General features: G+C 35.1%; 1 protein-coding gene across 2 annotated transcripts; it reads left to right on the plus strand.

Moving 5' to 3' along the window:
• Positions 1-8,008: 8,008 nt before the first annotated feature.
• On the plus strand, positions 8,009-59,213 carry CD36 (CD36 molecule (CD36 blood group)). Of its 2 annotated transcripts, XM_010344788.2 has the most exons (15): positions 8,009-8,288; positions 29,877-29,970; positions 30,431-30,643; positions 39,738-39,898; positions 44,686-44,833; positions 46,591-46,770; positions 47,931-48,022; positions 49,932-49,978; positions 51,725-51,794; positions 52,782-52,969; positions 53,717-53,835; positions 54,633-54,706; positions 55,233-55,287; positions 55,817-55,981; positions 58,282-59,213. In XM_010344788.2, exons 3-14 carry the CDS (start codon positions 30,524-30,526, stop codon positions 55,979-55,981), a joined length of 1,419 nt encoding a protein of 472 aa, XP_010343090.1. In that variant the 5' UTR covers positions 8,009-8,288; positions 29,877-29,970; positions 30,431-30,523; the 3' UTR covers positions 58,282-59,213. The 2 variants fall into 2 exon arrangements, with proteins under 2 accessions (XP_010343090.1, XP_074235423.1); XM_074379322.1 differs by lacking the exons at positions 29,877-29,970; positions 30,431-30,643.
• Positions 59,214-72,089: the final 12,876 nt, after the last annotated feature.

The following is a 72,089-nucleotide window of genomic DNA, read 5'->3' on the forward strand; positions in this document are numbered from 1 at the left end:
TTCAAGAGCCAGTTGTTCAGTTTCCATGAAGCTGTGCGGTTCTGAGTTAGTTTCTGAATTCTGAGTTCTAACTTGATGGCACTGTGGTCTGAGAGACAAATTAGGAAACAATTTCTAATGGGTTACTAGGCTTAATACCTGAGTGACAAAATAATCTGTCGCACAAACCTCCATGACACAGTTTACCTATGTGACAAACCTGCACCTCTACTCCTGAACTTAAAAGTTAAAAAAAAATTAAAAACTATAATACATGTGTCCTCAAATAATTTTTAAAAAGTAAAATTGCTGTGAAGGGCCAGGCGCCATGGCTCCCAGCACTTTGTGAGGCTGAGGTGAGTTGATCATCTTAAGTCAGGAGTTCAAAACCAGCCTGGCCAACATGGCAAAAACCCATCTCTAGTAAAAAATTTAAAACATTATCCAGGTGTGGTGGTGGGTGCCTGTAGTCCCAGCTACTTACGAGGCTGAGGCAAGAGAATTGCTTAAACCTGTAAGGCAAAGGTTGTCCCAGTGAGCTCAGATTGTGCCATTGCACTCCAGTCTGAGCCACAGAGCAAGATTCCAACTCAAAAAAAAAAAAAAAAAATTGTTGAGTAAAACAAACTCTTCAAATGCACATTGGATGCTGAAGTTTCTGTTTCTCACTTGGCTATGATATTCTTTTCAGTTATATCTGTGCTGTGGTCTTCTATGGGTTTGTCATTAGAGAAATGTCAGACTAATAAGACATTAAAGTGCCAAAAGCTGGTGCCTAAATTCATTGCAAAATTGCTTGCTTTAGGGCAGAATTTTATTCCATTTATGTAAAGATGATTACTATTTTCTGTCATGCACAATACATATTCTGTCATGAATATTGTTAGGAGAAATGTTATAAATTTCATAACTGCTTTTGGTTTTTTTACATTGCTTCATGTGGTTAGTAATAGATTTTAGTGTGATTATATATTTAGACTCTGCATTTAGGGTCTGAATGCAGCAGCCAACATTTAACTCTTAGCTCAACAAGTTTGACCTTGAGCAATTTAGCTAACCTCACAGAGCATCATTTTTGTCATTTGTAATACTGTGAAAATAGCGACACTTAAAGAATGTTGTGAAGTTAAATTAGATGGTCCTGTAATGTTTCCAGAATAGGGTCTGGTTTCTGGTAAGCACTGTCTGGTCTGCAGTAAACACTCTCAGCACTAGCCACTAGCATAAGAGAAGCATATTTCAATAAATATCCTTCTGAAATGAATATTATTATTTCACAAATTAAATATGAAGCAATATTACAAGGAATAAAAAAGATAATGTGACTATTTAAAAAGTCAGTTAATACACGACAAAACTAAGTCACCTGTCCGCCAATCAGATTCTGTACCTAAGTGCAATGACTTTTAAAGCACTCACCAGGCTGAGCTTGGTGACTCATGCCTATAATACCAGAACTTTGGGAGGTCAAGGCGGGAGGTTCACCTGAGATCTGAGGTTTGAGACCAGTCTGGCCAATGTGGTGAAACCCCATCTCTACTAAAAATACAACCAAAAAAAGTTAGCTGGGCATGGTGGCATGCACCTGTAGTTCCAGCTACTCAGGAGGCTGAGGCGAGAGAATTGCTTGAACCCAGGTGGCAGAGATTGGCAGTGAGCTGAGATCACAGTATGGCACTCTAGCCTGGGTGACAGAGTAAGAGTCTGTCTCAATTAATTAAAAAAGTAAAAATTAAAAAAAAAAAAGCACTCACCAGAAACAGCCTTGGTTCTACTTAGCCCAAAGAAGGAAGAGGAACAAGATACCATTTAGGTGGAATTTGTAATTAAATTTAAATACAGGTATTGATCGACTTACGACCTCTGCAACTTACGACCATTCAACTTTACGACCACAATCGCTATCCACGACTGCTCCGCGTCTGGCAGTGCAAACGTTGCCCAGCTGGGTGTACGACGGTGCGGACCAGCTTCCGGCAGCACTACCATCTCCATGTGCACCATTTCAACTGTACATATAGCCTACTCAACTTAACGACCAAATCGTGTTACGACCAGTCTGTCGGAACCAATCGTGGTCATAAGTCGAGCAAGAGCTGTAATTACTTCCCCAGTGGCCTCATTCTAGGAGGTTGCTCAAATACCTGAACATTTATTCATGTATTTAAACACTGAAACTCAAGTAAGTTCAGAGAAAAAGGACTCTAGTCCCTGGTCCAGAGATCTTGGGAATCACTTATTTGACAGGGGAGAGCAAGAGTTTTTATTCTTTCCTAACCAAGTGAGTGGGTTACATATAGAAGGAGTGGGTTGCCATCCCTCTGGCTTCTGTTCCTGGTAAAGTTAGCAGAGCTTGGAAACAAAAGTTAACAGAAAGCATTGTATTTATGTGGCATTTGAGAAATAGATTTTAAAATGAGTGATATGGGATTGCCAAAAGACTTTTAAAGTGAGGAGAATTAAGGAGATTAGAAGAAAGCACTTCTGAAAAGCTAACTTGCATGACAGCATGCTACAATATAGATTATCCATATTTTAGGAATGTTTTAAGGTAAAAAAGAAAATTTTATTTAAAATATTTTCATCTTTGCTTTCAAAGGGAAAACAATCTTCTGTATTTAATTCCTTTAAGAATGTGTTACTTAATATTTATTGTGAATTATTTATACAGTCTTGGGTTTCTCATTTTCTCAGGCATGAATATAAGTGTTTGATTTTTCTAACATTCACAGTAAGATGATATGTATTTATCCATAGTAAAAGGCATTGAAATATACTAACATCTTTGTAATGTTTACATTACTTAAAAAAAGAGCAAAGAAATTCATAATTGCCACAAATACTTCCTAATATTTTTAACTTGAATAGTTTTAGATTTAAAAATCATTAAATTGCTTCCAAAATTATATATAGATTTTTAACTTTGCATTTATTATTTTCAAATTAAACTTGGATGTGTTTATATAACAAGTCAGCTCTGAAGTTAGCAAATAATGAGGATGTTATAAAATGCAGCCGGTAAGTTCTTCACTTTATAGCATTAGGTAAAATTTTTATGCTCTGAAGCAGAATTTTTAGTCTCTACTTGTGCTTCTTCCTAAAAGTCAACATAGAATTTCTGGCAGTTTTAAACCAATTGCTTTTGAATTGTAAGATGAAAACTACACCTTTTTTTTCCTAATAATGCCTGAATGTAGCAGAAGCTCAGTTAATTCGAAATGATTTATTTATTTTGAAGTTGCCGTGACAACTTTTTAATATGTTTTTTTCTCAAAGTCCATGGCTTCTGGTAAAAATTGCTAAATCTTCCTATGAATGGGAAAATATTTTCTGCCTTTACCCCTCCTCTGCCTTGACCAGTAGATGGTAATTGATCTCTGACTTGTGTTTGAGAAAGAGGCTAGAATACCATTTTCTCTACAGAGCTTTACTGTCTCTCCTAAAACTTTCTCCCTTTGTAGGTGTGCTATAAACCTTCCATTATAGTATCTATTATGCTAGTTTCTAATTTTCTGAATGTCATTCTAAGCTTATTACCGTGAAGTGAGGGCTTTATTGATTTTATTATGTTCTCTGGACCCAGAAATATCTGGTTTCAAGAAGAATTAGTTTAATAAAATAACTGACTATGTGAATAAATGTTTTAACTGAAACCTGTATATGGAAATAATGAAAATAACTTTAAAACATCAAAGTTGTATCAACAAATGCATCTGTTGAGAGATTTATATTGACAAAAGTCAAGGATTTAGACACGAACTAGAAAATGCTTGTACTTTATCATGCATCCTGTCTTAGCCTGCTTTGTGTTCCTATAAGAAAATACCTGAGGCTGGGTAATTTATAAAGAAAAGAGGTTTATTTGTGGCTCATAGTTTTGCAGGCTGTACAAGAAACATGGCACCAGCATCTGCTTCTGATGGCAGCTTCAGGAAGCTTGCACCCATGACAGAAGGGGAAGAAGAGCAGGTGTTACATGGAGAAAGAGGGAAGGAAGGTGCCAGACTCTTTTTAAGAATCAGATCTCATGGGAACTATTTGATAATAGAGTAAGAACTCATTCAATACCAGGAGAACATCACCATGACAAAAAGTGTGGGGGTTTTCCATATACACCAAGCAGGGAACACCAGCTGGATGTCCTCCAACTCAGTTCCAACACTATCTACATGGAGATAGTTAGATCCCACAGGTTGGGGACTTGGTCCCCAAAACTGCCCCCTTTTTTCAACACTAGTCACAAGGCCAAGCCTCCAGGCTTACCGACCAGCTTCAAGTTGGGGTTCTCATGATCCCCCTCTTTGGGTTTGATTAATTTGTTTGAAACAGCTCACAGAAAGGGAAATGCTTACTATGCTTACTCATTTATTATAAAGGATACATATGAAGAGATGCATCGGTAAGGTATCGGGGAAGGTGTGCAGAGCTTCCATGCCCTCCCTGGCATGGCACCCTCTAGGAACGTCCAAGAGTTCAGTTACCGAGAAGCTCACCAAACCCAGTCCTCTTGAGTTTTTATGGAAGCTTCCTGACTTCAGCATTTCTTCCCCTAAGATACAGGGTGGGACCCTCTCTGGGGAGAGTCTTGAGACTCACAATCAGAAGGGAGAAGAAAGATTAAGGTCCTGCCTTGGGGCAAGTGAACGGAGGGCTGGAGGGAGATTCTGTTTTCTGAGGCCTAATATACATAATAACAAAAAGTCTGTAACTAGGGCTATGGGAATTACAAACCAGGAAAGGTGGACAAAATCAGTATGTATCATAACACCATATGTGACAACAAGGAATTTCGAATATTACATAAAGTTGGTTGATGAAGCGGTGGCAGAGTTTGAGAGGATTGTCCCAGTTTTAGAAGAAGTTCTACTTTGAGTAAAATGCTATCAAACAGCATCGCATGCTACAGAAAAGTCAAATGATTTTGCCAACTTTATTATTATCTCATTTTAAGAAATTGCCACAGCCACCCAGACCTTCAGCAACCACCACCTAGATCAGTCAGCAGCCAGCAATATCCAGGGAAGATTCTTCACCAGCAAAAAGATTATTATAATTGTTAGCATTTTTTTTAGCAATAAGTATTTTTAAATTAAGGATGTACTTTTTTAAATGGTATGGCACACTTAATTGGATACGGTATAGTGTAAACATACTTTTATATGCAGCAGGAAACAAAATTTGTGTGACTCAGTTTATTGTGATACTCACTTTATTACAATGGTCTGAAACCAAACTTCCAGTATCTATAGAGCAGGCGTCCCCAAACTTTTTACACAGGGGGCCAGTTCACTGTCCCACAGACCGTTGGAGGGCCGCCACATACTGTGCTCCTCTCACTGACCACCAATGAAAGAGGTGCCTCTTCCTGAAGTGCGGCGGGGGGGCTGGATAAATGGCCTCAGGGGGCCACATGCGGCCCGCGGCCGTAGTTTGGGGATGCCTGCTATAGAGGGTGCCTATATTCTGGGCATATTTATATTTATCTAATTTTCTTAATATTTTCTTGTGTTATCTGTAAACATGTGACTGGCAATAATTTATAGAATACTTTGGGACAAATAATACATGGAAGCATTTAACATGATAGCTGACTCATGGTTAGTATGTGAACAAATATTTGTCACCTTCCATATCCTCTAGTAGAATTTTTCAAGTTGTCCCACATGTGGGGGAAGAAATAAATAAGTATATTAGAAGAAAAATAAGATATCACATTTAATAATTTAAATTCAAGGTTATGTGTATATTTTTTTTAAAATCCAAAGAACGTTAGAGAATCAAAATAATCTTAAAAATTAACTTCATACAAGTAATAGGGTACTAGTAACAGTGTATGGAAATGAAAAAGAGGTATAAATTATTCCAGTTATCTGGGCGCTTAACATTAAGTTAACTAGTGAGAAGGGCCGGCGGCAGCTGAATGCCTAGGCAGATAGTGGCAGGTCCCCACTGAAATCCCACCTCCAAGCCAAAGACAGTTTAAAGTCTGAAAGCCAAGCTGTAAGTTAAATCCTCAGACTGTATTGAGAACTTGTCTTCCTGTTTCACATGCTTTCCTCTGACTGATGCCCACCCTTCACCTATTTTATATATACCCTCCCTTTCCAAATTGGTTTTCTACACTGTCATGCCCACCTTTGAGTGGTGTCTTTGCTTTACCTTTCTTAAAGCCAGCACACACTCCCCATTCTGAATCCGTAAGAGGCCCCGGACCCAGCCACATCAGGGACTTTCCCACCTTCAGTTGGGGGACCACTTTCGCATCCCCTCTCTGCTGAAAACTGTTTCATCACTAAAAGCCTTCTCTGTCCTTCCCATCCTTTGATATTCAGCATATCCTCATTCTTCTTGGGCTTGGAACAAGAGCTTGGGAACCACTGAGTGCTGGTATGAGCTGGGACATGCCAGTGTGGCCAAGAGATGCCCAGGTGCAGCGTGGCTGCCTGAGGATCCCTGGCTTACAAAGTGAACAAAAAGAAAAATCCTATATCACTAGCATTACTGAAGGAGAACAAAGAAGAATAATGGCATACACCAAAAATTAAAGCAACATTGTATCAAAAATTACAGCAGAACTTAGAGAAAGATGTTGAAAAGAGGTAACAAGTGGAGAAAAATAGAAAAATAAAAGCAAAACAAAGCAATATTCTAGTTAAATTTTTAAAAAATAATTAGGAATATTTACAAGAAGTGTTTGTAACTCTAGGAGTCTCTGAGCGCACATTTGTTAAATGATCAAGACTAGATGTCTATAGTGAGAAAAGCAGAAAGGAAATAAGAAATGTATTCTACATAGAATAGGTGAAAGTTCCTTGAACTATGAGTCACAGTTATTTATATCTGAACTAATGTGGATTTCCTATTAGTCCAGGAGTTACTGTGATTTACCTATGCATTTATATGCAGAATGGTCTTCTGAGTATAAGCTGCATCTCTAGAATGTGAACTCCTTGAAACTACCTAGCAACACTTAATTACCTAGGCCAGTTTGGACAGGCAGTATTATTGGATTGTCTTGGTAAATATTGGTAACTTCAAAAACCAAAAATGCTCTAAAATTTGTAGCTAGATAATAGGCAATCTCTGAACTAAACTTTAGACAACAGTCCTTGGTCAATTTTTTTTTTTTACTCTGTTATGTAAAAGTAGACACTTATCTAGTAATAATTCTAGCCAGCTTATAAATCTCTGATATTATTAGTTTCTCTATTGAAAATCTCATTGTTAGTATTTATTATGCCAATCTTCTGTTCTAAAGAGATAAAAAATAACTAAATTGTGGACTTCTATTAAAGGCTAGGGACCAGCTCTAGAATGAATGTTCTCAACCAGGATAACTACCCACTTCATGAAAGTAGACTAAAAGGACTAAACTCTCATATACACACAATAATATATATCCAAGCATTTCAAGTACATTACAGAAATCCTCAAGAAAGGAGTCACATTTTCTTCTACTTTGTGGCAGAGTTCTGAGCACATAGTGACCATGTGATAGATATTCATTCAGTGTGTGAGTGTATGAGAATGTATGTCATCAACATTAATCCTCAGAGAATGACTACCTTAAGTGATCTGGGGAAAAGCCATATTTTTGGTCTCATTTAGACTATACTGTGATTAATACTTATTTTAGAGTGTATTTATTTTTGTTTTAATTTATTTGACGTGTGTTGCATATATAATATTGTACTCATCAAATGTTGCTTAATTCTCTCATTTTGCAACAAAACAGCTATTATCAGCCTGAACTTGTTAATCTTGCAGAGCCCTGCCCAATATTGCCCTCATCTCCAGCTTTCCACAAACTGGAATATTCACTGATGCTCTGTTTCTTCTCCCAGACCAGTATACATGTTGTTACGTGGTTCCTGGGAGGACTGTAAAGTCCTCTAACAAAGACACAGGATGGAATGAGTCAAGGAAGTTACTATGAGAAAGTAGGGATATCCCTGGAGAGGGGAATGCTTCTGTGTGCTTTTCGACGTCACAGAGTAATTGTTCTTTTTTTAAAGGCAAGAACCAGGGTGAAGAGCAGCTCATTTTAAGCTGGAGAGGTTAACAAACACTGGCGGCAGAATTTGCTTTGGCTTAGGAATACCACTGTCTCACAGGAGTGTCAGTCAGAATTCCACAGCCATTCTTGGACACTAGGAGGTGGGGCGGACTGATGTACAGCAGTGATTTGACCCAGCACTTGGGGCAAACACAACCAGAGTCTGCGGTGCTAATTCCCTGGTCTTCCCAACGAGCGTTTTGAAAGTGCATTAACATTTGTGGCCTTGAACTCTTTCGTCGGACTTCCAACGGTAAATATTCCTGTGTAATCACAATAAAGTTACCTAATCTAAATATGTAAGATTCCACACTTTGCTTGCAATACTTAAAATTTCCCACTTTGATCTGACTTTTGCTTTGTTCTTGTCCAGTTTAAGGTATGTTCGCATTTCTCTCTCTTCTTGCAGGGAGTAGAATTCACGGGGCATTGTAGGCATATAGAAAGCCTGTTTGAACCTTCTAGATGCGAAGGTGTATCTAAAAGAAAGTGGAGGGAGTGGGTCAAATGTTTTTTACTATGAGTTGTCAGTAATTATTACATTAATAAGTGGTAAAATGGCATTCAAAAAATATTTGGAATAATCTAAGCCCTCCAACATACACATGCTTCTTCGCAGGCAATAGTGGAGGAATATCTTAATAGGGCAAATTCATGTGCAGCCATCTTCTATTCTTAGGAATATATATATCCTGCTGGGCATAGTAATCTCATCACTTTGAGGCCAGGAGGTCGAGACCAGCCTGGAAAACATGGCAAAACCCTGTCTTTACCAAAAATGCAGTAATACAATACTAGGATATACTTCCTAGTATATCCTAGGAAGACTGTTAAGTTATAGATAGTCCTTTTTTAGCCAAAAAAAGTATTACAATGAATGTCATTATAAAAATTTGGATTCTCTTATATTAATATTGTAAGACAGAGTGGTTGACTTCTCAGTGTTGGAGCAAGCAGAATGCTCCCTTGCTTTTGATGTTCAACAGTGACAAGTAGAGGTCACAAGCAGTCTCTGCGCTGGCATTCCTGGCATGGTCACAGTAGTCAGCAGTGACTACTGTGACTTGTTTGAGAGGTGACTTTGGAAGTTTATTTTACTTTCAGGTTAGAGAATTTAGTCATTGTATTGTTTAGCATGGGCTATAAACCTCTGATGCAATAGCCAATAGGATATATGAAGTAGTATTTTTAAAAACTAATCATTAAAGACAGTTTTCAATTTGCAAACCATTTCTAAGATGTTTTCCATGGTAAGAATTAGCTACCCAGAATAATGGGGAATGTAGAAAAATGGGGGGTGCTGGAAGTAGCTAAAATTTTACAGATTATAGGTATAATTGTTTTGATGGTCACAAATGATTATTTCTATTAGTTTTATTTTATTTGGACTTGCATTGTGATACGTTGTTCTGTAGAAACAAACTACATGCCTTAACTTTATTGTGATTATCTAAAACAGTTGGAAACTGAGCCTGATGTATTAAAAGAGAGGGCAGGAGGCCATGGTTTGCCTCAGTGGGCATTGTGTGAAGCTAAGGAACTGAGGAAGGTGTTTATAGACAGACATGGAAAATGCTAATGCATGCTCATTCAAAAAAATCATAGCTTTGCTTGTACTTCAGGTCTATGCAATTCTATTTGTCATTTGGGTGGTTAATATTGTGACTGAAGTATTCTAGACAAGCTGCAATTAAATATTTCAACAGAAGACCTCAAGGAATTACTGATTTACAACTACCCATGTTACCTATGCTACAATAATTAGAAACAAAGAAATTGAAGTGACATACTGAATAGTAATGCTACTAAACAGATACGTTCATCTGAAAAGGCAAGGAATTTATGATGGCTAGTATTATGCAAATGATATCTCTAAAGAGTTGGATGATGTATCGCATTTTGTTCAATGATTCAACAAATATTTGTCTGCTCAACACATATCAGGCACTGACCATTTTCTATGACTAATTTCATCCACTTAGCACTGTGAATAATCCAGTAATTCCCCAGGACAAATATTACTGTTCAGTAAATTGAGTATCAGTACAGGGGTGTATTGTATGGAGACCACTGCTCTCCTGGGTAATCAGGGGATCTGCCATTCATTGAGTTTGGCCCTACAAGTTTTTGTATTTTTTCCTTAAGGGATGATGAAAGATCAGCGGACTCCTAACTATCTGCAGTCTGTGGAGTCTAGGTTGCTTAGAAACTCAGTGACTATGGGCTTGCTATGGCAACCCAATTTATCAGTGACTGCAAAACTAACTTAGCTGGCATTGTGGCAAATCTCCATATTTTGCTGGTAAGAATATTCAGATAAGTTCTTTATCATACTAGTATTTTTATTTACACTATTGAGCTAAATTTTGTAATTTATCAAATTTTGAAAATAATAAATTATGATTTAAAATGGTTTGAAACTACATGAAAATGAAGCCTAAATTCTGAATGTGTTTTTAGATGTCAAATTTATACTGTCTGCCGGTTACCAGGCCATTGCCTAAGCTTAAATCTATGGTATGTGATTTGTAATTTGTACTGTATTAAAAGCATGAGAAAACAAAACTAGTATAGCCTATTATCTATGTGCCAACTCGGCAAATTTAGCCTTTATTAATACTTCTATCCAAATAATAAATGTATGCATTATAGTATAATTTAATAATCTCAGTTTACATTACAAATTCCCTATTCATATGTAAAAGATGTTACAGTACTATTTATTTTTTAAATCTTAGGTCCTAAATATTTTACCTTGAAATCTGATAGACAAATGTATCAGAAAACCAATTTACTTGAAAAGCACATTTTTTCGATCATGGGAAAGACATTAAGGAACATATTCTCATCCTTTGTTTGAACATTTGTTCCCTGGAGTACATTTACAAAAATGTCGCCCTTCCTGATTTTAGTCATGCTGTTAGATTTTAATAACAGGTTCTATTGTTTTATGCTATAAATAAGCTACAAATCTTCTCTCTGCCTCTTCATATGTAAGTATTGCATTTATCTTATCTCCCTATTGATTCCAACTTTTGTTTTTATCACAGTCAATAGCGAAAGTCGAGCCAGCATGCTCTCCTGAAATAGACTATTACAAGGTTCTATGTACTGTCCTTTCCTCCTGGGTTTTGGCATTTATGCATTTTGTTTTGATATTTAAGACTTCGTCATATTAAAGGTTCTCTTGAGAGTGAAAGAATCACTTTGACTAAGGTTGTTACAGGACAGTGCTACATAGGATTATATTTTAAATTTTTCTTTATGCTTTATCCATCGCCACATAATTCTGCAAATAATGAAATTATTTTTGAATCCTCTAGTACATCAGTTCAACCAGGCTATCCCCCTGTGGATGATGATATTTCTCATTTCACAGATGGAAACAAGTACAGAGGCAGAACTTAGGTTATTTTCTTGGAAGTAATTCTCATTGGAACAGAAAAGCCAATTCCCAGGGGTCCTTGCTTAAGGCTCCAATTAGTACACCATATTGGCCCCCTCCCTTAACAGAGGGGCATATTTTTAGTTAGACTACAGGCCCACTGCTCTTTAACAAAATAAATGAGCAGTCCAGAACACTAAACAACCCAAAGGAATCAAACTCTTATCAAGGGATCATATGTGTTCGTCTTTAAGAAAATAGTAGATTGGCATATAAAAAAATTAGGTGGTAGAGTACAAATGTTCTTAAGACTTGGAGAGGATTTTCAATAGGCAAAAGCAAAACAATGCAATACAACTACTTAATGATACACATTTAATGTTTAATCATGCTTTTTGGTGTGATTGAATTATTTTAATAAATTTTACGAAACTTAATACCTCTGTTTCTGCCAATGGATACATAAACACAACTGGTACACTGAATCATTTAAAATGTTTGGAAAAAGCTCATTGTGTAGAAACATATCATTCATTCTTGTATTATAGTTAATACTTAAGAAAGGAAAGAATTAAAGCCTTTTATAGGAATATTTTCTAATGTGGAACAATCAAACTATTTACCTGTTTATCACATTGAGAGTTTGGCTTGAAGAAGAGTACATCTGTTCTTTCTTCCATTTCATGCCTGGTGTCTATTTTTATTAAACACAAAAAATGCCCATCTGGAAAATCATCAGTGCATTTAAACTTGATCAGATACTTGGATAAATAAAGGTACCTCCTCTCCTACAAAAGTATTTAACATACATGTATGCCTTTAAATAAATCTGTGCTTTGATACCTAGAGTTACAGATTACTGAGCATCAATTCAACAAACATTTGAGCACCTATTGTGTATCAGGCACTATTTAAAACTTTGGGATATAATGCTAAACACTGCCAACATGATTTCCAGTAATATGTTTTAGGGAGTTTCACTGTGACCTACTGTCTTGCTACTTATGAATGAACAAATGATGAATGAGTTTTTGGAATCCTTCCTATAAGTGGAACACTAAAACATTCTAAAGCTATATAGACAAGTAAAATATAGTCACATGGTATATTATATGTGCTTTATGTTATATTAATATTGACATTTGTTACCTAGAGTATAGAAAACCATTTTGCAGAAATTTTTTTTTTTTGCTTTCTCCTACTTTAAGAGACCCGCTGGGTAAACCATGTTTCTTGACTGCACTTGTGAGCTAGAATTTTATTAAAATACCTATGATCCAAGCCCATGTTTTAAACAGAATCACAAGGTATCAGTTTGGGTGCTTTCAACCTGCAAACTCCAAATATCCGAGACATATCTCAGTTAATTTAGAAAGTTTATTTTGCCAAGGTTGAGGACACGTGCCTGTGGCACAGCCTGAGGAGTCCTGACAACATGTGCCCATGATGGTTCGAGTTTTATGCATTTTTATGGAGCCCTGAGACATCAATCAACATCTGTAAGATGAACACTGATTCGGTCTGGAAAGGCAGGACAACACAAAGCAAACATTGGACAACTGGAAGTGGGGAGGAGGTTCCGGGTCATAGGTAGATAAGAGACCAATGGCAGCACTCTTCTGCGTTTCTGATTAGCCTCTCCAAAGGAGGCAATCAGATATGCTTTTAGCTCAGTGAGCAGAGAAGTGACTCTGATTACAATGGGAGGAGGGTTTGCCCTACGCAGTTCCCAGATTGACTCTTCCTTTTAGCTTGGTGATTTTGGGGCCAAGATTTGTTTTCCTTTCACAAACCTAAATTAGATTAATCCATATGAGGACAGATTTGCCCATGTAATTGAAAACCCCAGTGTTAGCACCCTTCTGGCACAGGTGGATCAAATTGCTGCCTGTTCTTAACTTTCTCTGCTCTCTCTCTATTTGGATGGTAGGTTTGACACAGGCTGGCTTTCCTTGAGGGTCTCCAGAAGCATGGCTCTATGCTTCCTCCTTCTTATAGGTAGACAGTGGGGATTGGAATAGAGAATAGATGATAGAAAAATTCCCACTGCTGTTGAATAAAGGAGCACATTTTCATGAGTTTGGGGGGAATATGTATGTTCCTATAATGTTCCCTATTTAATTATATGAGAATATTAAATAGCACCTTGATATTTTTAGAGACAATACCATATTAATATCTCCACATCAACATATGGAGAAACTTTTGAATATTTCTTTCTGAACTTAGTGTTAAAGGGCCTCTCTGGAGACTAACCAGCCAAGACTTTCTGGAACACAGACGCTCCTTATTACATAAGATAAATTACAAATCTGGAGTTGAGAAGTCTTGAAATGTTGCTTTCTTTTCTCTGGAAAATGCTTAAGCACATTGAAATAGCCCTTGGAGATTATAATTCAGCTAACTGAGATGGCTGAATTTTGTCAGATTTATTCATTGTGCTTCATGTGTACAAACAGAAGGAAATCCCTCAACATACACCTTAATACTCAGAGATGTATTATCTCCTGTGTGGTTTTTTTGTAAAAAATTGGCCGGGTGCGGTGGCTCAAGCCTGTAATCCCAGCACTTTGGGAGGCCGAGGCAGGTGGATCATGAGGTCAAGAGATCGAGACCATCCTGGTCAACATGGTGAAACCCCGTCTCTACTAAAAATACTAAAAGTAGCTGGGCATGGTGGCGCGTGCCTGTAATCCCAGCTACTCAGGAGGCTGAGACAGGAGAATTGCCTGAACCCAGGAGGCGGAGGTTGCGGTGAGCCGAGAGCGCGCCATTGCACTCCAGCCTGGGCAACAAGAGCGAAACTCCGTCTCAAAAAAAAAAAAAAAAAAAAAAAAAAAAAACTATTAATGTATGCTTCTTATAAACTTCACCCCACAAGCTTAAAAAAAATGTAAATGTAATCAGGAGTGCTTCTGTGTCCCTATGTTTACACATACATCTCTTGATTGGATAATTCTAAAGTAGACATTGCCTATTTTTAATCTTATTCACCTAGGATGGGAAGAAGATTGTCTGGAGACTGATATATTCAATACTAGCTATTTTATAGCCTTTTTTTTTTTTGGTATCATAAAAAAAAACTTTTCTAGGTAATCAATTTGCATCAAAAGACTTAAAAAGAAAATCACTGCTATATTTCTTTTATTTTTCCCCTAACCTAGATGACATGGCAGATAAGCCAGGGAAAAATTAGTAAATAGCACCAGTTTCATCTTCATTTTTTGAATTTTGATAGTTTGAAAAATTAAAATATTTAATACCTAGGATGCTAAATGTGAGGTTGAGACCAAGTGGCAGAAAAGGTTTAGTTTTGACTGAAAATTTTTTGATGATATTTTCAGACCCACTATTGTGTATCAAACTGTCATTGGGGCGGTATGCCCATCAGAACAAATATCTGTTAAGTGGATAAAATGAGCACATTCATAAAAGGAGAAGAAGAGCTAGTGAACTTAAAATTCTTCTAATTTAGAAACATTTGTGTTTTTCTTTGTGAAATTGTATGAAGTTGATCTGGAGACAGTTATAAATATACATACCTAAAACTAGGTACCATTTTGAAAGAAAATCAAGAAAAAAATGAGATGTCAATAGTCAAAAATCAACAACAGACAAATGCAGGACAATCAAATAAGAAAAAATTAAGAGAAAAGTCTATACTGAAAGCTTATTATTAAAAATTAGTCTTTTGGGATGTGCTTCTATATATCATGGGAAATACTTGATGCATTTAATTGGGATTGCAGAAATGGTGTGGTTTCCGTGTTTTTATGGATTTTTTTCACCTCGAATTTTTGTTCACTGCAGGCTCCTTTCTTCCTGCCTATTGTGATTACTCAGTTTTCCCGGAGGGGAAACTGAGAGGAAAACAGCCTAGCAGTTCTCTTGGATCATGTCCAGAAAATGTTTTTAGTCCTTGGAATACATGGAGGATGTCATTCCAAGCCTTGTAAATGCTGCTAGGTAAAATAAATACACTTAGAATATTCACTCTGAACACGAAAGCACTGTGTGGTTAACAAAGGGACTATTGCAGAGTACACAGAAACATGGGAAACATAAAATTTCAGTTTATATTTGTATCTTTACCTGTGAACTGGGGCACTGTAGAACAGGACAGTTCGCATACCTACATACCATAACTGAGAGACCCTGGCCTCCAAAAGCCAGTAAAACATCACGTCCTAGAAGTCTCTGAGGATCTAAGTACAAATTGAACACTGTAGAAGTAGCAGAACTGGTGGTGTCTTTTGAGGGAGACATTCCACAGCAATTAAGATTCCATACCTACTATTGTTTACTTAAGTCACAACCCCAGAACAAAAAAGAAAAGTGAGATTTAGAATCTGAAAGGGGATGATCACAGTAAACATGTTTTGAGTCCTTCCTTGCTTGCTGGAGGATGATAGACACTTTCATAATGACAGGGTCCATGATACCTCAACCTACCTAGTAGAGTTAGAAGGATGAAAGATTTCCTTCTGCATAACCACAAGATGCAGCATTTTATTAAGTCCATTGTAATTGCTTCATAGTGTGAAGCAAATTTAAATGCTGCTACTAAAGTGTCAGGGGTAAAATAAAATGAAGTTTAATAGGTAAGTCAGACTTCTCAATTATTCAAAATGTAAGAGTGGAAATTCCAAAGTGAATGTTTTATTCTACTGCTGATAAGTTTGGAATGTTTTTAATTCAAGAAGATAATGAGTTATCACAAAGAGATATACGGGACAGTTGCAGGGTTGCAATGTTTTCGAATGATTCCAAATATCTAAGATATTTGTCTCATGTATTATCGAATAGTTTGCTACTTTAATTGCCTGAATTCTAATATTTTCTAGAATATACTCATGTAAATATGATATAAACAAAGTGATTTAAATAATTCATAACATTTCCAGAAAAACATTTCTGGTAGTATTTTATGCGCACACACACACACACACACACACACACACACACATATATATATATGTATACATATATAAATGTACAAAACACACATATATGTATTTTTTTTTTTACAAAGTATTACATTTTGTTAAAACTCAAAAATGTATTTAGTGTAAGATATTTCCACTTTTAATCCTATAGATTCTTAGAAATCTTAAGAATATGTGTCAAGTTATTGCAAGGGATTCATTTGAAAATTAGCACTCCAAACTAAACCTGTTAGTCTTTTGGAAGACAGAAATCTTGTCCCAGAGCAAAACCTTCCCTTAAGATTTTTGAGAACCAACACAGAAAATGATGTTATGACTTCACTATAGGGTTTGATAGGTTGTTTTCTATTCCTTTGAAACTATTTGCAGAAGCTGCTGTGCCACTCAGCTGCAGGGTTGGTGCCAAATAATTCTGTGAAGTCTCAGGGCAGAAAGATAACTTCTCCATTCATAAAAAAAAAAAAAAAAAAAAAAAAAACCAGAACAAGAAAGGCAAAGAAAGGCATCAGAGATGTTTATTTCCTGTGTGGTTTTTAATTTAAAAAGTATTTTTATATGCTTCTTAGAAACTTCACCCCACAAGCTTTAAATAAATGTAATGAGGTATGCTTCTGTGTCCCTGTGTGTATACATGCATGTCTGTATATGTATTTTAGTCTTTTAGGAAGCTAAAGCCCAAGTGTGCTGTATCTTTAAACTTGTGGTAACAGATGGTCAGTTGGTGCTAAAGTGAATATAATTTTTTAAAAGACAGACTTGTCAGTGTGGTTTAGTGTGTTTATTAAATGGAACAAAAATGATTTTGTCATCCTTCACTTAATTTCTTTATATTTTTCTGTTTTAATATATTCATCATGCTGATCAATTTTTTATTGTTTAACCAAAATAAGAAAAACCTAATATTTTTACGTTTTAAAACACATCATTATGGCCAAGCCTAGAGCCAATGCAAAGTTAAATTATTCCTCTGAACCTTCTCAAAATTATTTTATTAGTTTATTTTTAAGACTCCACTTTAGGGACTACCTTTTTAGTCCAGGGCTATTATAATATTTCTCAGAACTACAATTTATTGTACCCTTAATTACAATGTCTTTTTTATCTTTCTGTCTGGTGAAATTCCAGATTAATTGCTATTTTTTTTAATCAACATTAAAAAAAATTTGGTACTCATCAACCAAATGCTTGTTTTGGCTATGAATTACTGATTTTTTTTCCTGCTATTTCATCACACTATGCTTTGAGGCCTAGTTATTCTTTTACCTGAATGTTTCTATTTTTTTCTTAAATAATTATCTTCTGTATGAACACAATTTACCTATTTTCTTGTTTCTTAGCATCATTTAAATGTTGGCTAATGTTTTCTACTTAAAGAATTATTTTTGTGAACTGTTCAAGTAAGAATTAGGTTTGCCAGTATTTTGAGATGGCCTGTGAAATTTACATATTGATTTGGCCATGCTCACATGAGAACTATCTATATATACAGAGGTGTTCTCTTTAATCCGTGATTCTAGCATGACTTCTGTTAAACATATAGGTAAGATTATTTTCTATTTTTAATGCAATATGTTTGTTTTTATCCTGGCTTTCAATTCATTAGGTCATGTGGTTTAAGTCTAAATTAAATTAATCTGATTCTCAGAATTTCACCTTTAATAATGTTATTGAAATTTTCTTTTAAAGGTGATACTAGAAATCCCCATTTCAGTTTTTCAACATTTCACTGGCATTACATGATGCTCTTGTCTTTTGCAATTTAATATTCTTTTTAAATTACATAGATATTTTTTATTACTGCATGTGAAGTCCTTCCTCAACTTATAAAACAGGTAGAACATACTAAAACTTTAATAATTCTATAAGTAATGAGCTAGCAACTGAAAAATAAATGTTCATATATATATATATGTATAAACATAAATGTGTATAAACATAAGTGTGTATAATGTGCCCGTTGGCATGTATAAATCTCCATGATTAGCAGTCCCTAAAGATTAAAGTGAAGAAACAAATGCTGCCTGGTTTTACATTGGTAACTAATGTTATGAGATCCTTCACAGGTCATTAGAATGAAAGTTATGTTTTATTTAATCTAAAATAATTCTGTTGATTGCCACTTACAGAAAATGTTCACTGTTCATTGCCCGTCTGTTGTGTCTAGATATTATTTTGCTCTTAATGTAATATCAGACCAAAATTACTATTTAATTTGTACAAAGATTTTGAGAAGAATGTCAGTCTGCTTGAGTTATAGCCCTTGTTCTGGCAAGTACTAGCTGTGTGAACTCAGCTAGTCATCTAAAGAGCCTAGTAAGGTGGTATAATTTGTCAGTCAGCAAGGTAATACATGTGAAATACTTAGCTCAACACCTGGCAGGCACTAAGCTCCCACTATGTGTTACCTGTGTTATTGTATGATCATCTTTGTAATTTATGAGTCTTTGTTCACCCGTTCAATCTAGAATTACAATGCAAGTTATACTAAAATACTTCTTTTCATTTGCTGAACTGTAAAAAAAATACTTAATTTTATTTTAAATGGTATCTACTACTGTAAAATATTCTTGTATCTGCATGTAACTCTACATTTTAAAGTTTGATTTGATCTTCAGCTTAAAGGGTAGGTATATTTTATAGGTTACCACATTTAACAAAAAAGGACAACAGTAATACAATGATTATGTCTTGCCTAGTTCACAAATCCTGCTAATAAGGCAGTGAGCAGTACTTGGGTCATGTGACTCCTCTTCCAGAACTCTTGTTACGCATCTGTCATTTGCTTCTCAAATATGTTGCAATATTTGTTACTCAACTTACTGTATTCTTCCTCTTTTATTTCGCAAGTGTCAAATTCCATGAATCGGCTTGTCCAAAAGTACTGTTAAAAGGACTTTTTTTTAACTGTAAAAATGCTAAAAGAAAGTTTATTTTTTGTATTCTCAAACTGGAAAAAGGCTTTCAAAGCATGACACAATCCTCAAAATGAAATGACTCAAAGTTTATAGAATAAAAATGTAAACATTTTTGTAAGTTACACAAAATGTAACTTGTAAGTTACAACCAAAAATGTAAAAATGGTCAAATTGTAAAAAAAATTTCAAATGTCCGAAGACTATTTTCCTACTAATTAATAAGAAAGACACAAACCAATTTATGGGGAAAAAAAGGTGACAAATGATATTGTTACAAATGTTTTGAAATAAAAATGACTAATATACTTTAGGAAATTATGAAATTACTGGGGGAAGGTTAACACACACATTTGTTACTTCTGAGGAATAGAATTGGGGATTGAGGCTTCTCATTTTATACTTTTCTATAATTTTCAGTATTTCTTTCTCTCCATACTTAATACATTTTCGAAAATAAAATTTTGTAAAATAGCCAATGATAACTATAGCAATTATTTGTTGTATTTTGTTTTTGTTTTTTTGAGACAGAGTCACACTCTATTGCCCAGGCTAGAGTGTAGTGGCTCTGTCTCAGCTCACTGCAACCTTGGCCTCCCAGGTTCAAGCGATTTTCCTGTCTCAGCCTCCTGAGTAGCTGGGATTATAGGCAAGTGTCATCACACCTGGCTAACTTTTGTTTTTTTGGTAGAGATGAAGATTCATCATGTTGGCCAAGCTGGTCTCAAACTCCTGACCTCAAATGATCCACCCACCTCAGCCTCCCAAAGTGCTAGTGTAAGCCATCAAGCCCAGCAATAATTATTTGTTAAACAAAAACTATGTCGGGCTCTGTGCTACATTTTTCACATGATCATTTTTAATCTTCACAGCAATTCTGTAAGGGAGACATTTCTACTATGATTAAGCGAGGTAAAGTAGTTAGCAACAAGTTATACAGTTAGGAAGTGATGAATACCAAATTCACACTCAGATTCCATTCATTTTTTTAGCAGATGTTCTTAATCTGAATCAAACCATTACACATCCATGGTATGAACAAGCAGCACAATAGCCTCTCATTTCCACTCATTCTCATGATTTTTAAAGCATTATAGTTATTATATTCATTGTGTGTGTCCATTTGTTCAACTTATTACCAACTATGAGCTTGTTCTATGCTACGGGAGTTCAGCAGTGAAAACAGACAAGCATCCCCCTCTTCAAAAAAACAACAGTCTAGCAGATGCAAAGACAGGACAAAAACAAAAGTCAATTGGCAGAACTTCTTTGACGGTGATAAGTGACCTGTGGAAAATAAAGCAGAGAAGGGAGAGGGGAGAAGGCTCATAGAAAGTGGGGGTGATGAACAGGGGAGTGTTGTTTGAGTGCCTACTAATTGTCAGGCTCCTGTCAGGTATTGTATACTACTCATCTCTTAGCTCTTATTATTATTCTTTTATTTAGTTTTCTCTGTCCTTTGATTATAAAAATAAGATCAATTAATGTTAATTAACTTGATTATGGCAATCATTTTACAGTGTATACACATAACAAAATGATTCATACCTTGATAAATCTGGAAAAAGAAGAGCAAGCAGTTAACTTCCAATTGCAAATCAATATAACTAGGTACCCTGAGGATTTAAATTACATCCTTCTGATTTCTAACCCTATGTGTTCTCTTGCAAAAATAAAAAGCCTCCAAAGAATTGTGCCTAAACTGACTTAAGTAGTTTGGAAATTATATCCTGTCATTCCAATAAATTAATCTAGTGTTGTAGTGGATTCACATAAAGCCAGGTATATCCTCATATAAAACACATCCCTTTAGAATACAGTGGGTGCATAGTCTTTTAAAAAATGAAAACCCCAACACTCTTTACTCTAAAATGGGTATAGCATTTTGCTGCATTATTGTTTAAGGTATGCATTTTCCTCAAAATTCATGGTTGCAGATTTGACTCAGTTGTGTGCTTTCGGGTCTTACGTGCTAAGCTACTCAGGAACTGTTGTCTATGGGATTGAATGCTTAACAGCTGTCTCTGGGAATATAAATTTGATTCTTTGGACTGCTCATGGGACTGTGTGACACTTTCCTCTCCAGTGACAGAAGATTTGGAACGCATTAGGCTACTGATTAAATAATACCCATGTAAGTTCCGTGTCAACTTAGGCATCTATTTTGCATGTATTTTTTCTAAAATATCCTTCTCTGTGATCATATTTTCATTATAATTTAACTATTCCTTTAATATGTTTAACATATGCTCTTTTAAATTGGTCTTATCTGAACCCTTGTGTTGGTAAGCTGTTTCTGAATTGTCCTATTGGAGTGCGAATGTGTGAGAATTAAGGTTGAGAAATATATCAAAGTAGCTTAAATACAAAATAGTTATTGACAAAGTAGATATTCTTAACCAAAATAATATTAGTCTTTATACTACCATTTTATAACGTGCAACCAAGATAAAAGGTCACAGTTATTTCAGGGAATTGCCTTCTTAAGTTTTATGAAATCTCTGTAAGTTACTCTTTTCTAATGGAAAGCATTAATTATAAAGAAGTTGCACACAGTCATTTCTACTTTATCCTAATTAAGTGGTCTGAGATTCGGGGGAAAATAAGAGACTTACAGTATTTTTATGACTTATTAATTTTTAAATAAATATGTCAGTAAAAAATACCCTGGGGCGGGGGTAAAGCAATGCTTGAGGAAAAAACAGTGTCTGGGGTTCTTTTTCAGTTGTATGGCACTGCTTACAAATGAAAGGATTCATTGTGTGCCTCACATGCTCAGAAAAGACAGCACAAGCATTCTAACTATAAGGACTAGTTTAAATATGATCTAATGAACTAAATATATTTCTGGCTGTTATTCTTAGGTTGCTTTATTTCTAAGGTTGTTTGATTGCATTTATCCAGCTGTTCTATCGAATATATGCTAGGTTAACCCTATGAAGGTTTTCCTATATGATTCTGAGAATTTCTTTGTAAGAACAGGGTCTTATAATGAAGGTCCTTTCCCCAAAATGTAAGGCCTTCTATTTTGATTCAATAGCAACATAATCTTTTAAGTGATTTAAGTACTTTTTTATTTTAAAAGATTATCCTCAATAGTAAGTCTACTTAAATAGACATATTTCAGTTGAAGAAATTTAAGGAATTTATTTTTTGTAGAAGTACTGTGCTGTCCTCATGAAATTTTTGCAAAACTAACAGAAAATGAACATCTAGCTAGATACAATAGGCCATTTCCTTTTTTTAAGTCAGTTTATCATCTTTGCTGATTGACAGTCTCCAGCTGTTGTCCCAATTATTAGGCTCAAAGTATTTCAGAATTACGCCGTATAAAAAGTACATTTAATTTAACCTTAATGAAATAAGTTTTGCAAGCTCAGTCAAGACAGGGAAGTGAGAATATGATTATTCTTCCCAGTTTACTCTTTCCACCCCCTGTCTCAGTTCAGCATCTGGGGATATGTTAGGGGAAGCTCAGCAAGTCAGTCTCTTTTGTTTCCCTGGCCTCTGACTTATTTGGATGGGAAAATGGCCAAAAAAAAAAAAAAAGTACTGTCGAATATCTCAGATATAGGTAATGGGTCTTCATCAGAACATAAAAATAGACCTTTAGCCATATCAGTAATGTGCTGTGTGAGAGACTTTTTTTTTTCTTTTAATTCTTCTGGCAACAAACCACACACTGGGATCTGACATTGTAGAGTGGATTTTTTTTTTTTTTTCTTTTTGGGAGGGCGGTGTGGTTACATATTTAAACTCTCACACATTTATGTAATGAGGACTGCAGTGTAGAACTTTTATGCAGAATACTATTTGATTCTATTAAGAATTGTCTGTTCAAATGTTGGAGCATTTTATTGAAAACTCCTTCTTAGCCATTTTAAAGGTAAGTCTTATGATTCTTGTTTAAAAAAGATCAAGGAATTTTCCTATCACCCAGATGATGGGAGATGACACTACTGTGTAAATACTCCTATGAAGTTATATAACAAAGACAGGATAAAAGGTAGTAACTGTTTTCTTAGTCACTAGGCTTGATCTAAAAATCAGGTTTGTATTATTTTCAAGTTATCAATCTTTATTTTATGCTTAAAAAGTATTAAAACCATGTCCAATGGCATTTCACACTGTATCTATCAGTTAATATTTAAAGTGACTTGCAATTCCATTTGGATTATTATAAAACTCTCATTTTATACTTAAGCAATTTATACATGATGTTTAATTTAAATGATGAAGATCATTATAATGCCAACCAATATAAGGAGATTAGATGTTATAAATGACTTACAGCTCTTATGTCAACATATTCTCTAATATGCAATTGTTAACTACGTATTGGTTTACAGAGTCATTAGCTTATTTAATTTTCAATCTGAATTGCACAGCTTTTGGTGTACCTGACGTGCTCTAGATAATCAAATGCAATGTGTATTTTGGATATGTGATTTTTAAGTGCTTTTCTGTAATGAACAAAGATATTGTTACTGGAAATAGCAAAGTATATTACTTTGAAATAATCTGAAATTTAATTAATGTAAATTAGTAGAATAAAAATAAATCAAAATTAATGATTTTTTCCAATTCAGAAAGCTTATTACAAATATTACTGAATTATTTTCTTAGATGATGATACCAACTTGAAGTAAAGGATAAACCAATTTGGAAGAATTAACTAAAAGCCTCAATTATATTAACTAAAATTATGAATAACTGTAAATGGCATAAATTCCCTAGAGTACATCTCAGTTTCTGAAATCATCAAGTAGCATATTGAAATCTGTTTTGTAAAGATTTGCATGTACTTTTCAGTCTCTTTCTGTGAGGTTTGAAGTCAATAATGTGTTTTGAAGCTAAGAAAATATTGCTGTAAATATTGGTTCACAAGGAAACCAAAATGAAATATTTAAAAATGTTTGTTATATAGAAAGTCCAGTGGTCCTTTGGAATTTATGAGAGACATAAGAAATAAAGCAGAAATCTTTTAATTTATCAGACTCATTATTGAATCAGAACAATACCAAATAGAGAACCATCAGATAATGGTTAGCCTGAGAGGAATGTTAATTACAATTGGGGTACTTGCACAGAGTGTACTGAATTTGGAATTTACCTCGGAAGTTATAGTTGCCGCCCTATTTTTTTTAGGAATTTTTTTTTTACCTTGTTTACTTCAACACATTTGAAATCTGTGTGTGTGTATTTCCTGTGTGTTTCCTGAAATGGAAAGTTTAAGATAATTCTGTAACTATCTTCAAATCTAATCACAAGATGTTTTTGTTCAGTGGTCCAAGATGTGTCTAAAATTTCAAGTAGCATTGTTCTAAAGTAGTAGCTGTCTTTCCATTTGCACATTTTATTTTCATACAGTTATGATCACGTTTTACTATAATTTAACTGTTTTGCAAATAATCACTTCTATTTTTGTAAACTATAGACATTTATTAGATTTTAAAAATTCTTGGCTAATATGAAATCACATTTTACTGTTATGGTTTGAAATTACACTTTATAATAATATTTCAAAATAACATCTATCTACAATAGAAGTATTTATATATTATTTTACTTCATTTGATATTTGTAACCTTATTTGATGTAAATAGACTCATTTTAGAGAAAACTGTATTACAGACAAACTTCAGTACACCCAGAACTGAATCTACATTTCTTAGCTTCAAGGCCCAGACTTTTAGTCATTACAAATCTTATAGTATCTTTCTGTTTATAGTAGAATTTGGGGTATGGAAAAAAGACATTAGCATTCTTGTATGAGGTTCAAAAATTAAGAATGGTTCTAGATAATACTCAAGTCAGTATGAACTTAAGAGAATAATTTCAAATCTGTAGTAATCCCTCGCTCATCAGTATTTAAAAGATGGGACTTGGGTCTAGAAGGATCCCAAGTATATGTAAAGTCCAATGTATCTATTGCATTAATTTTTTAAGTCTACCATCAAAACAAGTTTCAAAATGCAGTATTTGAGAAGTATATAATTATTTTACACTACACATGTCTACAAAGTTTTTTTCCATTGTACTTTTTTGCCTTCATATATTCTGATAGGATGGATATAGACATGAGATAACTTCAGTAAAACAAGATGTTGGAGATCTCCTACTCCAGTTATTTAAAAATTATTTGTGCAGCCCTTGAGTTCTTTGGAGATGACTCAAAATCCAAGTGAAGCGTGACTGGAAAAGGGAAGAGGCAGAGTTTCTGCTCCTTCCTTTTACCAAATAGCTCTTCTCTGAACTGTCTTTGTGTATTGATATTGTCCATAAAATTTAACCTTGAAAGGAGAATTCTATCTTTAAATACAATTTTATAAAGACTGACCTAATGGCCTTATGTTGATGAAACATTATTATAGTTAAATGATTGATTTGCACCCATTTATACTACCATGAATTTGAATCTACATTTTTACTCATGTCTAGGGAAACATGTCTTTATAAACATACCTAGTTATGATAAGAATGTGAAAAAAGACTTTAATTTTAAAAACTAACTTCTATACTCACGTAAACAGTTGAATTAATTCCCTCAACTTCTCTAAAAACTAGATTTTATGGACAGATTCTGTATTTTTTAGGTAAGGAAAACTCTCTATCAAAAGAATGCAAAACAGAAGAGTGTGGTCTGGTTTTCTATCCTAAGAAAAAGGGGGAGGAAGGCTTATACATAGAAAAAAGGAAATTTTAGCTATGTACTGATCAGTTAAACAAAATGTCATTTAGGTCTGATGGTTATTTATGGTACAAATACCCTAGAAATCTAAAACATTTTTCAAATTTCATAGTTTACATCCCAGCAGATGTTACTTCTGGACCATGCCTTTTCTGGGTGGAATTTCCCAGGGAACGCAACTTGCAAACACAAGGGATTAATTATAGATTCTCTGGGGACTTGCTCTAATATTCTGAACTCTTTACTGAAGAGGCTTCTTACATCTCAGTCTACTGTGGGTTTTGCAAAAAGCTTAGTCTCTGTTTCTACTGAGTTCCCAATATAGTGGAAGGATATTTTGCTTAAAAGTTCATTATAGAAACATTGTTCACCTGACAACCAAAAAAAAAAAAATTTTTTTTTTAGAGTTATATTTTTCCTCTCTTTCAAAGACGACCCAATGGAATAGAGTCCACTCATGAAATCTACAAAAGAAATAGGATTCATAATCTATAAACTAGACAGAGGGCAACTGAGCTACCTATAGAATCAAGAAAGGCATGTAGTTAGTTACCTATAAAAACATGTCTTCTTATCTTCCCTTCTTTACACAAGTCTCAGTTAGTTTTCTGTATCTTGGCTTTCTAAATTCAAGTTCTTTAAGCAGGAAGTGAATTATTACAGATACAGTATCAATATCTTGTCTGTTTCTTATAAAGGACAAATAACAGTAAAAAATGAAATTTAATCTACAATTAGCAAATAAAATTAATTACCTACTGTAATATATAAGGAGTTGTGTTATTTTAAAAATGAAGTAAGCATGACCCAAATTTTACGTGCTCTAGACAGTTAAATTTGGTGGAATGGTGGAGAAAAACTACATTCTTTCTTTGAAGATAAATATGGGTGGAAAAGCTGTTGACTACAGTGTGGTATTTAACCTGAACTTTTCTCTTTTGTATTTGGTGCGTGTCTTATGTAATACGTTTGGTCCTCCTTTGCCTCAGGTGAATAAAACTAATTAGAATTTTGTCATACGCAGCTTAAGGATAGAGTATGATTATAATAACAACACTTCATTATTCGTGGTGTCAGGGCACTGAGTGATAATAAATGAACCCAACTAGTGTCACCTATTTTGCCTATTCTCAGGGAAAAGGTATAAACTTAATAAGAGGGAATCAATCAGTTGAGAATTTGAACAAGTGGACAATTTCAGTTTCTGTCTCTGTCTAGCTCTTTATTCAAAATATTAGCACATGGACGAAGTTCTGTTGGATTAATACTTGTAATTTTGCTTATATGCCATCCAAACTGAGGTTAGATTCAGAACTGTCTAAACATAGAATTCAACAGAATAAATGACTTGATACTTCTGTTTTCTTGTGTATGTGACTTTACAGCAGTGGGGATGTGTACACTATCTCACTTCTGTCTCAAGTTCACAGCAGAGCTAGGTAGTACCCAGGCCTGCCCATTGCTCAGCATATCTGGGCTCAGAGTCCATAGAAGTCATCATAATTAGTTTCAGGTCTAGAGAGGGAGGCATTGGAGAGCATGCACTACTCCCTGGGTTCTCCGGTGATTACTGTCAGAACTCTTTACCCCTTGCAGAAGCTTTTCTCTGTAGTGCATGGAGCTACTTGAATAGAGAAGAATGATTTTGGAAAAAGCCAGATAGATTCACAACTAGGTTGCGGCATAGAATCTGAAGAAGGGCAAATATATGCATATATAGCTATTCTAACAGCCATAGATTTATACTTTTCAATCATGTTGTATCACATTTGTCAGAGTTGCAAATGACATTAATATTGAATGAGTCATTTTGAGTGAAGTTTATGTGGAACATAAAATAACTTTCCTAGAGAGATAACTTAATCTTTGAGTTACATATGTTTTAAATAGATTCATACTATATTCACAAATCTGGAGTATGACACTGGGGGTTTCCTGCTGCATTTTTTTTTTTTATGTGCTCATAAGGCTGTGGGTTTCTACAGAGGTTCTCCTAGAGCTTCCTAACAGTGAGAATAGAGAGTGTCAGGTAGGAATAGGAAGACCAAGTTAGGAAACAGAGTCTCTGGGTTCCAACCACTGTTGTGTAATCAGTCATTTTTACATAATGGACTTCATGTAAGAATTGAAAAACTGGTTCAGCTGTGTAAATTAAAAGCTGCTCATCTCATTTTAGCATCTCATTTTACACATGAGGAAATTGAGGTGTAGAGAGATTAAGTGGCTTGCCTATTTTCATTTAGCAAGACAGTGATGAATCAGTCTTTAGTTTAATCTTGTTCCCTAATCTCAGTTGAACCAGTGTGGATTCCTGTATTTTAATTGCTTCAAGTATAACTTGCAGAAAATAGCTGGAGATGGTCTATGACATGGGAATTCAGTAAAGTATTATGTACTTCATAAGCTACCTTAAATCTGATGACCAGTTCACAGCATACAAGCAATTACTATGTTTGCTTAAAAAAATGGTTTTGAGAAAAGTTTCAAGTGCTTTGCATTTATGCATTGCAAAGGAAATTCTATTTGACAATATTCAGTCCTGATTACCAGTATTAAATTACTCGTTCCACTGCATTATGACAGCCATGGACAAAGCCATATGAGGTAGCATGGTACATGATTTCCAAGGACAGAGAAAGCTATTGTTACCACTCCACCCCTGAACAATTAATAAAAATCCAGCCCTACTTGCTCACTAAGACACAAAATTCCACAGGAAAAACAAATCATTTGTTTAGACTCACATGCCTTCCCTTCACATTGGAGAAAAAAACAACTTGAAACCAGTGAACTATTCAATCTTCTTAATCACCAAGACCTTGATGTAGATAAAGTTTATTGCATCCTATGGTTGATACTGGAAAGTATATTATGTATAAGGGAGTCGGCAAGAAAAATCTCAAATGGTAAGGGAACATATATAAATAATAAAACTGCCAAGAAAAAATATTGCAAAATTTCTTTCTACATTTTTGGGGAAAATGTAATTTTTAATTTTCTTAGATCTACAAGTAATATTTTTGAAAAGGTATATGATTATTAAAGTGGAAGTAAATACTAATAAAATCATAAGAGTGGTACATCTGTTGCAATAGAGCTGTGGAGGGAAATCATAACAAACCACAATTATTAATAAACTTACAATGTTGACAACAGTATCCTGACAACTATGTGCCTTTTTTGGCTGTAGCCTTCATTCTGCTGGCATGTATGTTTGTTTTTTCACCATGAGCATTTCAAAGTAGAGAATGATTTTTTTCTAAGCCATAAAGCACATTCTGATTATGTATAAATGACACAACAACCCCATTAATATGTGTTTCCAAATACTGATCAAAATTAATTCTTATTATTACAATAGAATCCACTCAGTGCTCGCTTCGGCAGCATATATACAATAGAATCCACTCATTTCACACATTGTATTCTCCCAGTCTTTATATAATGACCACATACTATATGAAGTTACTAAAAATAAAACTGACAAATATATACTAACACAAACTACTTGATTTTAACAGACTTAGCATGAATCAACTGCAAATGACAAAATAAACTATATTGTAGTTGAATAGGTAGGGAAAAAGTTATTTGAGATTAGTAAGAAAACAATGCCTTTGTTGAAACAAAACATCTTCTACATTTTATATTTTCATCAAATTCTTTACACCTGTAGTCTATCCAAAAGTCATTAATAATAAAATAAATAAGACACACTTATTTAAAATAATTCCATGTTTTAAACAGTTTTTAGGAAAAGCAATTCAGGCCTGAACTCAGTATTCATGAAAATTAGACTTTCTTTTAACAGTTGTTATAATTACAATCATATTAGAGTGTCCCAGTATCAATTTTCTGAAAATGTATTATTTTCTATTTACCCATGCTTTTTTTTTTATTTTAACAGATAGCTTTCAAATGATTAGAAGAATTGATTCTTTCTGAGACTCATCAGTTCATTTCCTGTAAAATTCATGTCTTGCTGTTGATTTGTGAATAAGGTATAGTAAATAAAACATCTGTTCCCATACTTGCTTAGCATTTAAATGGAGAACATATCAGTCAACCCACATTGAGTTTGCAGGAGAACTCCAGAGGGTGTGGAAGGTTGGTGGAGAACCCAGATAAAGAGTGAGGATGCAACTAAGTTGCTGAAACTGAGGGAAGAGAGATGAGAGTGAGAGTTCTCCTTAGGTAAAATTTCAATATGTTAATCATGGGTAGAAAGAAAAAAGGAGGATTTTGAAGAAATTCAAATATGACATTCTTAGTTCTGCCACTGGTAGGCAAATAGGAGCAAGAAAAGGGAGGTGGACCAAGGAAGTCACTTTGGTGAAACAAAAAGAAAAGCATTTGTTTATTTGTAACTGGCAAAATGATCTGTTTCAGTGGGTGTTTTCTTTGTACTTTGATCTTTTTGTACTGATATTTAAGCTTCTGTTTTATGATCTCTTTCTAAAGATAGAACCAGACGTTGTAGAAAACACCTTAATCATATCCAGGAGTTTGCAAGAAACAGGTGCTTAACACGAATTCATCTCCTGAACAAGAAAAATGGGCTGTGATCGGAACTGTGGGCTCATCACTGGGGCTGTCGTTGGTGCCGTCCTGGCTGTGTTAGGAGGTATTCTAATGCCAGTTGGAGACTTGCTCATTGAGAAGACAATTAAAAAGGTACAAGTACTCTAAGGAATACATCTTGTCATTTTGATGCATTCTATCTTCTCTTTTTTGCTTTCTATTTACCTGCTTTATATTTCATGGTAATTGCTAATTTTGTATCTTTGACGTGAAGGTCGTTATGAACCACTGGAATGCTATGATGAGACTATATGTGAAATGTTATAAGCATAATGTATATTAAACATGACTCCATTGTTAAATACAAATATCCAAATTCTGTTAAAAGCTGTCTACAGCTTTTAACAGAATTTGGATGCATGTTAGGTATGCATGTTAATAGAAATAATTGTTTTAAATTATGCCCAAAGAGCATGTTGGCATGCTTTTGAATAGGAAGTAAGTGAGTATATGTTGTAAAAGCACACTTATAAAAGAAGTTGCACTTTAGTTAATACTGAGAAAAGTAAAACTCGGTGTGTGTGTGTGTGTGTGTGTGTGTGTGTGTGTAATGTATTTCATATTGAAACAGAAATCCTTATTAAACTGTTAGGCAAACTTATTTGATAATATACTGTTTAATAATCCACTATTCTTTATAGTATGTGTAATAATCTCATTAGCTCATAAATATTTCCAATCTATGAAGCTTCACATTTGGACCTTGGAAAATACTTTCAGAAATATGTAGAACATATCTCAGTACATAACAAATTGATTGTAGTGTGAAAACACAGAATGACTGAATAGATGGGCTTTGCACAACAATCTAGAATTCATTTCCCACCCTAGTTTGCTTGAATTAGCTACATACTCACTCATCAGAAACTTTGATTGATAGAGGGAAGAAGAGAATAAGGGTCAGCAGATCCACTGAAGTTCTAAATCAAGGATACCCAATTCAAATGGCTTCAAGAGTTTGGATATAGGGGTTAAACAAAATTTAAGGTGCCGAGAACAACATAAATGGAAGAACAGGGACTACTATGAACTAGAGTGTGTGTTTCCTGCCTGAAGGCATAAATGTTCATTTTATTAAACATAATAGTGGCCAAATAAAACATGAATGCTGCCGTCAACTCTTTACCTGGTTAGGATGGCAGCGACCTATACAAAGGGTCAGTAGCATAGTACACAATGGAAAACATCAGGAATTTAATTTTTATTAAATTTGTATTGCTATATTATTACTACTTTTAATATTTTTTATCCACGGTTGGTTGACTCTGCAGATGTGAAATCCATGAATACAGAGGGCTGACTGTATTGTGTTTATTGCTAACATGTTGCAGTACTTCAGTCACATGCATTTAACTGAAAATATATATATATAAATTAACTAGTATCCCCTGTCTTGGAATTCTTAGTTTTCTTTATAGTATTTTTGATATAGGCCAGTGGAAGCAGACAGGTAACAGTGAGGTGTGGGGCTTAACTAATAGTGACATGGAGTGGCCATTGATCAGACCTCCTTCCTACTCTATAAACTGTGTTCTCACCCAGATCTTATGCAGAGAAAGGACAAGATCAGTGTCTGTGTTAACATACAGACTCTAACATCATTTGGAAAAGTTTTCCAGATTAAAAAAAAATCACAATAATGTTCTAATGCACAGCAATTTAGACATTTTTTTTTTTGCTGATACATAATTAATGGTCAATAGCTTAGTACTGATCATTTAATTCTTTGTCATGCAACAAAACTAGTATATGTAGATTCTTTTGGATAGCATGTGAGGTGCTAGCGTTTATTTTAAGTTCATTCTTTAATATTTATGCTCATAATCATGAACCATGAGAAAGTAAGTTTTCTGACATCAAAATGTGCTTTTGTATAAGGACTAAGAGAATAACATAAATATTCTCAACTACTTTAAGCTATAACCAGGGGAAGGTATATTATAATAAAAAACAGACCTATGGGACTCTAGAATTGAATTGGAAAAGTAAATGCTATAATACTTTGAAAGAGAAATCTCTGAGTATTCAAGAAACTTCAGGAAAAAGGTAGGACTTGATTCAGATTTTAAAGAAGTGTAGAATTTTAAAAGTCCCAAACAACTGCAGTAACCATATCAAAGGACTGATTTTATGAAACATCCTGTGAAAATGCAACCAAATGCAGTAATGATGGAAGGAGAAGGCAGAGAATATGCCCAGAGTACTGGATTAACAGAAGATTAGAAGGTAATGTGGGGTTGGAGTTAGGAAGCAAGCTTAGAACATCAGGCAGAAAAATAAATTAACTGATAATGTGATACACAATAATAGTCAGTATATGTTTTTCAGTAAGTGTAGGATGTAATAAAACCTGCATGTAGAGATTAAATGGCTAACATTTAGTTGTTACTAAGAGTTTCCTATATAGTAGTTCACTTAATCTTCAAAAACATCTGCGACAGGGTTGCTCTTACCGTACCCATTTTACAGGTGCAAGTCCTTAAATCAACTTGCCAACTCACCCAGCCAATAGGAAAAGAAATCATTCTCCAAACAAGCAATCTGTAGGAAGAGGCTGGATGAAAAACCTAGGCTTGTACAACATTCTACAGCAGAAACGTTGCAAAGTGAAGATACCAGACACAGAAAACCGAACAAAATACTGTGTAGGATATGACCACTTTCAAGGAGAATATAAGATTTCCTTTTAGAAAGATCTTTGCCTAATCTGCACATTATATAACAAAAGGCACATTGGTCTGATGCGGTTGAGTATATAGAAAGAAACCTGATTGATAATAGGATGCAATGGAAGCTTGGAGAGACAGATTAGAGAGAGGAGTAAAAGCATCAAACTCAATATGTCCAGTGAGTTATTGATAGAAGTTATGTATATACCTTAGGAAATGATAGGTGATTTGTTATGAACATCAATCTGTGTTTCACAGGTCAGAGTGCAAATAGATTTGATCATTGCTATAGAGATTGCAAATAAAACTAAACAATAGATTTACTTTTAGAGTATGAATGGAGAGAGGAAAAGCAGAAGAATTACTAGAGAATTTTTATATAATTCAGAGACAAGAAGACAAAAATAGAAAATAATGATTTTTTTTTTTTTTTTTTTTTTTTGAGACAGAGTTTCGCTCTTGTTACCCAGGCTGGAGTGCAATGGCACGATCTCGGCTCACCGCAACCTCCGCCTCCTGGGTTCAAGCAATTCTCCTGCCTCAGCCTCCTGAGTAGCTGGGATTACAGGCACGTGCCACCATGCCCAGCTAATTTTTTTGTATTTTTAGTAGAGACGGGGTTTCACTATGTTGACCGGGATGGTCTCGATCTCTTGACCTTGTGATTCACCCGCCTCGGCCTCCCAAAGTGCTGGGATTACAGGCTTGAGCCACCGCGCCCGGCCTTAGAAAATAATGATCTTATATGAAGAAATAGAAACAAAAGAATACAATGCTAGGAGTTAATAAGAGGCCAGAACTCACGGGAAGAACAGCACCATCACCACAGCACGTCTTTTCTCAAAGTCAATAGCAAGAGCTGCCATGAGTGCAGAAACTACTAAAACACTTTGGAAAAGGGTCGAAATTCTGCCACCATTTACAAAAGATGATTTATCATGTGACAATCATGTCCCATGTTAAAATGTTTAGTGAACGTTGTATAACATTACGCAGGTAGTTGTATGCTAAGCAAGTTAATGCAGGAACAGAAAACCAAATACTGCAGGTTCTCATAAGTAGGAGGTAAATATTGAACACGCGTGGCCATAAAGAAGGGAAGGATAGACACCTGGGGCTAATTGATGCCGGGCCGGGGAGAAGGGAGAGGATTAAAAAACTACCTATCGCGTACTGTGCTTATTACCGCATGATGAAATAATCCATACACCAAACCTCCTTGACACACAATTTACCTGTGTAACAGGTACTATGCTTATTACCTGCATGATGAAATAATCCGTACACCAAACCTTCACGACACACAATTTACCTGTATAACAGACTTGCACAGGTACCTCTGAACCTAAAATAAAAGTTGGAAGAAAAAAATTAAAATTTAAATAAATTTTAATTTAATTTCCCCATGAAACTATAGAACACCAAAAAGGAATTACAGGATTCTTTGTTTCTATTAAAGAACTAATATTAAATATCATCATTCAATTATACCATTATTTCCTTCTCCCATTCTTGAAAACAATGATCTTTCCATAGCTTGTAAGAAATGACTTCAGACAAAATAAATTGAAATAGTGATTCATTAAAATGGCTATACTTAGCTGTGCAAGGTGGCACAGGCCTGTAATCCTACTAGTTTGCGAGGCTGAGACGGGTGGATCACTTGAGCTCCGGAGTTTGAGACCAGCCTGGGCAATATGGCAAACCCCATCTCTATAAAAAATACAAAAAAATTACTTGGGCATGGCGGCACATGCCTGTAGTCCTAGCTTTTGTAGGGCTGAGGCGGAAAGATCACTTAAACCCAGAAGGTTGAGGCTGCAGTGAGCTAAGATCACACCTCTGCACTCTAGCCTGGGTGACAAAGTGAGACCCTGTCTCACACACACACACACACAGACACACACTCACACAAAAATATTTTTAAATTAATAGTCCATATTTTAATTATATAATTTGTTTATATTAACTTCATAATGTATACTTCCAGTATTACCAGATATAATAAAATAATTTGAACTTTTTCATAGTATTTAAAAGCTCAAAAAGAAATGACTGAAATATTAGTTTTTAAAGATGGTAAAGTTTGTTTTATATTTAATAACATGAAAACAAGAAACAACCCAAAATATTTAAATTAAAATAGCAATATAAAAAATGAATTAAACACTATGTATATAGCTGTAATAACAAATGTTACTTAAAGACAATGTTTCAAGAGATAGCAGATAAGCATATATACATTTCTTTCTCTAGTCTAATTTAATATCAACATAGTTTACTTTTCATGCCAAACACAAAATCTTCCATTTTAGATACTTACATAAATTCTTGGAGGCTAATTTCTGGGTTTCAGAAACATATTAAAGCTTACTACTCCAATATATTTCACCAGATGTTATTTTGGGGTTTAGGTGACGATGATGGTCTGAAAGTAAAGCCTTTTTCAGATTCTCAGCACAATTGTCGCTAAAATTCTGATTCATTCTCTTCTCAACTTACACATACTTACACAATGCAGAAACATGAGAATTTATTTAAACATGGGGAAATGATTCTCTTTAGGCCCAGTTACAAGCAAATGGTAGACAGTGAGTGGGTATGATAGAAGCTATTTTTAGTATGCTTCTGGTTTTTAAGGAAGTTTTTACTTGTAAGAGAAATATTAAAATGATTAAATAGCAGAAAAATAATTGTCACAGGATATTACATAAGTTATTGGCACATGACTGGCTTAGTAAATGCTGTGAACCAAGCAATTAAAGCAAAATGGGAAGTAAATGGAATGAGAATTCTTCCTTGAAAGGATGGATAGAATTTGTGAAATACTATTAGCTGATGTTTATTGAATGTCTAGTTTGTGCTAACACAGTTCTAAGTGCTCACATTTATTAATCCCCATAACAACCTATGAGGATAAATATTTAAGCCATATGAAAATGTCAAAATTCAACTTTTTTTTACTTTAAAAAATACAAAGTTTATATGATTCAATCAATATTACTGTTAAAATTTCACAGATAAGGAAACTGAGGTCCAAATAAATTAAATAACCTGCTCAAACTTAAATGATGATGATGATAATTATTAAGTGATCAAACTCATAGTATCTAACTTCACTGTTGGCCGCTACAGTCTGTGCTTTAGGGAAGAAGCCACTATACTTTGTTATGGTGGGGATAAAGTAAGAAAATAACTCATAGATTAAAATCTTCTAAACATACTTCTGTCTCTTGGTAGTACCTTGTAAAGTCCTTGAAAAGTGAAACATGATGTTTTTTACATTGGTACTCTACTCCATGCATAGTAAGATATCAAGGGCATTTTAATAATTAAAGTTGTCAGTCATGTAGATGATTATTGCCGTTGCATGAAACAGTATTCAAGTGAGTATGTGACCACATATAGGATATTACGGTCCCAACAAACATCTGTTTTCAACTTAATGTAGCAGAACAGAAGTTTCAAGGTTAGTGCTTTCAACCCAGCTGTAGACCATGCTACGTGAGAGTTACCAGGCTGAAATCCTCTTGTTATTGGTGCTGGATAGTCAGGGACAAATACTTAGGTACATATTAGCCAAGTGAGAAAACCTTAAATTATATTACTTTTTCTGTGTGTATACTTTTCAGCTTTGTACTTCAAATTTAGTAAAATATTTGCAAAATAGGCTAGACAGTCCAAATCAAATTTAAAATCAAGTTCTTTTAAGTTTACAAAGGACATAACATCTTTTGTGTCTTGTGACATAGTCTTGGTACTCAAGGAGTGGCTACACTCCATATAGTAGTGGCAGCATCAGAAGCATTGTATTTCTACCTTGACTTCCACTTCAATAGAGAAATGAGGTCCTTCCACTTCAATATCTTTCTCTATGTCTCTAAACAAATCCTGGTGTTATGTAAACTATACAAAACTGAAGTGGAAGGACCTGATTTCTCTATCATCTGCTGGTAATTTTGTCACATAACATTGAATCAGATATCTCTTTTCTCTAGGATCCAATTTTCACCTCTAAAGAAAAAAAAACGGTTGGGGTTAGATGGTCCTGATTCTAACAGTTGATAATCCAATGCACTCATTTGAACCCTTTGTGTTTCTCCTTTGCCTTATATGTTGCTGGAGATATCTTTCAATGAAAAAGTGATTTATGGCCTTTAGAAAAAAGGTCTCATACATGTACAATGTCTTTTGTTTAGATGCACACTCATTGTAGAGTTAGGAAGGCATTCAGTTCTGTCAGGCACATTCTGTCGCAGACTCTTCAATTCTATAATACTTTATTGAGTTTCTTAAGAGATATTAGGTTGGTGCAAAAGTCATTTCGAGTTTTGTCATCAAAATTGCAAAGACCGTAATTACTTATACAAATCTAATATGTACCTTAAGAGGCACTCGATAAATAACAGGTTAAGATTTTTGAGCACTAAGGTTCTCATAGTGGAAGGAAATAATTTGTGCGTTTCTGTGTTCTCCTTTCTTTAATCTCTTGAAATGGAGAAATTAACCATTTTCAGCTTCTATTTAGCTTTGAGCTTCAACATCCTTATCAAACATATTTACATTTAGAAGAATATCCATAATACTTTAAGCAATTTTGTCTTACTATTAGGCTTAGTGTGGAAATAAGCCTTTTTGGGAGCAAGTAAGTTTTTCAAGGACAATTTGTTGTAAAAAAAAGTAATAAAGATTCGATCACTCTAGCAGGTCTGATGTACCCATTTATAAGTGGATCACAGCAGCATAGGATTTTGTAATTCCATTTCAACGTGGTGCCCAGTTCTTCTCTAAGGAATTCTGTTTTTCTCTGCATTGAGCAATACAGAAAATATCTTGACGACATAAAACTTAATTTGACTTCTACCAACTAAGCGCAGAGGGTGATAAGAAAAAAAAAAAAAGTAATAGCATGAGGTAAAGGAGGACTCGTCTAAGGGTCAGGTACTGTTTGCCTAGGCTGTCCTTCGGCCAGCCACCTAGCTCTCAGAGCCTCAGTGTGCTCTACTGGAAAATGTGATAATGTTCATTGTCCTTTGCTAATCTGTCATTCTGTGAAGTGATGTTTCCAGGTGAAGGAAACAAATAGGTCAGAATGTTCCTGTGGTCATGGTTCTCTTTAGGTTCATTTTCCATGAAATAGTTGTATTCCTCTTCCTCTAGCACACTCAGGTTAAGTTGGAGCTCTTTAACCTGGGCATTCTTCCCAAAACTTCATTGGAAATACTGTCGGCTTCAAAATCACCTTTGTTTGCACTATGTCCTAGAGCATAATAGACTTCTGGCTCAGAGACTGAAAGCTGGAAGGCAACTGGAAGAATATTTATATTAACTCCCTGATTTTACTAATAGTGAAATTGACCCTGGGGAGGCTTGGTGACTCTCTACCCAGTCTCAAAGCTCCTAAAGCAAGAAGTCAAGTTCCTAATACAGTATTTTAAATTCGCTTACTGGTATATTTTCCACTTGTCTATTTTTAGCAAAAAGGCATCAGTGATTTTTAGTGGATTTCACAAAGGAGTAATAGGATAGCTTCCTTGGCCTTTTTTTTTTTTTCTTTAAAAACTGCAACCTGATAATGATGAGTTAGGCTGTTGTAATTTTTGAAAACGTGTGCTAATGGGTTGTTGCAAATATATAGAAAGTTAGGGGCTGGGTGCAGTGGCTCACACCTGTAATTCCATCCTTTTGGGAGGCCAGGTCAGGTGGATTGCTTCAGCTCAGGAGTTCAAGATCAGCCAATATGGTAAAACCATGTTTCTACTAAAACTACAAAAACTGCTGGGCATGGTGGCACACACCTGTAGTCCCAGCTACTCTGGAGGCTGAGGTGGGAGGGTCACCTGAGTCTGAGAGGTTGAGGCTGCAATGAGCCTAGATTGTACCACTGTACTCCAGTCTGGGTGACAGAGCAAGACTCTGTCTCAAAAAAAAAAAAAAAAAATTAGGGAAGCCAGATTGAGCAGGATATTTAAGATGAGATGTCAAGTTTGTGTTTTTCATATAGATCTTTTTATTTTCTTAACAGTGTTAAGTATCATCTCCTGAAGGGTCCAACTCTTAAAGGAAAAGCTTCCAATACCACTAGCTTTTTCACTCAGTTTTGTGTTTTGTTTCATCGATCTAACTTAGGGGCAGAGAAGTTAATGTTTAACTCAGTAAGAACTTTTTTGAACTTCGGAAAAATTGCTTAATAAATTGTGTTACTGACTGTTGCAATATTTTCAAAGGGTCACTCTAAAGCTTGCCAAAGGGTCGCTCTTAAGTTTGCCTTAAAATCAATAGTCATGTCTTCAGTATTACACCCTGATTCTCTTGGTAAAAGGCTAAAAAGGCTGCTGTAATAACAATTTGCTGAAAACGTTTCTGCTGCAAGTGTATGGCAAGGTTGTAAAGGTTCTCATGAACGAGGTACTCGTGCTTTATCCTTTTATTCTGGCTGACTCAAGGCTATAAACAGTCTCCCAGAGTGCCTGTACGTACTACAAAGACATAACCAAAACTTATTTTCTTTTTCGTAGGAAGTTGTCCTTGAAGAAGGTACAATTGCTTTTAAAAATTGGGTTAAAACAGGCACAGAAGTTTACAGACAGTTTTGGGTCTTTGATGTGCAAAATCCACAGGAAGTGATGATGAACAGCAGCAACATTAAAGTTGAGCAAAAAGGTCCTTATACATACAGGTGAGTGAATCCCCACAAATACGAGGCACTCTTATCTTGAACATGTATTGCTGAGAAGTCTTCTGCTTGACAAATGCCATTGTATTGAAATGTACTTACTATTTTCTTATCAATAATACACCTTAAAATATTTTTCCTATTTGTATAGAATCCTAATCTAAGAATTTAATAAGACATTTTGAATAAATGGGATATTTACATTATCCAAATATTTATTAGCCAGGATATAGGAAAGACATACAGATTTTTATTATAAACTTACCAGTATCAAATAAATTTCCTATGTTTATGAAGTTAGCGTTTTATTATTGTGGCGTGTATTCTCAACAACTTGGAAATATTCCTGCTGAGCAAAAAAATGTTTTCACATCTTAAAAGTTAAAGCATATTTTAACAGCAGTTCTCAGAGTATAGCTGGGCCACAGCAAAGTGCTGGGACAGCTGCATCAGCATAAACAGGGAATTGGGAACATGCAAATTCCCACACCCCACCCCAGACCAAACGAATGAAAGATTCTTGAGTTCAGGCCCACTTCAGAGTTTCACAAACCCTGGGTGATTCAGATACACAATTCCAAGAACCACAGTGCTAAATTCATTTTATCTAACTGCGGTACCTACTGAAGACTTATATTCAAATTAACTTCTAGGTCATAGGGATGTTTACATTGATCTAGTAGTTTCTTATATTTTCTCTAGTGTGGAGACTGAATATTTTATATCTTTCATCTGTCTTCCCTAATTGTTTAACACTTTTGAACAGAATCTTAGAATATTAGAACTAGAGGAAATGATCAGCCAGAATCTGTCATTTTGTGAATGAAACATGCCTGACCCAATGGATGTGAGGTCACTTGTCCCTGTTCACACAGATGTAGGTACTGGTAACTCTTGAATTTTTATATACATTTTCTCCTGTTTTGATTATAGACTCTATGTCTTTTTCACTAAAAAGGGGAACAAAGGGGGTGATTGAGGTGCTAAAAACACCACCTTAACCAAGGATTAGGGATATATTTATGGTATCCTTATGGAAACATAGTTATGTTCTGCTATAGAATTTGTTACCTAAGTGTGTATTTTTCTTTAGGAAGAATCACAACTAGTTGTGCATCATGATTAGTTCTTATCACAAAATTTTATATTTCTAATGATTTCTTTTAATTTGTGGTTTTAGTATCTTACCTGTTTTGGTTATTCAATGATTGTATAATTTTCCTTCCTCTCCAAAGCATTACTATGCTTCCAGATTGAAAACTGACACCCAAAATAAAATGAAATAACAGGCATGGTGAGGGTGGTGCCTACTACCATAGCACGTGACATATAAGTCACAGAGGGCCTTGGTACGTGTCCTGTCTTAGCAGTTTTACCTGAATCTCCTGTCTCCATGCACTTCTGTGACAATCATGATTTTGTCAATGAAGACTGTTTTTGTTGCTATAAAAAAAAATCTTAGAGAATTTTTTTCATGGTCTTAAAGTTTTTATATTATTAGCAAGAGTCTATACATATATCTTGTGAAGAATGTTATTCGGTATACCTAATATATTTTCATAGGTGTATATATATGTGTATATATACATAGGTATATCTACCTCTGAAAATCTAGAATGCATATATGACCTAAGGAGAGTCTCAGCATAATTGTTTAAGAAATAGAACCTAAGTGAACTGAGTAAATGTGAGGAAAGAAAATAATTAGTAGAATTTGAGAACTCATCATTTTTTGTTTTGTGTTTTTATTTGAGGGAGGTCATATTTTTCACTTTTATTTTTGATTTATTTTTTGAGTCAAGGTCTTGCTCTGTCACCCATGCTACAGTGCAATGGTACTATCTCAGCTCACTGAAACCTCAGCCTCCCAGCTCAAGTGATCCTGCTACCTCAGCCCCCCCGAGGAGCTGGGACCACAGGCACATGCCACTATGCCCAGCTAATTTTTATGGGGTTTGTTTCATTTTATTTTTGTTTTTTTTTTTTTGGTAGAGACAAGGTTTCACCATGTTGCCCAGGCTGGCCTCAAACTCTTGGGCTCAAGCAATCCACGTGCCTTGGCCTTGCAAAGTGCCGGGATTACAAGTGTGAGCCACCATGCCCAGCGATATATTACTTGGGATATGAGAGACCATATCATTGAAATAGTTCTCCTCTGGTAGTTGGCAGCTAATATACATTTTATTCTTAGAGCCTTTAACCTATTTCTCTAAGGGACAAAAAGGGGATATGTTAGATATTCTTGATTTGCTTAGAGAGGCAATGGAGGAAAGGTTGGAGAAGAAAAGTTGCATTTACAGCTAAATTTTATAATCCAGAAACAGCTCTTTCTGTGACAATTTTAAAGGGATTCCTGAGTAACTACAGGTTATCTTGTCTCATGATGTCACCAAAACAGTCTTTTATTGTTTGCCTGAATGCCTTAAATAATGGAAAAACAACCAGTACCTTTTAGAAAAAAGTCAATACTTTGACAGTGTTTGTGTTGAGCTAAAACATGCTTTTTCATGGTTAATTATACCCTAAGTCCCTCTGGCATTGGAAGTATGTGAGAATGTCCTCCCTCAAGCAGAACCACAGGCTTTACTTGGCCAATGGCTGCTAAAGGCGGCTTGATGACACTTTGACAAGATACGACCTGAATCAAAGCATGAAATTGCTTGGGTTGAGATTTTACGTATGTTTCTACCTAGATCATTTCTATGAAGATGCTGTAATTCCTTCAGAATATTCTTAGACCCATAATTCATTTTTAAAGTTACTTTGCTTTGGAAAGAATATAAAGAAAGTAACCTTGAGAAAAGTATAAAATAAATTACTTCCCTTGGCCTTACAAACACATTCCAAAACTTCCATACAATCTAACTTTTAAAGAAAAAAATCAGTATTATGTTCCCTTTTTAAAACTACTTTCTAAAGGCAGGGCTCAGTTTTAAGGATTTTTCTTTTAGTGACTGCCATCTACTGGTATAATGTTGTAAGTACACTTTAGGTAACGAATTTGGTTGACAATTATTTTGCTATTTTTTAATGTATGTGCATATTTCTGAAAATTAGAGTACTTTGATTTGAAATATTAGTAATATGCACACTAATTTAAAATACAACTGTCCTGAGTGCTGTTTCAGATTTTGATATTCTTTGTATGTCTGCAGTACTTCAAGAATAGTTTTCATAAAATTATATTAAAAATATATTTCTAGACAACTTTGGATCCTCTTTTTATTTTATTTATTTTTTTTTTTTTGAGACGGAGTTTCACTCTTGTTACCCAGGCTGGAGTGCAATGGCGCGATCTCGGCTCACCGCAATCTCCGCCTCCTGGGTTCAGGCAATTCTCCTGCCTCAGCCTCCTGAGTAGCTGGGATTACTGGCACAAGCCACCATGCCCAGCTAATTTTTTGTATTTTTCGTAGAGACAGGGTTTCACCATGTTGACCAGGATGGTCTCGATCTCTTGACCTTGTGATCCACCCACCTCGGCCTCCCAAAGTGCTGGGATTACAGGCTTGAGCCACCGCGCCCAGCGGATCCTCTTTTTAAAGAAGATATATTTACTAAATACATGTCTGACACATGTATTTAGTAAATATATTTATTGAGAACTCATTCTATACCAGGAATGCTTAGAGATACAAATCACTTATAAACCCCTACCCTATAGGAATTTACATTTTTATTGTAATTAAATGAAATGTGTTTTTTAAAAATTCAGTCCAATTTTTTAAGTCTTTACCTTGGCTATCTACTCACTTCACAGACATTCAAATATGACAGTGCAATTATGATGTATATCTAATTTCTTAATACTTATCTTCCAGTTGTGAAATGTATTTTTCCGGTAATAATCGCCCTTCACTACATTGATAAAATGTAGTTGGTTCTTTGCAGCCTGGGTATGTTCGAGTCAGGAGATTAGAATTAACAAAAGTATTCGATATACTTGAGTGTTGGGGAGGTTATTCTATAACCCTTAAAAATGGAAATTACAGTCTCTTATTTCTAATTATCATTGACGTACTGAAAAAGATGGAAAAAACAGTGCTGGATAGGCTATATATATATTTTGATAATTCTAATATAAGAAAATATGCTCTAAATTTTCCCCTGCGGAAGCCCCTGTACTTTTTCCTCCTTGCCTTCAGGAGAAATTCTGTCATTTGGGTATTAGATGCAATTCTTTTATGTTTGAGGGATCTTGCTTATTTCAGTTACTTTATTCCTACTATTCTCCTCACCTCTTACTCTGTAATCCAACCACACTCAAATATCTGCATTTCCCAAAATATATTGTGTTCTTTCCTATGCATGCTACTATCCGCCCTACTTTACCTAACTAAACTTTTATTTGTTACAAAGACCACTTATGTGGACTTAGTTAAGGTGGTACTTTGGGGTTAACCCTCACCTCTACCTTGACCAATCTAAATCTGGATCTGTTTTGTGTTTTCCAATGTGTTGTTTTCGTTATAACAATATTCGTTCTCCCTATTCTAATTTCCAGTTTGACAGTTTAAGACCCCTTCTGATTAGTTTGCTAGAGACCCTGGCTGATTTATCATTTAAACACCATTGCTTACATATATCTGCTATATTCTATATGTACAAAAATTATTTGTTGAATGAATGACATTTGAGATCTTGAACTCCTGACCTCAGGTGATCCACCCACCTTGGCCTCCCAAAGTGCTAGGATTACAGGCGTGAGCCACCGCGCCTGGCCTGAAATTTGAGATCTAATGTTAACATATGACAAATGTTTTGAATTCTGTTTACTTTTGTTTCTTTAGAGTTCGTTATCTAGCCAAGGAAAATGTAACCCAGGACCCCGAGAACAACACAGTCTCTTTCCTGCAGCCCAATGGTGCCATCTTTGAGCCTTCACTATCAGTTGGAACAGAAAACGACAACTTCACGGTTCTCAATCTGGCTGTGGCAGTGAGTAGACAAACAACGTTATTTATTTTAATATACCCTAGTAGTTGCTGTAATTAATCCTATCATTAGAACTATTAGGTTTTACTTATTTTTCCATTGTTAAAAAAATGTATTCCTATATCATTATTTTGAATGGAGGTATACGGTCATTTGGAAAGGGACAGAATCATAAGAATCAAATGCATTAGAAGACCACTTTATTTTTTTTGTTGTTGAAACATTATTTAATTTCAGTTTTATAATAGATTACAGAAAGATGCTTATGAAACAAGTATAACATTCGTTTCATTATGTCTTTAAATGATAGACTTATAAGTATGTAAACAACTATATAATTAAGAAACTTACAAACGCTGCCTGTAAGAAATCAGGCAAATTTTAACATAAGCAATAAACCATTCCAAGCTTTTCAGACAGTCTCTATACCTGCACCAGTGTGAATAAGCTTTAGCCAAACAAAACAAAAACAAACAAAAGCACTTTGCAACTTGCTGCAAAATGGGGAAAGAAAAGAGTATATAAACGTGATGGAATCACAACAGTCACTGTAATTTTAAGAGAAAATGAAGTCAATAAGGTTGATGGTGTGTACTGCTTTGAAAGTCGAATTCAGCTGTTGCTTGGGACTCTGGACACCGCATCACTGGAAAAACGTAAAACTCCGCAGTCTTCCGCAGGGGTGCCGTCCAAACTCATGGCAAATAAATGGCATTTGGTACTCACCATCCACAACAGGAGAGCGTTTTATGTGTATGAAGTACAATTTCTTCAGCAAACTCCGCAAAAACTGTTAAGGGGCAAAAATGAACTCTGCATTTAAAAGAAAAATAGAAAATGAAAACACAAAATCCTAAAAAGTGTATGAAGGCTCTCCATGAGCACGCTGGTATCAAACCACACATCCACAGCACGTCCTAATCCTATGTGAAACAATCCTTGCTTATCGGAGGTAGACACCTAAATTCAATAGCTTACCAATATCTTCTTGGAAGTAGGCCAAAAGGAAACAGAAAACCCATATTTTTTTTTAAAAAAGTTGATTTTCCCTAAACGTTTCCCCGAAGCTGAATTTAAAGTAGAGGAGGTCAGTGGTCCTCGTCGTTCTCGTTAAAGTCCTCCTCGTCCTCCCTGACCTGGGACACCGGGGTCTCCACCTGGAGCTGCCGTACTGAGGCCTGTTGGAACTGGTGGCCAGCATCCCATCTGCACCTTTGGTCAGGTACCTGGCAGAGAGCCTGGTGCTGTTAGATGTGGACCCTACCGTCATGAGGAACATGCCTGTAACAGTTTCCTGAGCCATTTCTGCCACCTACCGCTCCAGAGCCTTTGGGACCAGACTTCTGGCATTTTTTTTTTTTTTTTTTTTTTTTTTTTTAAGTTCTGGGACACATGTGCTGAACGTATAGGTTTGTTACATAGGTATACATGTGCCATGGTGGTTTGCTGCACCTATCAACCCATTATCCAGGTTTTAAGCCCCACGTGCATTAATGCATTAGGTATTTTAAAAGACCACTTTAAGTGTATCATTAAAGAAACTGAGCTTAACTTGGAATGTCGTCGTCATGTGGCTGGTACTGAGGCAGGGGAGTAATCATCTAGGAATTAGACAGATTGCACTTTGAGTTTTGGCAGGATTTGGCAGTAATTGTAAAGATAAGCTTTAAAAACTTTTGTATTAAGATCAATATTAGTCTTCAGTCCATGTATTTGTTAAAATCTAATATTGCATTCTTAAATTTTTTTTTTTTTTGTAGGCTGCAGCCCATATCTATCAAAATGCATTTGTTCAAGTGGTACTCAATTCACTTATTAAGAAGTCAAAATCTTCCATGTTCCAAACCAGAAGTTTGAAAGAACTGTTATGGGGCTATAAGGATCCGTTTTTGAGTTTGGTTCCATACCCTGTTAGTACCACAGTTGGTCTATTTTATCCTGTAAGTACCAGATATGAATGACACTATTATAATATTTTAATTCAATTAATTCAATGGCATTGGCAAGGCATCATTTTATAATTTAGCTCATTAGTCTTATTGCTGATCTGGAGATATATATCCTACCTTTTAAAAAAGTTCCCTTCTCATGATAGCTTCAGCTTTCCTGGTTGGGAAATTTATCTGAATTTCACCATTAAATTTAAATCTGAAAAAACAGATTTAATCAGGTTTCTACTCATTTATAAATACACAGTTTGTTTTAAATTAGCTTGTAAGCTAGTCTGTAAATCTTTGAGCACTGTTTTTGGCTTTTATTGCCCTTTTCACGTAATCAAGTTTAATATCATATTTTTGTTTTAAATATACTCATCATTCCTCCTTTTCAGATCCCTTACAAATTTGATTTACACATCTCAGTAGTATTGACAAGTTAACAGACTTCATTTTAATCAGATTGGTAAAAAGGAATTTTTTAGTAGTTCACAATGTCATGAAATGGCAGCTGGAAGATTAAGGAAAATGTGAATTTGATGGTGTATTTCATTACACTGACAAATAGGATGAGCTAACTATTGAAATGGAAGTTTGACTATAATTTCATTTGGCACTACATGTGAATATTATGTTCACTGTTACTGTTTTACTTTTAGATACTGTTAGGATTACAAGGTTACATATCAAATATGAATGTATAAAGTCACAATGAATCAAAGGCATTCTCATTTTAATTCAATACTCATAGCTCTTTGGCTAATGCTTTAAATTTTGGATGCTAATTTTATCATTTTAGTGACCACTTATTAATGATCATAACATTTAGAAAACCTGTAGAAATCATTGTTCTTACAGGTTTCTTCAACGTCCCTCACCTCAACACAGTCAGAATAGTGATCCAAATGCACTTATTGGCTTAATTATGACAAAGAGTGCTAAAGTTCACATTTTGTCAGCTTCTGATATGTATCTTCTTTGTCTCACCATCTAGTGCTTATTTCTAGGAGCCTCACAAAAAATGTCTAAGGCCAGTTAAAAACTGTATTGCAGATATATTTCAAGTCATGAGTCACCAGTGATTGAGAAATGTGAAAGTGAGTTATGTATTTTATAACTTTGACAATGACTTGTTCTGTAAGTTTTTCCCATACGTATCTTTTCAGTACAACAATACTGCGGATGGAGTTTACAAAGTTTTCAATGGAAAAGATGACATAAGCAAAGTTGCCATAATTGACACTTATAAAGGTAAAAGGTAAGTATTCAGGTAAAACGTGCATGTGTGTTACTAGGGTACTCTTAAGCAGGAATGGTATTCATTTAACACCTTATAAGACAGAGACATGAACCTATAGAACAGACCTAGTTATATTTCAGCTCTGGACACTCCTGTTCTACTAGGTATTAACCCTTTAGTTGTGGCAACTGGTGCGTTCACACCAGTGCATAGCTGCGGACTATCAGCTCTACTTTATGGTTTAGTTTACCTTTCTGCACAGGTTATTTTACATAAAGAAAACTCCACAGGGACTATTTTTTCATCTCTGCTACATATCCAGCATTACAGTACAATTATTCTTACAATTAGATAACCATAAATGAAAAGGGGGGAAAAAAAACCCAACACATTAACTGATTGCCTAGTAGGTAGAAACTTTTTTCGTTTTTAAATTGAGCAGATCACATTTTAGACTCCAATGGCATGACCTAAATAGCTACCAAGATGGAAGCTAAATGAATCCAAGCAAGTGCTTTCATGACATTCCCCCTACAGTCTTTAGTTTTCCATATTAATAACTCAACTGTTTTAATGTTTATCAATGCAAAACTTGAATGAATATTTCAAGTACAGTTCTACAATGTACATACAAAATGTGAAAATAAAGAATATGCCACTTTTGAAATGGTAAAATAACAAATCACCTTCATAAGCCAGCCTATTCATCTAAAGGATTTATAATTTGTCACATGTTTAAACTGGGAAGAACCATAATAAATATCAAGGGAGCAAGCTTTCTTCTGCCTAAAGTTAACAACAGTGTTTTAGACCAGTTATTTCTGAAAAAGAATAAGGTGATCAAAACTGAAAGAGATGAAATGTTTTTATTAATATAAGTAACTCCTACCTCAAACAGTCTATTAATTACATTTAACAGCTAAATATTAGTAGTAGAGTACTTTAGAAGAAAAAGTAAAAGAAAAAGAAAAAGAGTCCACATTACATATTTCTACAGAAAAATCGGGGAAAAAAACAAGTATTCATTTAAGAGGAAATCATAGCGATTTTTTATATTGAGGAATAACAAGCATTTCTCTCTATTAATATTACAGAGGGATGTGGAGGGGAGTTGCTAAGCACTCCTAATTAGAGTAAGAATTTCATGTTACTTTGAGATTATGATAAGGTTGATTTAACTCATCATGGCAAGACTGATTGCGATTCACCACTTACTTTGTTTAAAAAGTAAGCAATGGCTTATCTTGATATGTTACTGTTTGTTAGGCGTGGAAAATAAGTTTCTCCATCACCAGAAAGTGGTTGAGAATGCAGGGAAACTATATTGTTTTCATCACTTTCAGATAAATATAGCTTATTTATATGCCAAAGTATAAATTAATAAACTCTTTGCTACTTTAATGCAAGTCCATGTGAGAATTAAATGGGGGAAGGGGCAGGAATATAAATTAACCATCTGTATGTTTTGAATGTTTGCTGATCCAAACACCTGCTGCTTTCTTCCCCACTTCTGCTTGCCCTACACTGAGCTTACATCAGTTACCCACTTAACACTTTCTTTCTATTCATTCTGAGCACTTATATTACTGAGTAATTCATATATTCCACTGGAAAAAAATTCTCCCCTACGTAGAAATCTAAGTTTCTGATAAATGTTTTCAATTTTTTTCTTATTCCAAGATATTTCTAATTAACACTTTGCAGTTTTTATTTCATGATCTGGCCACCTAATGGCATCAGGTACTTTGTAATAGGATAAAAGGTTCAAACATAACATTAAAAGAATTAGAAAATTTCTTAAACTTAGTACTTGTCACATGTGAATGTATCATATTAACAGAAGTACTGAATTATAATAGAAAAAGTAATATAAGAAAGGTGTTCTTTAAATGAGAATGTTTACTGTTTTTTTTTTTTTTTCCCTAAGGAATCTCTCCTATTGGGAAAGTTATTGTGACATGATTAATGGTACAGGTAAGAATATTTGTTCTGTCGTCATCACAGTGAATCCACCCCCCTTTCCCACAAACCCACCATTATGTCGACAGTGTTCTGAAAGTTGAGGGTGTGTGTTTACTTGCCTTTATATCCCCACGACATAATTCAGAGTCACTATTTGTATATAGGCTTAGTCAATGTCTGTTCAATGTGATGGGATTTCTGAAGATTAATCATAAGGAATTAGCCCTTACTGCATGACTCAGAGAAATATTTGTTTTATAAAAACCTTACTTAATTAACTGCCAACCTGGCAACATAAGTAAATGCTGAAAAGAAAAAAAAAAAAAAAGACAAAAACAAAGCAAAAAACACTTAAGTAGTTACCATCCAAATCCGTTATTCTTTTAATTCTAACTTATCTGTACACCATTTATAAAAGAAAACTAATTGCAAAAGAAAAAACGTATCTAAGCATGGGCTACTAGCTGAGGTAGCAAAGTTGCAAGACAGAAACATCTACTTTTTGATAAGTTGGTCAGAATAAGAGAGAAAACAGTAACAAGGTCAGATGTTTACCTGACTGTGAAAAATGTATGTAAAAAATGAGCATTCCAAGTTAGAATTGGGAAAAAAAGAACTATAAACTTAGATTTAAGGTATGGTTAGATCAGGCTTATTCTCCTGCAGGAAAAGCAAAGTACAGATATGCCTATTAGACCTTGGAGACCAAGGCATGAGGGTTTGTAGTAGTGATACTCATCTGAGAAGTCCATGGAGGAGTGAACGAATTATTTCTTCATATATCCAATGTTTGCCATGGATCATACCTGTAGCAAAAATTCAGGAAATTAAATAAATGACTTTTCTATACACTTTCAAAGCATTTGAAGTTCCATTTAGTGAGAGAACTTCAGTAAATATTTTTCAAAAACTATTAATCAGCCATCAGGGCAAATGAAAAAAAAAATGACTAAAAATAAGAAACGTGGATGTGGCAGGAGTGCTAAATGAACTTCACTGTAAAGAAAAGTGCCACTCCACTGTTGGGGTGGGGCGTTGTAAAAAACACACACAATGTTAGCGTTAACACTTCATTTTATGCTTATTTTGTACCATTAGATATGTATAGTATGTAGATTTGTTGTTGACTATAGCAGCCTCTAGCCACATGCAACTGTTAAGGACTCAAAATGTGGCTAGTATGATTTGAAATGTGCTGTAAATATAAAATGCACAGTGGATTTTGAGATTTTAAGAATTTAAAATATAATAGTTACATGTTAAAATATTTTGGTTATAATAAATAAAAACATATATATGTATATATATTTTTTTGAGATGAAATTTCACCCTTCTCAACCAGCCTGGAGTGTAATAGTGAGATCTTGGCTCACTGCAACCACCGCCTCCTGGTTTCAAGTGATTCCCCTGCCTCAACCTCCCAAGTAGCTGGGATTACAGGCACCCACCAACACACCCAGCTAATTTTTTGTATTTTTAGTAGAGATGGCATTTCACCATGATGGCCAGGCTGGTCTCGAACTCCTGACTCAGGTGATCCTCAGCTTTCTAAAGTGCTGGGAGTATAGGCATGAGCCACAGCACCCAATTATTATTATTATTATTATTTGCCTTTTTAAAATGTGGCTACTAGATAAATTACTTAGGTAGATTGAATGATGTTTCTATGAGAGATATCTAGATTTGGAGGAGAGATACCTAGATTTGTTTCTAGAACACATATTACATCTAATCATTTGCCACTCGATTTTTAAACAGATGCAGCCTCGTTTCCACCTTTTGTTGAGAAGAGCCAGGTTTTGCAGTTCTTTTCTTCTGACATTTGCAGGTAAGACAAATACAGAAGTATGTCTGAGTCAGATCTCAGGTAACAAAATGCAGACCAAGAAACTTTTATAATCATTTGAGAAAAATAAGAATAAACACAGCATAGGAAATTCATGTTTAACTCTTGGGAAAATATCCTTTGACGTCCTCCTATTTTTAATACTGCAAATAATTCTCTCTCTTTTTTTTTTGCCATTTCTATCTAAGCGAGAACCATTTTGCCTTTTTAAAACTAAACTAGTAATAACGATCAAGTCTACAAGGGCATGCACAGTCTTTCTAAAGATATACAGAGAAGATGATGCAAACATAATAGAACTGTGTTAATTAACGTGCTCTGCTCCAATTTGTGGGGCCCAGTAGATAACACACAAGCCCTAGAACCTTTCTACCCTTGACCCCAAGCTCTGCCTTTAAAGACTGTATGATAGTGGGTAAGCATTTAACATCTCTGAACATTTTTCTTATCTGTACAATTTAAGACAGCACTATTTATTCTTCTTATATGGGTATCGTGATTAGAAAAAAATGTGTATTGAGCCCTATAAATTTGGTAAATGATGGAAATGTACCGGGTATATATCCAGCATGTATATGCACATACTCCAGTGAGTAGTCTTTCTCTCCAGGATTAATTAAGCTGTGAAAAAAAAAGCAAACATCATTTCATTTAAACTGAGCACAAAAAAGTATTTGAGGGAAGTCCCATCAATATTTACTCTATAGGAAAATTTGCCTGTGAGAAATGACTTTGGTATAAACATGGTGCTTCACAAACAAGAACAGTTACTACTTGGGTATTGAGTTATAGTATGGGTTACAATTTCCCAGTAACTTTATTTTCTAATAAATTAGAAATATTTCTAAGAATGAAACAAGAATTTAAGAGTATATGATGTTTCTAAGTTAAAGCAAGACTTAAGTAAAATGAATCTCCAGAATGCAAGTGCAGGTCCCTGGAATGCAGCTCTTTTTTCTCTGTATTCAGGTCAATCTATGCTATATTTGAATCCGAAATTAATCTGAAAGGAATCCCTGTGTACAGATTTGTTCTTCCATCCAAAGCCTTTGCCTCTCCACTTGAAAACCCAGACAACCATTGTTTCTGCACAGAAAAAATTATCTCAAAAAATTGTACATCGTATGGTGTGCTAGACATCAGCAAATGCAAAGAAGGTGAGTAAATATCCTCAGTAGCACAATCCATATCATAATTTGTGATATTCTTTAAAATGAGACCTTTACCACAATCTCTTTGCAACCAAAATGTAAAATTTAAAGAAATTAGGGCAGAAGAGTGGTGGCAGAAAATTTTCGTGCTGATTTTGTGTTTTGGGAGGGTCCCACTTGTGTTTCAGTGTTGCCAAATTTAGTGAAATCGACATCAGTATTTCCTTGTGGCGGCTTTTAGATTTAGGGTGAAATGAAAATGATTCCCAGAACACTTTGGGCACCCCGTTATCCATCTGTTATTGCTCTAACTTTTTTCACTAGAAAATGGTAAGTAAAGGTAAATGTATTTTCAGTATGTATCTAAAGCAAGAGTTCAACATAAAATTTGGAGTCTAGCTTATCTAGTAAATATTTCTCATACTAATATGAATGTGGAAGAGGAAAGAAAAAACTAGTGTTCAATGAAATAAATTCTTAGTTCATCGACATATTACTGCCCAAAAGCTGAACATGTTGCAGTATTTCAACAGAATTGTACATATTGACAATATCGAAGAAGTATACAGTAGACATTAACTGACATAATACTTCCCTACCTTTATCTCTCCCATCAGTGTTAAAAACCAAATTATTTTTAATTTAAGAAGCTTTATTTTTAATTTAAGAAGCTTTATGTGAAAATGTTTTCTGAATTATATGTGAAATGAAGAAAGTCATTAATTCCAACTGACTCTTAAAACTTGTCTTCAGGGAGACCTGTGTACATTTCACTTCCTCATTTTCTACATTCAAGTCCTGATGTTTCAGAACCTATTGATGGCTTAAACCCAAATGAAGAAGAACATAGGACATACTTGGATATTGAACCTGTAAGAAAACATATTATTGATCTGATTTGGTTGATATTTTTAAAAATACAATTGAAAGAAAAATGATCTTGTCAATAATACTAATACTAATAAATATGATCAATTAGTATTATTGACAAGATCATTTATTGAATCACATTCTTAAAAGTTACTGAAACTTATCAGTGAAAATTACATTCATTTCTTCCAAATACTGCTTAGGAAATAATTCTAATTGGCTTAAAATAATTTTACATAATTTTTTTATGGTTATATGAAGAGTCATTGAATATGTGAGTTTGGGGCAAGGTCTATGTAGAATTGTTACAGCACAACAGTTCTAATCTTTATATTTTCCTTATCAAAAGTTCAATGAAATTCTAGAATTTTAGTAGTCATGTTTTAGTTTAAATAATGACAGTAGTATTATAACTAATGATACATGGATTCTAACTGAATATAAATTTGACCAGGAATTAAATGATCTGGGATCCTATATTTTGTTGTTGATTTCCTTAAAACCACTTCAAGTAAATCACAAATCTAATGAAATCCTTGACATTAGATTGGGCCAGGAAATTGTGTGAATCCGTATAGATGCATGTATAAAAACATAACTATATCTACAGTTGTATATAATATATTCAATAAGTCCAATTAATTTGTAACTTTTAAAAGTTTCAAGTAGTCCCTTGCACCTTAAGTTCTATATTACCTTCTCTCCTGTTGTAAGAAAAATAACTTTTGAACAGTATAGAATAGTATAAAACAAGGTTTTAAAAAGAAATTGGAAATCATTTTAGTTGTTCTGTTTTTAGATAACTGGATTCACTTTACGATTTGCCAAACGACTGCAGGTGAACCTGTTGGTCAAGCCGTCAATAAAAATTGAGTGAGTCTCTCGATACGGTTTGTATTATCTTCTTGTAAGAACATGAGTATATCTACGCAAGTAAATGAAAAGAACATCTGATATCAATTTATCTTTAGCTTAACGTCACCAAATAATCATTATTAAATGTCTTGAGAAATTTCATCTATGCCTTAGAATCGTATATTGTGTTTATTGAAATGGTACTTGAACGGATTTTGGAATGGTTTTTATTTGAGCATTTGATGGCATCTCTCATTTTGTTAGCTGCCCAAATATTTCTATGGCAATAATTGTTAGAATTCATATTTTATTTCCCTGAGTAGAATTTATTGAAAGGGAAAATCCACTTGGGGGAAAAAATCAATGTGATTAGAAGATATAAGAGCAAATGAAGTCTGAGAAACAACTATATTAAAATTTAAATGATTCATTACAGGAACAAAATCAAATTAGCTACAGCAACTAATTTCTGAACATTTAAAACAGTTTGTTATATATAAATATTAGTTTATATGTTCATAATTATTTTCAATGTATATTACAGAGCATTAAAGCGTTTGAAGAGGAACTATATTGTGCCTATTATTTGGCTTAATGAGGTTTGTATTTTAAGCTATTAGTCATTAAAAGAAGAAACTTTGTTTGTATATAAGCTCTTGATATTTAAAAAGAATGTATAATATAAAGCTACATGTATTTCCATTGCCCATATGGATGAGTAAACATTTGAGATAACTTAATTGCACAAAAATATCGTTTGTGTTAGTTTTCAATTTTTATTTTTAAAAAACCTTTCCTATCATTTAAGATTTTCTTTAAAAATGCTATTAAACACTTTTTCTTATTGTATCACTTGTCTTAGGGAAGAGGCACATACATGTAATTCCAGGTAAATCAAGACTCACTGAATATTTAGTTGGCTCTTATTAACACTATCAGTCCAGGTTGTCGTAGTCTATCCTGTTGCCTCACAAGGTATTTTTTGTATCACTGATTAGCTATAAACATAGGAAAAACATTGAATAATACTTTGGAGCAAGTGGAACTGTTGATGACATGCAATTGAAGGGTTGAGTATTTAGCTTTACTAATGTACCCAAATAATGTTGATTATTAACTTGATTACAGACTGGGACCATTGGTAATGAGAAGGCAAACATGTTCAGAAGTCAAGTTACTGGAAAAATAAACCTCCTTGGCCTGATAGAAATGATCTTACTTAGTGTTGGTGTGGTGATGTTTGTTGCTTTCATGATTTCGTATTGTGCATGCAGATCAAAAGCAATAAAATAAGTAAGTATATACCAAAAATATTGCTTCAATAACATTAGCTTATATCTTACTTGTTTTCATTTTATCAAAGAGAAGTTATATATTAGGCCATATCTATTTCTAGACATTCCTAGCCAACGATCATTTTATTTTGAAGTATTTAATGTAAATTAAGACACAAATAAGTAAATAAAATCTATATTAAGCAGATCACTGAAGTCTCTAATTCTGGGAGAAAGGATAAAAGATGTCATTGTGACCATTGTAACAATAGCACAAATGTAGCACTTGTCCAAAATTGACTGGTTCATTTCTCAGTTATATAGCTCATTATTTTTTAAAATCAGATAATTTATAACGGACTAGGAAAAGGTGTCATAAGAACAGGATTGCTGCATGTAGACATGCTGGCCATGCATTTTCCAAATGAACAATGAAAAGACCTGAACTAAAATTTGAATATAATGGTATCAGGAAATAGGAGAGGAGAGAATAGTATTCAACACAGTAAAACCAAGTACTCAGAGTTTAGAGGAAAAGAAAGATAAAACATTTGTGTCAAAACTGTTGTTCAGGGCCGGGCGCGGTGGCTCAAGCCTGTAATCCCAGCACTTTGGGAGGCCGAGGCGGGTGGATCACGAGGTCAAAAGATCGAGACCATCCTGGTCAACATGGTGAAACCCCGTCTCTACTAAAAATACAAAAAATTAGCTGGGCATGGTGGCGCGTGCCTGTAATCCCAGCTACTCAGGAGGCTGAGGCAGGAGAATTGCCTGAACCCGGGAGGCGGAGGTTGCGGTGAGCCGAGATCGCGCCATCGCACTCCAGCCTGGGTAACAAGAAACTCCGTCTCAAAAAACAAACAAACAAACAAAAAAAAAAAAAACAAAAAAAAAACTGTTGTTCACATGTTGAGACACTTTAAGCCTCTATGCTTCAAATATTAGTGTCTATGCCCTCTATACATAAAGTGTAATGAATGCTTCACCTTTCCTAAAGGAAAACCTTTATTTTAGTGTTGATAGTAGCATTGCTACTGGGGAGAAATTGCTACCTGGGGAGAAATTTTTACTTTCTCCAGCCCACCCTTCTCAGACCACAATACCATTTCATGATTTTCCAATAGCCTGGATTCATCAGCATCCATTCTGACTTCAGAGATGATGTTCCATGAAATCAAATTTTAATTGTCTATTACCAAAGCATAAATCAGTTACACTGATGATTTTTTAAAATATAAAGTGGAATTTAGGGACCAATAATTTTGTTTAAGATGACAACCTAATTTTTGGTTCTAATCACTTCTACTACTATTTAGTCACCAAAAAGACAATACTTCTGCCTACAAACTATTTGGACAGAATGTCTTCAAAATTCACATTATAAAAAAATGATATATTACCTTTAATGCCTTTCATTAGCCTACTGACAAATTATGACTAACCAAAGGTATTTATATGACCATGTAATCTTTTCTAACAAAAATCTTGTCCTAATGGGAAAGCATGCTTAATAAAAGGAAATGTAGAAGTTATAAACATGCTTTCTAAGTATTCAGAATTAAAATTATGTGATATATTTTATCACTGCTTAATGATCCCTGCATGTCAGATTCCTTGGGTCCATTTGTAGCTAAATTATAATGAAAAAAATCAAGACTTGCTGTAGCAACTTTGTCAACATATATACTAGTTTTGCTTATACATTTGATTTTTATAAGGAAAAGAAGTTACTGCCTCCTCCCTTTTTTTTTTTACAAGCAGAGAATAGACTGTTGATTACTTGATTTACTAGATTTAGAAGAATCCCAAAAGATGTAGATTTTCTTAAGCAAAATTCAGCTTTTAGTATCATAATTGTATCTTTGGACAGACTTGTGAACAATAGAAACAGGTAGGAAGATAGGTAGGTATTCGAGAGGGAGCAAAGTGTAAGATGGTGGAGTTAATGTGCGGTTTTACTCAGGGGGTTACAAGGAAAATAACCCAATGGTCATTTTTAAAGTACAGCTTTAAATGGAACTTGGTCTGAAGGGTGTGGAAATGCTGGTCTAGGGGAGATGCACTTTAGCTACCATTCCTTGTCTGATATGTGCTAGTCTTGAGGATTAGGAAGCACCCTTCTTATGTGCCTTTCTGGAATGGGAATATGTTTTGCCTTATGGGTGAAGTCCATTAGAAAACACTTCTCATTGCAGCTAGAGAAATCGAACTGATTAATGAAAAGTATGCTATCTATCTTAGATATATAAAATTTAAGCATTATATGTTGTAATATTCCACTGCTTTCTGATAAGTGGGAACATTTCCTCTGCTTTACAGGCAGCAAATGATTCTTCACATTTATGCAACAACTATGTCATGACCTTTGGTAATACCGACCTACAGCATGAAGATTGGATATGCTTTAATTTTACAAAACACACCTTATCTTTTAGTTGAAGAAATGGTGGCACTATTTTTGTTTTTTGCACTAAGCAACAGCACATTTTGAAAGGATTGAGATGCTACGAAAATCTCTACCTGGCACAAAAAAAACCCAGCACCTTTTAAAATTCATCATTTTCACAACTGAATTGATTTCAGTTTCTATAGACCTGGCTCAAGCACCAACCAGTTTCTTTGTATTGTTCCGATTCAATAACTGGTTTCTGGGTGGCCAATTCAGAAGAAGAGTGGACATTCTCAACAAATCCTAGGCCCTGCATTCCTGTCTTCCTCATCCAGGGGAAAACACTGTCACCCTAGTAGCTGCTCTATTCCACTGCAACAGTCTCCAGGCCCATCAGCATATTGCATTTCCTGCGCACCAAATATTTTGAAAGACATTTATAAATAATTGGCTTATGACTCACTAATTAGGTATTTATCTGCGAATTCCTTCATACAGCAACAGCAGGTATCATAACCCTTTTTTTACTTTATAAAAGTATGGTCTTATCTATTTTGTCACTGATCATGCAAATGGACATCATTTTAGTACAGTTTAGCTTTTATATTTTAAAGACTTGGTCATTTTCTGTGTTGTGCGACTCTTCTGGAAATATGAGTAAATTTTTCTTTTTTTTTATTCAGTTGCAACTTACGCTTGGCATCTTCAGAATGCCGTTCTAGCATTGAGATGTAAATGAAGGAATTATTGTATGAAATATTACCAAGAGTAGAAATGCATTGTTATTCATTGTAATATTTGTGGCCATCATAATCACCTCATAAAGACTGGTTTCAACCATTAAAATATGTTTTCCCTTAAATTCCTCTGCTTTTTTTGTTCTTGTTATGTCAGAAAATGTTTATACTAATTTTCTGTTCAAAGTATATTATCTGAATCCACATTTCTTTATAAATCCATAGTTCTTGCTGAAATAAGCTTTCTAAATTTTCACCACTTTTTTTCTAGGCTAATGTTTTATGCTAATTGGATAAAGAAAAAAAAGACATTTGGTTCTATCCTTTACGGCAGTAAGTTCTAAAGGTTTTTCCTGTTTCGTAAGGAGACACATTAATAGGTAACCCTGCTTTCTTTAGCAGAGGTTCACTTATTTCAGAGAGCTTTTCCTAAAAAAAATCCCAGCATAGAAAAGGAAGACAAACCAAATTCTATCTTGTGTTTTACCCACAGAAGGATGCAGGAAAAAGGAGTAGTAACTGGCCTGTTTGGATACTAAAATTGAAAATAACTTAGCCTCCTTATGATAGCTGCCTGGCTAAATGTTTAACATTCCCTATAAAAAAGCCACAAACCAAGATTCTACCTGTTTGAAAAGATCTTTGAATCTCTGAAGGTGCTTAAAACATTTTAATAAGTGCCTTTCCTTTTAATTGGAAGGATAAAAGTATCTGTCCAAGGTATTAATATGTAAGATAACATTGTACCACATGTTCTTCTGATAATACAAGGTTTATTCTATTTTCATGAGGTTATTTGTGGATATGTCCATCTCAGATAAATATAAACAAAAGTTTTTAATTGTAGAGACCCTTAGGGCTGAGTTATATAATGTAGAAATGTCTAAAAATAACTGGATGAGAAAATACATATTGACCTCCTGTATGTTATCACTAATCATGACTCAAACCCTAATATCTTCCTATAGGAATGATCTCATGGCATTTATATATCAGAAAAGATTTTGACCTGTATATCTTTAATATTGTTTGAATGCATGTATATTATAATCTTTATCATTCCTCAGTATTTTATTTCTCATTCTGTAAAAGGAATACAAGAGGAAAGATAATTCATCCACAAAGACAACCAGATTAAAAATATGCTTTAGGGGGCCCAGGCAGGTGGATCACCTGAAGTCAGGAGTATGAGACCAGCCTGACCAACATGGAGAAACCCTGTCTGTACTAAAAATACAAAATTAAATGGGCATGGTGGCACATGCCTGTAACCTCAGCTACTTGGGAGGCTGAGGCAGGAGAATTGCTTGAATCCAGGAGGCAGAGGTTGCGATGAGCCGAGATGGCACCATTGCACTCCAGCCTGGGCAACAAGAGTGAAACTCCATCTCAAAAAAAAATCATGCAGTAGAAAAAATAATTAAAGAAGGGGAGATTTTTTTTTACATGAAATCTGGGGAGTGTGTGTGTGTGTGTGTGTGTGTGTGTGTGTGTGTGTGCATGCACAGTGTGGTAGAGGGGCAATGTGGGGAATATATTACACATGTGACTTTTTGTTTTGCCCTGGTGAAGTGAATGTTGTTCAGAAAGATAAATTACTTCCAGTTACTCAAAGATAATTTTATATCTTTTAGTCATAAAAAAGTTGTACCCTTTGGTAGAGGCACATTTTCATCCCAAAGTTGGTTATTCCCGACAGAACTATAGTGGTTATTCATAAGTTTGAAAATCAATAGCATCTACAAATGGGTTAACAGATTAGAGAATCAACAGCATCTGAAAATAGGTTAATGCATATTGCTTCTAACAAGTGCATGAAGAAATGGAACAAGCTATGTAGCTTTCAGTTCTGAAAGAAAGGGGTAAAGGCGGGTATGGTTTCAAGAAAAATATATAGCTATGCACATGGTTATAGCTGAAAATATTTGTATTAAGATGTATACATATACACATTTGTTAACCTGTTATCAGTGTCTGAGCTACATAATTATCTTTCTAGTTGGAATTTGTTTTAGGTGTGTACCAATTGACAGTTCAGTTTTTCTGTTTGAAGTCCATCGTATTAGTGACGCTGTAGCTGCTCTCTTTGCCTGCCTCTTGTGGCCTGTCTACAATTCTAAATGGATTTTGAACTCAAATAATGTTGTCCATTCTGGTTTCCTGCATATACCAACAGCATTACCTATGACTGGTTTTTCCAGAGTTATTTTCACTGAGCTGAGCTAATGAACTATAACTGAGTTATGTTTTATATTTGTATCGAATACACAAAGGAAACACTCTGTTTTTCCCTTTTGTGGCTCAAAAATAGCTGCACTTTAAAATATTTGTGAAAATAAATGCTTTTGTTATTAGAAAAATGATTTTGCTTTTTATTTTTACTTTTGAATGTAGTTGACTTTCATATTGTTTGATATTGTTACTATACTTTTATATGAGCTATTCTCTTTACATGACTTATTTACATATCACTCCTATTTCCTTTTTCCAACAATTCCCAGATTCTAGTAATTTAACCTACATATTGTAAAACATTTCATTCTACATACTCATGAAGAGCACTGTGACATAGCTAGGATAAATATAAATAGTTTAAAATTTTGCTTTAATTACGTGAATCTTAGACAAACAGCCTCCACATCACCAGGGAACTTGTTAAAAATGCAGAATGTCTGGTCCTACCTCACACCCACTGAATCAGAATCCACAGTTTAACAGGATCTTTCAGAGATTCACAGACACATGAATTTTGAAAAAGCCCTGATTTAAGTCACTGAAGTTCGACTAGCTTTAAGAGTTTTATTTGACCTGTTGCTGGTATTAGTTTGACGTATTAACAGAAGGATTTAAGTGATTAAATCTACATAAGCGTATTGAGATGAGGGGGAAGTTCATCAGACCTGAAAGTGTTGCTATAAATATCCCACTAAGTTTTAAGTTTGCTCTGTTGAACTGGTAAATGATACTTTCAAACAGTAATAAAGCAAATCTATATGACAGAGTAGAGATGTAGTGCTATTGAATGTGAAACACCTTCGATTTGCTGGGATGTGTTATTTGATCTACTTGACAGTATTAACGACAAATATATTTACTACATGTAAAGTAGGGACTAGGTTAGGAGCAGATCACTGATACGAAACTTGGAGACAGGCCCTAGACTTTAGATGAGATAAAAATTATCCATCTGAATACAGAGATGCTTCAGGATCCAGTAGCTTTCTGTTTTATAAATGCATACTGAATATAATAAGAGCTACAGAGTTTTACTATAAGCAAAAAACTGGGCTAGATTGCTACATGGCCTCCTTGCTGCATGTTTGCCGTGAAGTAGGGAGCAGGGGCAAGGGAGGCAATAAAGAGAAGAAAATTCAAAGAGTATTTAAGATGGAGAAAGTCTATATGATTGTATGAAAGTGAATGAGGAAGGCTGGGCACAGTGTCTCATGCATGTAATCCAGCATGTTGGGAGCCCACGGTGGGAGTATGGCTTGAGGCCAGGAGTTTGTGACCAGCCTGGGCAACATAGCAAGACCCTGTCTCTACCAAAAAATTACAAATTAGCTGCATGTGATGTCATATACCTGTAGTCCCAGCTGCTGGGGAGGCTGAGGTGGGAGGATCCCTGGAGTCAAGGAGTTTAGGGCTGTTGCGATCTATGATCACACTACGAAATTCCACCCTGGGCAACAGGGTAAGACCCTGTCTCTAAAACAGAGTGAATGAGGCTAGTGTGTGAAAACTGAGCTTGGAACTACCTAGGCTTAAAGTGCCAGTTTGGCAGCTGTTGCTCAGCCCTAATTTTGTCTTTATTCTATACAGTTGAGGACTAGGACATTTGTGGACTAGGACATTAATTTTTTTGCTCTTTATAGCTTTATAATCAAAGTTTGGTAAATTCAGTTAACAACATTAAATTCATGTCTTCCAGAAGGCTTCTCAGAGCCTTTACTGCACTATAAATCTCTAAGAGGAAAAGTTAGCGTTCAGTGTTTACTAAAGTTTTACGACCATGGATTCATTTTCCTCAAGAATAATGACTTAGGAAGGCAGGGTACATTTTTAAAAAACCAATCTTGGCTGTTACTATTTTGCTTGATTCTCATAATTTATTTCCTGACTTCTCTTTTTAATCACTGTAAGATAGCCATACATTTATTCAATGCATGAATATAAAGTACCTATGCCAATAAGGAGTACATATAAAATACCCAATATTTGAAATGCTGATGGTGTTCCCTATTCTGTGGCTTTCACTGACATGCTTACCTTGATCATCTGACCATAGTAGTGACTGCATTGTTTTAACTTAGTGTACCACATGATACATTCCCGGACTACACAGATACTATTTGCAAGCACAACACCAAACATTTCTTCAATTGCCTGCTACAATATTCTAACATTCTTCTCTCGCTTTTACATGTCAGATATCTTACTATTTAAACTTCCTTTATATTCAATACTTCATTCTCTGGCAAATTTGTATTCAACATCTTAAAACATTGGTGTTAATCTATCATTATTTACAGGAGTCATCTGTTAATGCCATGAAAACTCTGTTCATAAAAAGAATTTAAGGAGCACTGTTAAGTGTGGCAGAGACAGCAGTGGTCCTTAAACATCTTTTATGGACCTGCCCCCTGCATATTTCAGATGCCTACAATTAAAAGGAGGAATGCAACAAATTCTGGCCAATTTTCTGTAGACAGAAGTGTTAGGCAATGAACCTCAGGAGCGCTGAAGAGCTTTCACAGCTTTGTCAACTGTTGTAGTAACTGACAGTTCAGAAGAGATCACAGCCAGCCATCAGCTTGGCTTCTTGAGTGACTGTGTAGAGGGCAATGCCAGATCACAAATTTGAGACATGAGATATGAAAAGAACGATTTTCTCAAGTTACATTATTGCAAAAAGTGTATTGGTTTTACCATAGTTTAAATAATACAAGATCCTCCCCAAAATGGAAAGGTTTTCAGGTTGTCTTTGGAGCTACCAACAGCCTATGTAAAACCTGTGTTCATAAATTTTGAAACTTTGTAGATCCTGATATTTAAGAATTTAAAATATCCACTAGCAATGTTTACTAAAAGGTATCCTTTAGAACACTAATTTTGGAATATAACATACTTTATGGAAAATTTTGTCCACTGGTGAAATATTTGGGTGGGTTGCTACATATATAAACATGATAAATGTTCCAATGCAACATTATTCTTTTAATCCAATGTTTCTACAATTAAGGATGGAACATCTTTTTTTTTTTTCTATTAGATATTTCAAGTGGTGACTTACAGGATTTGGGAAATGCCAAAACAGAGAAAAGTTTCCTGCTTCTCAGAAGGACTGCCATGTGATACAAGGATTCTACATATTCCATATAGTTTAAGAATTCTAGGAAACATGAGTATAATACAAAGATAAATCTGAACCTTAAATTCTGAATCATGGCAATAAATTGTTACATATAAAATTTTGAAGTGGCAAAAGGAAGAGAAATACAAAACACATTATATATACATGCACATATATACATTCACCTGCATACATATGTACACACATACATATATACATGCACGTATATCTGGAAATGAAAGTCTTATCCTACAGAAGCCACTCTTGAGAGTCTGGAAGGGATGACTGCACCACCAGATATACAGACATTAACAAAGACACATAAAAAAGAAGCAAGCAGGAAACATGACACCACCTAAGGAACACATTAATTATTCAGTAACTGACCCAAAATAAATGGAAATTTATGAATTGCTCAAGAAGGCATTCAAAACAATACTCTTAAGGAAATTCAGCAATATGTAAGAATATACAGTCAAGGAAATCAAGAAACAATTCATGATCTGAATGAGAAATTCAACAAAAAGATAACATAAAAAAGAAGCAAACAGAAATATTGGAGATGAAGAATTCAATCAATGAAAGAGAGACAATTAATAGCCTCAACAGAAGACTGGATCAATCTTTAAAAAAAAAAAAAATCTGAATTTGAAAATACATCGGGCGCGGTGGCTCACGCCTGTAATCCCAGCACTTTGGGAGGCCGAGGCGGGTGGATCACGAGGTCAAGAGATCGAGACCATCCTGGTCAACGTGGTGAAACCCCGTCTCTACTCAAAATACAAAAAATTAGCTCGGCATGGTGGCACGTGCCTGTAATCCCAGCTACTCAGGAGGCTGAGGCAGGAGAATTGCCCGAACCCAGGAGGCGGAGGTTGCGGTGAGCCGAGATGGCGCCATTGTACTCCAGCCTGGGTAACAAGAGCGAAACTCTGTCAAAAAAAAAAAAAATACATCTCTTGAAATGAGTCAGAAGAAAAGGAAAAAAAAAAAAAAAAGAGTAACGACACCTACAGGACTTACGGAACACCATTAAGCAAACACACAGTCGTAGTATGAGAGTTCAAGAAGCAGAAGAGTAAAAGAAATGGAAAGTCAGATTATTTAACGCAGTAATTGCTGAAAACTTTGGAGAGGTAGGGCACCTCCAGATCCATGAAACTCAAAGGTGTCTGAATAGATTCAACACAAAGCAGTCCTCTCTGAGACACATTATAATCAAGTGTCAAAAGTGAATCACAAAGGGAATTCTAAAAGCATCGATAGAAAAGTATCAAATCTAATGGAGTCTCCAATAGACTACAAATTTCTCAGCAGAAACCTTGCAGACCAGGAGAAAGTGGGATGACATATTCAAAGTGGTAAAAGAAAAAGAAAAAGACTTTTAGCTAAGAATACTATATATACTCAATACAGCTGTCAATAGAGGCGCACAAACTGAAGGATTCGTTACCAGTAGAGCTACCTTACAAGAAATGCTTAAGGGAGTTCTTAAAGTGAAAACAGAAGGACAAAGTTACCGTAATAAATACATATAAAACTATAAAGCTCACTGGTAGAGGCAAATACATGAATAAATCAAGAATATTTCAATACTGGAATGGTACATAAATCATACATTTCTGTAGTATAAAGATGCTAAGTCAAAATGGTCAAAAATAACTAATACTACCGTAAGTTGTTACTAAATATACACTATAAAAAGATTTAAATTGTGACATTAAAAACAAACTGTGGTGATAGAAGGGACAAAAGTCTAGAGCTTTTATGTTCAATAGAAACTAAAACGTTATCTGCTTTATAAAGTAGATTATAAGGCCTGGCATGATGACTCACACTTGTAATTCCAGCACTTTGGGAGGCTGAGGTGGGCAGATCACCTGAGGTCAGGAGTTCAAGACCAGCCAACCAACATGGTGAAACCTCATCTCTACTAAAAATATAAAAATTAGCCAAGTGTGGTGGTGGACACCTGTAATCCCAGCTACTCAGGAGACTGAGGCAAGAGAATCACTTGAATCCTAGAGGTGGAGGTTGCAATTAGCCAAGATCACACCACTGTACTCCAGCCTGGGTGACAATAGTAAGACTTAGTCTCAAAAAAAAAAAAAAAAATAGATTCTAACTACAAGATTTTATACATAAGCCCACTGGAAACCATGAAACCAAAAAATATAATAGCAGATACACAAATTATAACAAGAAAAATCAAAGCTTAACACTACAAAAAACCATCATATCACAAATCACAAGAGAAAGAAAGGAACAAAAAACTATAAACAACCAAAATCACATTTTAAAATGTCAATGGTAAGCCTTTACCTCTGAATAACAACATTGACTGTAAATGAATTACATTCTCTAATCAATAGACAGAGTGAATAAATGAATTTTAAAAACACCCAATTATATGTTGTTTACAAAAGATCCACTTAAGATTTAAGGACACACGTGGCCTGAAAGTGAAAGGGAGGAAGAATGTATTTCATGGACATGGTAATCAAAAGAAAGTAAGGGTGGCTATATTTACCTCTGGGGGGGGGGGGGGGAAAGACTTCAAGTAAAAAACGTTTACAAGAGACAAAGATGGTTATTATTTAATGATAAAGGGTCAATTCATCTAGAAGACACTGTAAGTGTATGTACATGCTACGTTTAAGCACTTAAAGACATAAAGCTAATATTAATGGGCATAAAGGGAGAAATAGCAATATCATAATAGTGGGGGAATTTATTATCTCACTTTCATCAATGGATATATAAACAAGACAAACTTAATAAGGGAATACTGGACTTAAATTGTAGTTTTGATTAAACAGACCTAACAAGCATACAGAGCTTTCCATACAACAGCAGCAGAATATACACCTTTCCCCAGTGCACATGCAACATTCTCCAGACCAGATCACACAGTCCACAAGACACGGCTTAACAAATTTAAGAAGATTTCAATTATATCTAGCTTCTTTTCAGACCACAATGGTAAGGAACTAAAAATCAGCAATATGAGGAATCTGGAAAGGTCACAAATAAGTAGAAATTAAACAACATGCTCCTGAACAACCAATGAATCAAAGAAGAAATTAAAGGAGAAATTTATAAATATCTTGAGACAAACAACAACTGAAATGCAACATAAAAAAACCTCTGGGATACCAACAAAAGTAGTTATAAAAGGGAAGTTTATAGCACTGAATGCTTACATTTTACAAAGGTTCCAAATAAATAGCCTACCTTTACACTTCAAGGAACTAGATAAAGAACAAACTAAACCCAAAATTTGTAGAATAAAGAAAATAATAAAGATTAAAATCAAAATAAATAAGGAATGGAAAAACTATTGGAAAAAATGGATAAAACTAGGTTTTGTTTTTTTGAAAACAAACAAAATTGACAATCATTAGGCTAGAAAAATATGTAGAGACAGAAAACAAAATAGTTGTTACTTCTATAGCAGCGGTGAGTAAAAAGAAGCAAACATGGAGTTACAGGCTATAGGATACAAAGTAGCAGATACATAGGATGAAAATATCTAGATTACTAATGTACAACATGAAGACAATAGGTAATAAAGTTGTACTGTAAAAGGAATTCACGCTAGATGAGATTTTGATCTTTCTTGCCACAAAACAACAACAAAAAAACAAAAACTATGTGAAGAATGTTAATTTGCTTTACTGTAATAACACTTTCACTATCTATATGTATCCCATAAGATCACATTGTATAATCTCAATATATAAAATATATTTTAAAAAAGAAATATCATAAGGGGACATTAGAGAGGAGGTGAGAGCATTTTATGCTTGGTAAACTAAGGTAAAGAGTTAAAATAATTCCTTTATGATAGTACCTCCCCTTTGTTATGAGAATGTGCTGAGAATCTCCATGAAGGAGCTATGTTACGCAATGTTTTTCAAACATATTTTTACAGAGCATCTTGCAGGACTGGCGTTCCACAGGTCAGACGCTGGGAAATGGTCATTCAGACAAATTATAGTCCATAGGCCATATGTAAGGGGGAAAGTGCTGTTAAAGAGCATAAGACTAACACACGGGACCTTCAAATTTAGTCCTAACATTGATAATTTTCTGATTGGACTTCATTCCTTCTATAAATTAAAGGAACTGAGCTAAACAAAATGTTTTTATCTTGAAAATTCTAAGTATTTTACAAAGCTTGGGCTAGTTATAATACACTCATAAAAAGTTTCCCCCAAACAAAGAAAGAAAATTGTGTTCTTGCTCTAGAAACACATTGATTATATTTTCAAGTCTGACTGAAATTATTCAAAACATTTCAAAATATTTTGCATGTAAGATTTATTTTGAAATTTATCCTCTCCATTTAGACGTTGTGCCCTATCTAGATGAAAATTCAAACTCTCCTCAAAGACTGCATGACTGGCCTGGCCGGGCGTGGTGGCTCAAGCCTATAATTCTGGCACTTTGGGAGGCCGAGGCGGGTGAATCACGAGGTCAAGAGATTGAGACTATCCTGGCCAACATGGTGAAACCCTGTCCCGACTAAAAATACAAAAAAATTAGCTGGGTGTGGTGGTGTGCACCTGTAGTCCCAGCTACTCGGGAGGCTGAGGCAGGAGAACTGCCTGAACCTGGGAGACAGAGGTTGCAGTGAGCCGAGATTGTGCCACTGCCCTCCAGCCTGTCGCTTGGCGACATAGTGAGACTGTCTGAAAAAAGAAAAAAAAAAAAAAGACTACATGACTGGCTTTAGAAATCCTGGCCTCAACTTACGCTTCTCAAACTTTAATGGGCATCATATCACCTGAGTGTCTGGTCAGAATGCAGGTTCTGAATCCATAGGTCTGGAACAGTGTCAGATTCTGCTCTGGCCACAAACTCCCAGGTTTTGTTCTGCTGGAGGTCTGCAGGCAGTAACACCAACTTGAGTTTTAACTCATTTTCTACAACTGCTCATTTTCGTGACATTGATCAAGACAATAAATATTTCCACACCTCTGTTTACTTATTGTCAAATAGTGATAGCACACTTGCTTTAATGGCCTCATACAGCTATTGTGAAGAGAAATGAAATTTTATGTGATGATTCACTAAAATTTATAAACACATCCACAGTGTTAGGTTTTAAAAAACACAAATTCAATGGTTCACTCAAAGGGTATTTTCAAATCTTCTTTCTCATGACATTTGTGATATATGTCATCATTTTCTGATTTTTTAAATATAACTGTGTCTAATAAGTCAGTGATCCATAGGAATGCTCCAATTAGGGGTTTGGAATAATTAGGTATGGGGAATAAAAAGAAAATATAGATGTTTAAAAATTATAGTGATTTTTACTGTGTTAAATAAAGGTAAAAAAAATGCATAGCTCAAAGTGACTTTTACTTCCATGTATAATAGAGAAAATAGAGATTTTTTTAAAAAAAGGTAATTTAGCCATGTGCAAAAAGCAGAAACTGGACCCCTTCCTGACACTTTACACTAAAATTAACTCCAGATGGATTAAAGACTTAAACATAAGACCTAACACCATAAAAACCCTAGAAGAAAACCTAGGCAAAACCATTTAGGACACAGGCATAGGCAAGGACTTCACGAGTAAAACACCAAAAGCACTGGCAATAAAAGCCAAAATAGACAAATGAGATCTAATTAAACTCCAGAGTTTCTGAACAGCAAAAGAAACAATCATTACAGTGAGCCGGCAACCAACATAATGGGAAAAATTTTTTGCAATCTACCCATCTGACAAAGGGCTAATATCCAGAATCTACAAAGAACTAAAACAGATTTACAGGAAGTGGAAAATATGGCCAAAAGGAAGCTTCTCTGGAGTGCAGCAACCACCCGGTGAGACAGAACCAGAGCGATATCTGGATCTCCGAGCGAGGTACCAGTTTTGTTTTAAAAGGACTGGTTGAACAGCGGGATTACCCCCCCAAAAAAGGCAGCAAAAGCAGCCCAAAGGCATCCAGCCAAGGCAAGGTGGGGCACTGCCCCACCTGGAAAGTGTACAAGGCATGGAAGATCAGGGGGTCATCACCTCCTCAGTTCTCTGAATCAGATACAGCAATTCACTCTTTGGCAGCACACAGAGTAGGAAAATGCCACCTTGCTGAGAACCACCCGGAGTTGCAGATCTGGACGACAGCCCAGACTGGCAGCCCCAGCCAGACTGGTGCCTTGTTAGCGCCGACCAGGGCGGAGATTTGGATTGATACCGAGAAAGCTTGTGAAAACGAAATGCCCACCACACAGAAGGGAGAGTTGAAAGTGGGGAGGGGGACAGGCCCCTCCGCCAGAAGATCCAGCAACTGGAGTCCCTTTCCTAGGAGAGTTTTGCAGTTAACACATCCTCCACCCAGGAACAGTGGCTCAGCAGAGGGAAAGAGCCCGCCATTGGGAAGGCTGGGCTAACCCCACCAGTACTGAAACCAGGCGAAGAATAAACAGCAGCCTGGCTGGGACCGAGGCAGCTCAACAGTGCCTCCACAGGCAGACAACGGACAGACAGTCTCAAGTGGCACACTGACACCTGTATTAAAACAGAAAGCCCCATACAGGAGAAATAACCCCAAATTTAACAGAAAGGACGTCCACTCAGAGAAGATGGGAAGAAACCAGCGCAAAAAGGACAACAACGTCAAAACTCAGAATGCCTCTCCTCCCCAGAAAGATCACAACAACTCACTAGAATGGCAACAAAGCAGGTCAGAAAACGATTTTGACGAACTGACAGAAGCAGGCTTCAGAAGATGTCTAACAACAAACTTCTCTGAGCTAAAAGAACATGTTTTAACCCAATGCAAATAATCTAAGAACCTTGAAAAAAGATTAGATGACATGCTAACTAGAATAACCAGTTTAGAGAAAAGCATAAATGACTTGGTGGAGCTGAAAAACACAGCACGAGAACTTTGTGAAGCATACACAAGTTTCAATAGCTGAATCAATCAAGCAGAAGAAAGAATATCAGAGATTGAAGATCAACTCAACAAAATAAAAAGAGAAGGCAAGAAAAGAGAAAAAAAGAATGAAAAGAAATGAACAAAGCCTCCAAGAAATATAGGATTATGTAAAAAGACCTAATCTATGCTTGATCAGTATATCTGAAGAGGACGGGGAAAATGAATCCAAGCTGGAAAACACTCTTCAAAATATTATCCAAGAGAACTTCCCCAACCTAGCAAAGCAGGCCAACATTCAAATACAGGCTATACAAAGAACACCACAGAGATACTCCTTAAGAAGAGCAATCCCAAGGCACATAATCATCAGATTCACCAGCATTGAAATGAAGGAAAAAATGCTAAGGGCAGTCAGAGAGAAAGTTCAGGTCACCCACAAAGGAAGCCCATCAGACTCACGGTGGATCTCTTGGAAGAAACCCTACTAGCCAGAATAGAGTGAGGACCAATATCCAACATCCTTAAAGAAAAGAACTTTCAACCCAGAATCCCATATCCAGCCAAACTAAGCTTCGTAAGTGAAGAAGAAATAAAATACTTGACAGACAAGCACTTACTGAGAGATTTCATTGCCACCAGACCTGCCCTACAAGAGCTCCTGAAGGAAGCACTAAACAGAAAAAAAATCCAGTACCAGCCACTGCAAAAATGAACCAAATGGTAAAGACTAATGACGCAATAAGGAAACTGTG

The sequence above is a fragment of the Saimiri boliviensis genome, chromosome 10, assembly GCF_048565385.1.
Source record: "Saimiri boliviensis isolate mSaiBol1 chromosome 10, mSaiBol1.pri, whole genome shotgun sequence".
Taxonomy (NCBI): domain Eukaryota; kingdom Metazoa; phylum Chordata; class Mammalia; order Primates; family Cebidae; genus Saimiri; species Saimiri boliviensis.

Bases quoted from the DNA above. Each gene is read 5' to 3' on its own strand.
- CD36 (XM_010344788.2), top strand. From the start codon at position 30,524: ATGGGCTGTGATCGGAACTGTGGGCTCATCACTGGGGCTGTCGTTGGT. The intron at 44,834-46,590 runs GTGAGTAGACAA...TTTTTTTTGTAG, and splicing joins TTCTCAATCTGGCTGTGGCA to GCTGCAGCCCATATCTATCA. The intron at 48,023-49,931 runs GTAAGTATTCAG...TTTTTCCCTAAG, and splicing joins GACACTTATAAAGGTAAAAG to GAATCTCTCCTATTGGGAAA.